The following is a 72,089-nucleotide window of genomic DNA, read 5'->3' on the forward strand; positions in this document are numbered from 1 at the left end:
GTGTGTCTAGAAAACATCCCTCATGCCATTACAACACCACCAGCCCGAATCACTGACACATGATAGGATGCATCTATTACCTTATGATGTTTGTCCTACCATCTGAATATCACAACAGAAATCAAGACTTTTCAGACCAAGCTATGTTTTTCCAATCTTCCATTGTCCAATTCTGTTGACCCTATGCAAACTGTAGCTCTTTTTCTGTTGTTATCTGTCAGCAGTAACACCCACTGTGCTCTTCTGCTGCCGTAGCCTTTCTGCTTCAAGACTTGATGTATTATCAGCTCTTCTGCACATCTTCATTGTAACAAGTGACTATTGAGTTACTGCTACCTTCCTATTAGCTCAAAGCAGTCAGGCTATTCTGACGTCTGCTTTAACAAGGCTTTTTTTGTCCAGAGAACTGCCGCTCACTGGATATTCTATTCGTATCTCTAGATGTGGTTGTGCAGGAAAATCCCAGTAGACAAGCAGTTTCTGAAATATTCAGACAGTCAATCTGCCATCAATAACTATGCTACAATTAACAATAGGTCATCTTGACAAGTTTGCACAACTGGACTGCTTTGAGCTTGTGAAAACATACAAGATTTATACAAGATTTATACAAGATGGCGCTGGAGTGACGGCAGCCTTTCCAAGTAGCTCTGCAACGCCGCACTTTTTCTTAACTTTTAACTTTTTTAGACTAGGCTTTCAAACTTTATTTCACCTTCCTCTAGTTACTGTACTTATACCTCTTAGATATAGCAATACAAGATGGATAATGCACTTTTTAAAACTTCTGGAACCAGCTCCTTCATCTATTCGAGAGTGGAGCTGCTGGCACTAAGAACAAAGGGACAGACCGGCATGCGACACAACATCCCGGCTGAGATAAAGAGGAGCTACAGAGGCTGCAAAGCTGGAGCGAGGAGAGCGGATCACCGGAGGCGATTCAAACCATCAATCCCGACAGTGATAATGGGCAACGTGAACTCGCTACCGAATAAAATGGACGAACTGTGTGCTCTGAACAACCACCGACTATACCGTGAGTGCAGTTTGTTTATCTTCACGGAGACGTGGCTAACCGAGCTAACGCCACAGGCTAACGTAGACCTATGCGGTTTCACATCCATGAGAGCCGATAGGGACACGCAGGCCAGCGGAAAAAGCAGGGGTGGGGGACTCATTGTCTACGTTAACAACAGATACTGCAACCCCGGCCACGTCTCCGTTAAAGTTTCGGTATGCCGTCCGGACCTGGAGCTGCTAGCTGTTAGCTTGCGGCCATATTATCTACCTCGGGAGTTCAGTCACGCGATCTGTGTGTGTGTTTACATCCCTCCGAGGGCCGACGCAACAGCTGCCTGTGAGCAAATACACACAGTTACAGCAAGACTTCAGACACAAAACCCAGAGGCTTTCATCATTATATCTGGAGACTTTAATCATGCCACACTGGATTCTACTCTGGCTGCTTTTCACCAGTTTGTGAATTGTCCCACAAGGAGCAACAGGACAATTGACCTACTGTATGCCAATGTGAGAGATGCATACAGAGCCACCCCCCTCCCCCCACTAGGGAAGTCAGACCACAACCTGGTTTACCTACAGCCACAATACACACCCCTCGTCCAAAGGCAGCCTGTCACAACACGCTCCATCAGGAGATGGACCCCAGAAAAGGAGGATGCTCTGAGAGACTGCTATGACACCACAGACTGGGATGTGCTTCTGAGCCCACATGGTGAGGACATAGAGGGGGCGACACACTGTCTTACAGACTACCTCAACTTTTGTGTGGACACGGTCGCCCCTGCTAAGACGGTACGGTGTTACCCTAATAACAAACCGTGGGTAACACAGGAAGTCAAAGCTGTCCTCAACATGAAGAAGAAGGCTTTCAGGAGCAAAGTGAAGGAGGAGATGAAAGCAGCACAGCGGGAGGTGAAACGCTGCCTGAGGGAAGCAAAGGACACCTACAGGAGGAAGGTGGAGCAGAAGTTGGAGAGGAACAATATGAGGGAGGTCTGGAATGGTGTGAAAACCATCACAGGCCACAACACCAAGAAAAGCACAGTGGGGGGGACTGTGGAGAAGGCAAACGAACTCAACAACTTCTTCAACAGGTTTGACCAGCCCACAACCCCCCCACCCTCACCCTCACCTTTACTACAGAGCCCTCTCCCCACTCTCCTTCCTCCCTCGCTCCCCCCCCTTCCTGACACTATGATGACACCCCCCTCCTCCAATCCCTCTCTCAACAGCAAGACATCTCCCCCCCCCTCCTTCCAATCATCTCCCAGTGTCACAGTGGATCAGGTCAGGAGACAACTGAGGAAGCTTCGCCCCAGAAAGGCAGCAGGTCCAGACAAGGTGTGTCCGAGGATGCTAAAGGCGTGTGCTGCTGAACTTGGGGAGCCGCTGCAACGAGTCTTCAATCTCAGTCTGCGACTGGGGAGAGTGCCCGCCCTATGGAAGACATCCTGCATTGTCCCGGTCCCCAAAAGGAACCGGCCCAATGAGCTGAATGACTTCCGACCGGTGGCACTGACGTCACATCTTATGAAGACTCTAGAGCGGCTCTTCCTCAACCTCCTCCGACCACAGGTACAACATGCCCAGGACCCACTACAGTTCGCCTACAAGGCGGGTGTCGGAGTGGAGGATGCCATCCTGTACCTCCTGCATAGAGCCCACTCACACCTGGATGGGGGAAAAGGCACGGTCAGGATCCTGTTTCTTGACTTTTCCAGTGCCTTTAATACCATCCGGCCCTGTCTGCTTCAGGAAAAACTGAACAGGATGGAGGTGGACCCCTGCCTGGTCGCTTGGATCTCCGACTACCTCACCGACAGGCCACAGTACGTCAGGCTGAAGGACATCACGTCTGACACTGTGGTCAGCAGCACAGGAGCACCACAGGGAACTGTGCTGTCCCCACTTCTCTTCACCCTGTACACCTCTGACTTCTGCTACAACTCTGAATTATGCCACATTCAGAAGTTTGCAGACGACACAGCCATCATGGGGTGTATCTGGAATGATCAGGAAGAGGAGTACAGAAGTCTGGTGAGGAACTTTGTCGCATGGAGTCACACAAACCACCTGCAACTCAACACCTCAAAGACTAAGGAACTGGTTGTGGACTTTGGGAGGTCCAGAGCAGGTCCACTGCCGGTTCAGATAGAGGGGGAGGAGGTGGAGGTGGTCAACAAGTACAAGTACCTCGGGCTGTGGGTGGACAACAAACTGGACTGGTCATGCAACACAGAGCACCTGTATAAAAAAGCCCAAAGCCGACTGTACTTCCTCAGGAGGCTGAGGTCTTTTAACATCTGCAGGAAGCTCCTGAGGATGTTTTACCAGTCAGTGGTTGCTGGAGTACTTTTCTATGCTGTGGTGTGCTGGGGGAGCAGCACAGCAAAGAAGGACTCATCCAGGCTGGAAAAACTGATCAGGAAGGCTGGCTCTGTGGTCGGCATGAAGCTGGACACTCTGGTGACAGTGGCAGAGAAAAGGACACTAAAGAAACTGCTGGACATTATGGACAATGCTGGGCATCCTCTGCACACGGCCATAAACAACCAGAAGAGCCTGTTCAGTGACAGGTTGCTTCTTCCCAAGACAAGAACCAACAGACTTAAAAACTCCTTTGTCCCACACGCCATCAGACTGTTTAACTCCTCTCTGGAGGGGAGAGGGAGGGGAAACAGGAGGACAAAGGAGGGGGGAACAACTAAGCTGTAGTGCCTCTTCACCTCACTGTGCAATTACCTTTGTGCAATACTTTTTGTTAATAGTCAACGGTGCAATAGACTCCATACTTGAAATGTGCAATCCACTTGTATTTTTATTTTTATTTTATTCCTATTTATTCTATTTATCCCCTTTGTATATTTTTATCTATATATGTCTTTGTATTTATATATGTGTGTGTATATATATATATATATATTTATAATATTCTGTAACTCTATAACTTCTGTCGGTGCTGTGCTTATTTGGAACCGAATTTCCCAGAGGAACCCACCCGAGGGATTAATAAAGTTTTATCTTATCTTATCTTATCTCTAAAACATTTCGCCTCTCACCCATGAGCTTTCTTCAGCTCTAAAAACAAAATGTGGAGTGTGCAAAGTTTTTAACCCCTAGTAGAGGTTTGTTCCTTTTGGAGGAGGTTGCTAGTAGTTCTCTGTGGACATACACGACCTCCCATATTCCACTTTCAAATCATTTGTCATCTCAGCTCAGATTTAAAGTTGCTAATGTTTACATTCTGTCCATGGTGAAAGATCATCATTAAAAAGAGCTTATTGGCACCTAAAATGCAGTCCTGACATCCTTTTCCAAGCGCTTCAACCACTCACACCTTCCCTCAAGTGACCTCATTTGGTCACATGATAGTGTGGGGCAACATCTTAAAGTGGTTACACCCTTAACCCCTGGTCACGGTAATGACCCACACCTTTTTTCACACCTTGGCTCATGATCAGTAGTGGGCCAATGATCATCTCCAAAGGGGACAACCCTCACTAGGGGTTAAATACCTGGGCCTTCTCCCCTCTTGCATATATAACTGAAGACGCCTCTTCTGCGAGAGATAAAACATCTTCACAAACTTAAAGAAGTCCAGTTTCCTTCTCTTTTTTCAAGCTCTTAAGACCAGGCTCTAGGTTTTCATCAACTATCTGGTGAGCTTTTGCTGTTTGGACAAGTCTGGCTTAACCTGTTCTTTGGATTTCTCCTTTACAGCTTTTGTTTTATAAACCTCTTCAGCCTCATTTTGTCTATCCTGTGGTGCTTTGCAGCACACTGAATGGACCTACCCTCTGACACTTGCCTTCCTGCTATCTATAGATAATTTAAGGATGCTGAACTTCTGTTTGTCTTTCTTTTGCACTGACTTGCCATCTTGATCTTATCCGTAGAATATGGAAAAAGAACACTTAAATACATAGATTACTTGGTACATGCCCTGTGTTAGTGTAGGGTTGCTGTGAGTTTCATGGCCTTTTGTTGTTTAACAGCCGGTGAGTTCAAATACATCCTGAAAACACAGCTCTCGGGATGGTGCCGCTGATTTTTTCCAGCAGTGTGGACAAAACATTACATTTGCTGCTGGGTTTCTAAGCCAACTAAGCTGTCATAGCATCTTATCTTTTTGACAACCAAGCAAAACAGAAGCAATATTTTTAGGTTCACCAGCAACACCTAACACAAGATGTTACTGCTGGTGTGCATTTGAGAATACAAACTTGTATACTCACAGACTTTTTGTGTAGAACGTAACAGATTTGGCTCCGTGCTCTGTGGCAGGTTTGCAGTTTGGATCTGAATGCAAATTCTTTGCTGTCACTGAGATAAAAATCCCTTCATTTGCAGTACAAGTTATTAAAACAAATATTAAGATTTGATGTGAAACATATAAAGGTACTGAAAAAAAAAACAGAAAATAGATAAACACGTCCTGCTATATATCATAAACTACTATAATAACAGCAAGAACTGTTATTAGTTGCTGATTTCTGTTAATGTTATTCTAGTGTTTATTTACAAAGTAACCTCAATAATTTAGCCTGACCTTGGAATATGAACAGCTTCCTCAAAGAAAAGCCTCAAGTGTATTAATTAAGACCCCAAAATAAATGAATTAATCTTTTTATAACTCTATCAAGCACCTCTGAAGAAGATTTCCTGAAAGCAAGTCTTACAAACCACCATGTGAGGCTTTTCTCTCTATTTCCTGGCTTATTCTGAAAAGTAATTTGGGATAATGAGCTGTAATCCATTTAAAGCCTGAGCACACTTGCTCGAAAATATGTACAACGCTACCCGCGTAGTCCCCCGACAGGTATTACGCAGGCTTGTGACTTTCAATCACTATAGAAAAGTGATTTAAGATGCTAAAAACTAGAATGTGACTTGTGGAAAAAGATGAAAAAAACTGAAGATGCAAGGATCGAAAAAGGACTGCATTTTTTAATTGTTATTTTAGTTTGTTGTTTTCCAGAATGTAAATGAACACAATGCATTTCATTGCAAACTTATCAAAATCTGTAATAACTAAGATTATTGCAGATTAACAAAATTATCTCACTACTCTTTGTGCTAGTCCTATACAAAGTGTGTGTGTGTGTTTACACACACAAATCACTCATACTGCCTCTTTTAACACAGTTAGAAGTTCACCCTGGGACAATTAAATGTAAAGAGATTTCAATGATTGCTACTACACCATTATGTGTAATGCATTTGGTTCTCATTTCTAGATTAAAAACTCTTAAATTTCTCGCTTTCTCATACTTTTCAGATCACATGATATCCTGTATTTGCAGGCCAGTGTTTCCAGGTGTGTATTTGCACCATCATGTTACAGCTCCAGAACACTCATACTGCATACTGTACACTGATGCGTTCACCTGGCATATTTCACCCTCAGCAAAGTGTTGCAAAACTGCAAGTCTGCTCATTCAATGCAACAATCAGAAATGACCTTAATGTTGACAACAAGGACACCAGCAATGGATTACTTGTCAATTTGACTGCATAACAGAATCATTGAGTTGGAAGATGAATTACCCTGCAAACCAGGCAAGACAAGTGGTGTGTGTGTTCATTTAAACCCGATTTATGTATTTAACGGCTTACGACGGGGCGTACGTGACAGAGTGCCACCAGGCACCTAATTCAGATGTATCACAGCCAACGTAACGGACTTCTGACTGACAGGCAAACCATAACGCTTGGAAGCAATTATTCATGAGTTCTGTGGTGCTCTGTATTAGGTGACCACTCAGTTTGATGAGAAATGTTTCTTTTTGTTTTTTTAAGCTCAAATTATTTTCCGCCATCAGCATCTATGAACGTCTGCTGGAGATCGTGTGCGGCGGTGTTAAAGCTACAACAACCCTTCCCGTTGATAAGTGCCCTCAGTGTTATCATCATTGTCGTCAACAATGCTGCCACTGTTACTGATTTAATCAGAGGCTGTCAATGTGTCCGCACCTCCGGAAGCTTTGTACTCCATGTTGATCGTTAAGTGTTGCAGACTGTGTGCACAAAAGCAAGGCTACTCTTGATCAATATGTCAACGGCGATGACAGGCTTGTCAATGAAAAATGTCCCCGGTGTTTAGCTCCATCTACGCATGTGAGACATTCAACTTTATGCATTCTTTTCACTTCTGTATTTGCCCATTTTTGAGCAACAGGCAGTGGTAGGCCCATCATTCAAAAGCTCTAAATCCACCACTGGTCACTAGAGGTGGATCGATTGATCCAAATAACAATAGTATCATAATACCATGGCCTGTATTTGTATCAGATTGATAGCATGATATGATCAATACTTTCTATCCTCTAAGTCTAGTATGTAGCCTACTTAACTGTGTTAAGTATTTTGGGGGAAAATGAAAAAAAAACCTCATACATGCAAACCTTTTGAACTGTTTTGTGTCGACCATCAGTTTTATTTATAGACAATTTAAATTTAATTTAAATTAAAAGTTAAACAATAGAAGAAATTGATCCAAAGTGCTTTAGAGACAGGCACATTTACATCCAGGTCTCAAAAAATTCCAGTTTTAAAATACCTGAAAAGCTGAAAAGTCTATTTTATTGATGTATCAGTATCGGCAATACCGGCCCTGTATTCACTACTGGTCACATGTGCGTGTGTCTACTTTAACGTGTGTACACACATCCACCTCCTCTCATGTTTCCTTTTGGTTTTTTGTGCCCATTGTAGCCCTCACTATTTTCCGCATGGCCGCTTATCAGTTTAATATGCTCCGCTCACCCCTTGATTCTGTCCCCGTGCTCCACCACGGCCTGTCATTTCGTTCTCAGTGGCTGCATCACATAGCGAGGAGACACCATGCACCGCGCCTCCACACTGCCTTGTTATCTGATATCTTTCTTCCTTTATGCGCCCGATCATCTAGAACCTTCATCAAGCAGAGGCAAAAGAAATGCACAAACAAAAAAACAACATCATTAAACGCAGAAAATTGTTCTTATTCATTTGAGCGCTCGGGCTTCACGCATCACATCTATTTAGAGGAGGCAAATTGATTCAATTTGCCGTGTTTGCATCAAGCTTAATTCGGCGGCCTCTCCATGAGCTGTAAAACATGCGTCGTCAGGGAGATGGTTTTATTTCAACTTTCTTGTTTTTTCCTGTCTTTTTTTTTTTTTTTGCACTTTAACCGCAGATGTGCTGTCACTGAAATCTCATTTATTAATGTAACTGAGCAGATGAAGGCAGAATAAAAAAGTAACGACCAAGAAACAAAACAAAAAAAACCCAGGCCTCTTGGTAAAAAGCTGTAGATTAGGTTGTCAAAAACCTCCACCGCTGATTTATGTGATAATATGGTTGTTCAAGCTAAACGCCGTATTTATCCCTTAGAGAATTAACAACTGTCTTTAGAATTGCTGTTAAATAAACTGGATAAGGACGAGGCATTTAAAAACATTTAGGTGTTAAAACAAAACTAGATTAGCAGCCAGATTACCAATTACAGACCCAATGCAGTGTGAAAAACCTCCAAATTAAAAACCTTGTTTCTACATTATTGCATTATATATGAAGACATTTGAAAACAAGTATTTATAGTAATCTTAGTTTTGTACACAGCATATTATTTTATCATTTAAGCTCAATTCCATGAGTGTGCATCAGAAAATTAATGATTTCAGTACATTTTCAAATTGAACCCCAACTGGTCCTACTTTAAGATGACTAGTGGGGTTTTTTTGTTTTTCTTTTTCGTTGCTATGTGACAATTACCAATCATTTCCTGTCTCGTGACAGAGCTAAAAGTTCAACAATTCGTGACAACAAAGCACATTCTTATCCATATTAACCAAAGTTGGCCTTGGTATAAAAATTTATCCAAACTTACTCACTCACACCAGAAAATAAATTCATCTTACTTTAATACTTAACTGTGTGATGCATGGTGGTACAGGAAGTGCTCAACAGTGCATTCATTGGTCAATACAGAACGAAGGGAATCTGTATATGAAACATTCATCTGAGGGGTGTCGAAACTAGTTTGGCTTGGCCGGGCTTTATTTGTATTATGGTTGTCAGACTAAAGTAAAAATAGAACAGGAAATGCCTTGCAACTGTGAAAAATCAGTTGTTGCACAGAATTTCTTTTTTGGCTGGAGACCGATTACGAGTACAGTAGTTGCATGTGCAACACCCTCAACGTCTGAGTGACCACTTTTGATCGTAAGACACAGGTCACCTAATGGGAGGCAACTGTCTCCAAATAGATTGCAATTAGTCGGATTCAGTCTGCCCATGTCAGCTCAATTCATCAGTGACGTGTCTCTTTGCAATAGGGTGCTCGACTCAACTGGCCTCCACCTAGCTGCATTCCAGTCATATCTCTACAAACAAGAGATTTGCTGAACACCAGTGTCCTTTTTTAATTAAACTACGTTACTATTTGTAGAGAAATTATTTGTAGAGAGGTTTTGGCCACACTCTGAGTGTATGTATATAATATGAAGATCTTTTCAGATATGAGTGTCTGCGTATGTAGATAACAAATTTGACCTCTTTCAGTGGGAAACTGATCGACTGTTATTGCTGTTCGCTCACCATCTTTACACACCAAAGTTGCTTTGAAGGCAGCAACTGACTGTGAGTCATTGTCGACCTGGTCCCTGTCTTCAAAGCAACCGTCTTAAAGGAAACAAACTTAGTAGCTTATTAAAAATAGTCACCACAGTTTTGCTCTAATATTGCTGTTTGTCTTAGTGTGACTGTAGCATTGGCTGGTTTGAGAAACACCAGAGTCAGAAACAGCGGACAGCACTGTCCCACAAAGAGGTAAAACATTAGTTAAAACCTCCGGGCACTCTCTTTTCATATACAATTATTCTCTATTCTTTATAGCTATAATTCCAATATATTTCTGCCTTCAGCAGAGGAGAAAACCAAGGCCTGTAAATGTTAAATATAACTGTGCTATGAAAATAAAGGCATTTAAATTTTATATGAAAACAGAGTACCTTCAACTTTTTTGATATTTTAGATTGTACGTACCCCTACCAAAGAGCACCTAAAGTGCAAATGTTTTCCAGCAAGAGCTCCTTCTTTAAAAAAAAAGTTGTAATTCCTCTCATTAGTCTTCAGTAGAGTAACCATTTTTCTGTAGTTTATTAGCAGTATAAAATGGACTTGGCTGCAAATCACGATCAAGAATTTAAACAGAATTATGGACATTCACCCACTGAATCCTTCTGGCAACAGACACAGACATTTACTGCAACTTGACTGCACTGCTTCGTTTAGTCACATTAACATTTGGTTTAGCAGGTTTGGAATTATAAAATGTATCTCCTTGCCCGAAAATATATTTTGCTCCTAAACCATATTGTCTGTAAATTTAATTGGCGCAAGCGCCACTTGCTGCCAATTTCAAACCTAAACTCTGAACAAAACAGAACAAATTTTCTGTTCGGCATAAGTTACCATAGTTACCTAGCCTGTTTAAAAGAGACGTGACAAGGAATGTCACTTCGTAATAGCCCGCTAAAGACGCGTTCAGCTGTAAAAGCTGTTATGGAGCACATTTTGTTCAGCAAGTATAAATCTGTTGACCAATCAATTCTCTGAAAATTAGGGTCACCGTTCTCAGTATGCAAATAGGATGGTTTTAATTCAAAGCCTAAAGTCTTTGACTCTTCGAGCATCAAAAAGATATATAGAACTGCAGGTGCAACTTTATTTCTTGTGCTTTTTACTTCTATCTGGAAGCAGTTTCATTGTTACAATCCTAATATAGCCATATAATATTAAAATAGGACACCTGAGACTTCTGTATTGTACTTGTTTATCTTATATGATTATTCTTTTTTGTTGTTGTTGCTATTCTTTAGTTGCTATGAGACTGAAGCTGAAGGAAAACAGATCACATGTCTTGCACAGCATAAGAAAACCACAATACAACAATATAATTTGATAGCATACAAAACTGTAATTAGAGCCAGATCTTCCCATGTCTTAATAACAGAGCAGTAATAATGATAAGTCTGTTAAATTACGCTCTTGGTATTTTGGTCAGTTTTCTTTCCAGGCCTTAAATAGACACATACAGTGGTTTTTAATGTCATGATATACCTTACATATTGTGCAGCATTTTTCTATCAAACTCACACACCTGTGTAGGCTGCAGCTGTGTTGAGTTTACCCTTTATTATATGGTTGCCCTCTTTATGTTTTTCTACTGTTACAGTTTTCTTCCATCCATTTTCCTTCATCTCTCCAGCTTAACTTCAAGGTGAGGGTAGAGGTATCCATGGGCCAGAAGCAGAGTTCATCCCAGACAGGTCATCATTCTGTTATAGGGCTTACAAGAGAATAAGACTCACATTCACACCTACAACCACTTCTTAGAATCATCAATTTTCCTACTGCATATTCATGTTTTTTAACTGTGGGAGGAAGCTGTAGTACTCAGAAAACATCCAACTCCACATAGACCGGTCCAAACCTGGATTTGGGTCTTCTTACTGTGAGGCAACAGTACTAACCCCCACATCAGCATACTGCCCATCCCACAGTTATCGTTTCCTTTTTAAAACATGTTTTCCTTCCTATAATCCCGCCCTGTGCATGTAACACATTATATGCTGCCAACATGACATTGTTTCCATTGTTTTCATTATTTCTATATGATCGCCACAGTCACGAGATTGGACCTGGCGAAAATTAATAAAATCTTGAGTGATCAACTTGCAAAGACTGCAATAAAACCATGACTACACAGAATTAGTCTGCCATCAGTTTGTGATTAAATGGGATCACTTTGACAGCTATCCATACATTGTTAAAATCCCTGGTAAACTGGTAAAATCTGCAGTTCTGTTGTCATCTACATAAACAGGAAGTCACATTAACTACTTCCATTCAGAGTACAACCAGAAACTCATAGATCTGGAGCAGAAATTCAGAAACTCAAACTCCACAAATAGCGACTCATTTGCTGCAGAATGGTGATTGAACTACAAAAATGATATGGGCACTATGCTATCTTGCTTTTATATAAGATTACAACCAGAAAACAACCTGCTGAATTGTAAACATAAGAGGTTGTGCTAATTGGTGCAGACTTACTATTATTGATTGCAGCATGTTGGCAATCTGTGTTTATAAATTACACATCAATTATTTGCAGAGCTTCACCAACCTGTCTGAGAGTGATTGCAGTTAGTGTGAGTCATACCACAACTGTTTGGAGACAGGTAGCCTCCAAGGTCAATTGGTCAACCAATTGTTCCTAGTTGCGAGGAGGTTGCTGTCCTGTTTTTTTATTGTAGTGTGACTGAGCCATTAGGAGGATTACAGATGGTAAACTGAGTATAATCATGTGGTGAACTTGCTTCATGGTGCTGGTGTGCTCATCTTCATCTCACTGTTACTAAATGCTCATACGTTTGATCTCCCGGAGTATCAGAACATCTGCTTGGTCTAGTGTTCTCTTTCCCAGAAGTACCTACAGCACCTAAAGCAAGGCTAAATCAATAGCATGTACAGGTTAATAGCAGCAGTGTTTTTTTAAGCTGGCACATCAACTATTAATTAGCTGGTGATTAGCGTCAGCTGGAAAAAATGATTCCCAGCCTGAGGAGGCTATCGTCCTTGTGCTCTGAAAGGATAAATCAACCTGTATTAAAGAGGGTGATAGTGGTGTGTTTGTGTGTCCTTTATGGAAAAATAACAGAATGCACGAGGAGCATGGAATAACGATTTAAAATGACTGAAACACGTGTTAGATGTTTTTCAAACTGTAAACACATGATCTCTGTATTCATGTTCTGGAGTTTGTTCTTTTCAGAAATGAAATAAAAGCACTTTACCCGAGGACACAATCATGGGTTTGGCATCATTTTCAGCATCATGCTGGAGCGTGAGGCAGGGAAAAGTACTGAAAAACCGGGAAAGGAAGAGGGTAGATATACTGCTGATTCCTGGCTTTATTAAAAACCTCAAACACAAATAAATGAGAAAATAAGATGTTTGCTCAATTTCAGGGCCCAGCTCTTGTGTGAATGCAAGTGACCTGGTGCCACACAGACAGCCACCCTCCTGCCTTCCCCGCATGACAGCAGGCACGTTTGATGAGTCTCCTTCCTCCCTCTGCTATCCAATTCTTCCCTCAAATGTAGTTTAAATGAATGCCCTGCAGCTAAAGACAAATTCTCTTTCTTTTTTTTTTTCTAAATGTTGTTTTCGGTCTTTTGCATTCATGTTTCAGCGGAGGATAATTGGAATGCACACCTCCATATTCAAGATCCAAAGGGGAGAAAAACAGAGAGGATATTGGATTGCAATTCAAGTGTTTATAGTGTCTGGTTCTTGTGAGTCTGTATGGTTCACTGTTTGGTATGATTACAAAGGGTTTGTGTACCCTGGAAAACAACAGGGCGCCATACCTCCAAGGGAAGAAACAGAATTGATTTGTACTGTTATTATTCTCTTAAGGTGGAGTGTCTTTGAAAGTTTACTTTACTGACTTAATTTCTGTTTCATACATTTTTGAAATTATTAGAAGACAAACTTTTAAAAAATGTATTTGTTTAAGAGTGTAGATCACGGATGAAAGCATCAAATGAAAAATAATGCTGTCTTTTAAATCACCCACCGCCCCTCCCTTAGGATCCAAACTGAAAAGCAACATCTACCCCAAATAAACAGCATCACATCACAAAGACTGTGCAGACATGAAAGGAGATGAAACGAGGACATGTGTCAAATACAAATCATGTTCCCGGCTTTGGAAAGCAGAGTGCAGTGTAAATGGATCAGGGACCCCTCAAAAGCAATTACTGCTCTGATTCCCACGATGAAAAACAGGTGTCAAAAGATCCAAGCTTCAGAGGTCAGATTTACTATTCTGTTGCTTGAATATCGAAATGAAGCAGGTTTTAAATAAGTATATGTTCTTGATGAGGAAGATGGTTTTCGGGTTTGGTTTAGCCAGTTCACCACCGAAAATATGGATTTCCCACAACAAAATTTGTGCTTTTAAAAAGAAACAAATACATGCTCCCTTAATGTAAACCCTTAAATCATCATGTAATGCTTCAGTTTATCTAAAAACGTACCATGAATGGATAACATACATGTGTCTTTTATTCATCGTATATTGTGTTTCATCTTTGAAACCAAAATGTCTTTGACGCAGTAGTTCATCTGGCTCGCAGTCTATTGCATTTCATGGCTTCCAGCTCATTAAAATGACCAAAAAGATTACTTCAACCTTGAGGATAATTTGGGTGAACACCTATTTGGTGGTGATTGTGTTAAAGTTTGATTAAATTCTGACCAGTTTTGTAAATTGGGATAGATGGATGGATGGACAGACACTTCCTTGGACTGGATGAGCTAAAAACAGCATGAAGTGTACTTTTAAGGGCTCGCGTGCCCTTCTAGAACAGCTCTGGTGTGCTTTGGCACTGCCTAACTAGAGTCAAGTGTCTGAAACTCATAGGGCAGAAACTATTACTGACACGGTCCAGGGCTGCTCAGGGTTTTCTACTCTTTCTCTCTCTGTCTTGCCTCTTTCCTTTCGTCAGCTTTCATGTGGAGTTTGGTTTGGACTCCACCTTAGACTCCACCTGCTGGTTTTCCCAATCTTCTGGCAACACACCTGTTTGCCACCAGCTCATTTCCTTCCTGTACTTTTAAAGATGAGCTCAAGCCTACACTCCTCACCAGATTTTCCTTGCACTGGTCCTGGTAAACATGCTCTCTGACGCTAGTTTCAAATCCTAGTGAAGCCTTGTTGGTAACGTCATTTCGCTCTCTTTACCCCTCAGTAATTCTCGGAGTCGGCTGAAGCTCACTCCTCCGCCTGTTCAGGAAAAAGACTCAAAAGACCGTTCCTGTTCAATGAATTGACACTCACCTGAGATTCTCCCAGCTCCTGACTCTCTCTGAACGCATGCAAAATAAACCTTTTTAAAAACCGAGCACTGCGGTCTGGCTCCTGCTTCAGAGTCATTTGAAAAAGTTCCCTTTATTGGTTCTGACAATTACCTCATTTACTTTGATGATGGCGGGAGAGAGTGCTGCTGGTCCAAAATCTCACAGAGTTATGACTCGGTATCTGGTGACTGTGAAGGCCATGAAATATGAGTCACATCGTTCTTATACTCATCAAACAATTCAGAGACCCTCTGTGCCATACAGATGGCCTGGAAGAGACCACACCATTACCACTGGATAAATATGATCACTCTGAACTTTTTATTAATTTGACATAAACTTGTAAACATCTGTACGTTTGTTTTTTATGCTTATTTAGAATTATTACTATAGAAGCACCTGGGAAAAGCCTTTTCGACCAAAGCCAACTCCACTTTTAGGTAAGTGATCCAGATCCACGGCAGAGTCTAATGGTTTCATTTGCCCCGCCTCTCCCCAAAGTAACCCGCAAATCAGCTTTGCAGTTTCTTCTTCAGACAAAAATGATCATATACCTCAGTTACATGGAGCACTAGTTGGTGTCAGGGCTAAATGTAAAATCAAATAAAGCTGTAATGTGGCGAGGAGATTAATTCCATCATAAGTTCAGGAAATCTCCTTGCTGCTAATCAAAGGAGCTTGCAAAGAATGCTAATATTGAGCTTCAATCATGCAGGATTTTCCTTCACTTTCAGTGTTGTAATTGATGATTGCCGTTTGTATGCAACTTTAAACAAATCCATTTGAATATGCATTATATACAGCTGTTGCAAGACTACACATCGAATGCACAACATGACAGTTTTATGTAAGACAGACGAGACAGCTTTAGAGCCCTGACGGATGTGAGATTTGTGGCTTTGGAATCAGGCGGCTGTAATGACCAACACTCAATGTGCGCTGTTCCAGGCCACAGCTTTTGATTCCCTGTACGATCCCACAGCGGCATTACATTCCCCGTGTGCAGAAGTTGTATCAAGGTCGTTTCAAATCACCCCCATCCCCATCAAAGCGACAAGTTCAAACCTGATGCATCCCCGCGCTGAAGAAGACGACATAAATAAGCTCGCCTGACGAGTGAATATAAAGCTTCTGAGTGGGTGGGAGGTGGAGTGGAGGGAGAAGAAAATATTTTTCCCCCTCTTAATGGAGCCGTCAACAATCACTTTCAGCAGAGAGATGGAGTCACAAGGCGGATGGCGGTTTTGTGGTCCAAGGTAGAGGGGAAGCATCATTACCATAGAAAACATTACAGCGAACGGCGGACATCCAGGCCATCAAAGATGATCATCTCATAAATTCCATGCACTGTATAATAGACCTGTCACTCTTGAAGGCTGGAGTGAAAATAATGCCCATGGTTGATTTTTATCTTCCTCAGTGCTTCTGCTGATTACCGCTAAATAGGCCTCAGCTTGTTTGGCTAATAGTCACCGTGGATACAAAATCACAACGTGGTGAGCAGCATTTGATGGCCACTGTCCGAATCCATATGTCCCTTTCAATCTCCCATGTCTTATCGTTAAGTCAATAATATGATGAGCAATTAAAGCGAGGCTGTTGTAAACAACTACTCATCCAGTTTGATGTGCGGCGTGTCCAAGCAGGAGGGAAGGTGCACCTCCAGCCACTGCTTAAATGCCAGCAGTAGGTAATCAGCCATTAGGACAGACCCTAGATGGGCAATTGTGACAGCGGATGATATGCAAATACACACCCTGACACACATCGTGGAAGTTAACGGATGCACAAATACACACACGGCCGCGTATGCATGCACACGTACGCTCACATGCACTGAATGACAATCAGATGTTATTTTAGAACGGCGCCCAAGTAAATAAAAGACAAATGCCCAAGGAAGCGAACCCTCTCCTTGTCTTAAAGGTCACAAATGATGTCTTTGTCTCTGAAAACACAGAGTCTAGACGATGTTTTGCAGAGAAAATTTCGAGCAGGAGGGTAGCATTAGGCAGTCGGTTTCACCGTTCTCGTTAATTACATGATTAAGCTCTGCTAAGGTTAAAGACCCATTCAAAGCCCTGCATTGCTAATTGGGACACAAGTGATGCTGCTGTCCAGGCTACGTCTCCTCCTTGTATTCCCTGCACACACATTCACACACACAAGCACGGCAACTAATTTAATAGGTTACATCATGTGAAGGCACAAGCCATTTTACATCTTAATTTTGTGAGCCAAAAAACACCCTGTTGTGGCACCACATTTAGTGGAAATAAGCATTTAGCTAATGCAGTTGCCCAGCAGTGTGAGCATCAGTAGAATCATTTCTACAGTTAATCACTATTTTAAGCAACTATTTCTTCTTCTTTTCAAGTTTATGGAATTAGTTTCAAATATATATTTAATTAACAGTGACAAAAATGTGTGGCTAATCTGTGCATTAATAATACTTAAACTCTGATTTGTTATGTTAGATAATGTTGGACCATAATGATGAAGGACTGACTGTGTTTAGCCTAGCAGGCACAACCCAGGGCGTAAAACGATCGGCAAGCCGTTATCGAAGCACTTACTGCCACTCATTATAGGACAGTTTTGACATTTGGAGAAACCAGCAGCCAAAACTTCCTCGAGTTGTGTTGCCAAGCAACTGCTGGAAATATTCTTGGACCCTAAACCATGCCCCCTGCAAACAAGATACTACATGTTAATTAGTGCGCTTTAAAGGTGCTGGTAGATTTTGTTACCTTCTGTCAGTTTGACAGTCGCTGTGATTATCAGGTCTCAGATAAACGCTGGCTGTAGCTTCATATTTTCTAGATTGTTATTGATCTTCTAATCTAAGTGAATAACTGTTGTTACCAAAAATGTCAAGCAATTTTTTTACTATGTTGTTTTGAGAAACAAATTAATGTAGGCTATTTAGTTTTTAGTATTTGAAAATGTTTGGTTTTAATTTTGATGTTAATTTCAGCATTAGCCGAATGTATTATTATTACAATGTGGTACATTTTAAGTGGTAAATTAAAAAAAACAAAACATTACAATACATTTGAGCTTATCTACCAATCAGGCTTCATAAGCAATTCCACAATTTCGTTGTACATGTACAATGACAATAAAGTGCTATTCTATTCTCTTCTATACTTTTGTAGTTAATTTTTTACCTTTTTATAAAGTCTCATTAATAGTTTTATTTTAACTCAAATGTTTTTTTTTCCCTATCTAGTTTCAGTTTTTAGTTAAGCTTCGGTTGGCTATAATAACCTTGGAGGTACAAAGTAACAAAACCTTTACAGCAATGTCTATTCTTCCCAACCATGACTACCTTCACCACTACTAGAACCTTAGCAGAAACATTATGAACATGCATAAATTCTGGAAAAGGGCATTTACGGAGACATACGCATCAGCAATTCATAATAAAGCAAACTGCTGAAATTGAAACTGAGGAAACTTTTACTGCTGTGCTCCTTGCAAAGATCCCACCAAGATAACAAAACACTTGTAGAAATCTCTATTTAATTGTTACAAAAGACCACTTGTGTATTTGACAAACACAATGTTCTTTTTACAAATAAAACCAAGTCGAAAAGTCCACAATGCTTTGGTGGGGGGGGAGGGGGAGACTTGAAGCTCCCGTGAAGCATGGTGGAGGGAGCATCATGGTTTCAGGCTGTTAACTGGAGGAATAATAAATTCAAAATTGTACAGAGAACTCTTATAGATGACATTTAGGGCAGCAACTCATTGCCTAAGCTCAGGGGAGACAATGACCCAAAGTTTACAAGTAAATCAACAACAGAATTACTAAAACAGAGCAAAATTCATGACATGACCTCAACCCAACTGAAATGCTTTGGCATTACCTAAAGAGGCTGTTTTGTAAAGATGCAATTGAAATAATGATGACGTGAACTAAAGAAAGGAACAAGCCAAAATTGCTCAAATATATATGTCATATAATCAAAAAGATACTTCAACTTTACGTTTGTTTTTATTTGATATTTTATCCTTTCAAGACTTTCAACATACGTCAGGGCATCATGATACTTTTGTAAGAAAATAACTCTGCTGAGATGCAGAAATGTCAAACACAGACGAAAGACTGCTGGGAGTAGGTGTACAAGTGGGAGCTAGCTAGCTATGCACAGTCTCCCAGGACAGGATCGTAATGAGCACCATGAAAGGCCATTGTGGACAGCAGAGCTAGCAGCTAGCTGTGCAGGGTAGAGACCCTCTGCAACACATGGCAATTTATGAGCATTTCATTAAAATGGAGAAAGGGGAAAAAATAAATCATGATAGTTGTTAGTTAATGAGTAACAAACGTGAGCTTTAGCCCACCTTCCCTCCTGCTTTTGCTGCTTCAGTTAAGCCCTCGGCCGAGACAAATAAACTTACTTCTATAAATGGAGCAGAAAGCATTGAGATGGGTAGACGAATAGGGCACACACTCACACGGTTTGGGAATCCACTTTTATTTCTGGCTGTGTAGAAATAGGCCCCCTCGCTTACCTCTCTCCCTCTTGCTTTCCCTTCTCTTTCAGGCGAACCGAGAAATGGTGATCTTTTCAAAGGTCATTTGAACCATTTGTCTTATCTCAGAGTTTCTTCACTGAGATGGAAAGCACAACAGAGAAACTTCGCCTCAGGCTTTGGCTTTGTACATTTCATAACCAGCCAACAAGAGAACAGGCGGAGAAATTTCTTTTCATAGTAATATCTTCCTCTGTTATTAAATTATGATGCACTAAATATGTCCACATTGATTTTTATTTTCATCAACATGCAATCGGCAAAAGGAAGGTCGTAAACAGTACTGTAAAATTCCTCTGAATAATTAATGCAGACCCCTGCTGCTTGACTACACTCGAGTAACTGCCTTTGTACTTCGACCTGAGTTTGAATCTGGGTTTTGCTATGCTGCCACGACTTGCCCTTTTCATTTCTGCTGTTGTGTCTGTAAACACTAACAGGCCTCAGAGAACGACCCGAATGCCTGTTCACGTAATAAAAATAAGTGAAATATTGTTGTGGACCACTGCTGCTGCCAGTGTCCTACTGAGAGGACTACTGCAACTGTGCTTGAGTATTTACCTGCTATTATGACAAACGAGGGCTGATTATTACCCAGGGTGCACTAGGGACAGCAGTTATTACCGTAACTTCCTGTTTCAGCTGCAGTTAGCTGCTTGTCCTCCGTGTTATTCACAAAACACCTGTGCTTGGTGCCTCAGGCTTTGGCAAAGAAAGATGAAAAAATTAATATTTATAAAGAGGAACAGCTTTAGACTAATCACCAGAACAAAGTGAGCTACGTCTTATAATAACTTGGAGGGCATAAAAACTATTTTACAAAGCTAACATAAAAAAGAAAAGAGCCTATCTACATCATCAAATGATGTTTAATTTCTCAAAGCAGGCATGGTCACAATGTTGTCAGGTTTTGCAGCTGAAGTAAAACACAAACAGCTTCAGCAAATGCAAATAGTGATTACCTAATGGCATAGCCACAATAGAGTAAAATACAACAACCTTCCTGTGACTAACAACCAGTGGTTTCCTGGTGATTGCATTCGGGTTTTGTTGCTGCTGGTAACCTATTTGCTGAAACTGCCCAGAATTTGAGGATGCAACACCCTCAGCTACGCAGGCTCAGATTGACTTCAGTTACTTTTAGAAAGTGATTGCCTTCCTATAAATTAGACAAATTGAGGAAGGCAGACAGTTTGCCAACACATCAAAGTAGTTAATGGGACTTTCTGCCTATTATGAATTTCTAAAGTATTCAGAGTAGACTGCAACAGATTTTGGAACAGAAAGCAGCAGATATGCAGTTTTTACTGATTTATCACACCGAATTGTTGTATTGTCACAAACACTACATGTAATTGCCAACTTCACAATCAGTCACAAACTGATAGCAGGCTGACTCTGTCTCATTGCCATTTTATCACCATCTTGAAGCACCAAAGTCGCAATTGATTGCAGACAGTTGCAAACCCGCTCCTCATGTCAAAAATATAATAATAATAATAATAACAATAACAATAATAATTACCTGCCAACTTTGTTAACTGAAAAAAGAAGCTATGTGCAAAGCAATCTGCATTTCTTCAAGGGGCCACTGGTGCATGCTTCCAAATGCAAAGCCTGTGTTAAGAAGCCCAACTTCGGGTATAAAATCTGCTGGACCTCACTAATTGTAGTCACTAAACAGTGTGTCCTGAATGTGTTTGTGGTGTTGGTACCTTTTGATGCATTTTTAATGGAACTATACGAGGAGGGAAAGTCTAGTATTTTGTGATTTTTTTTTTCTTGGCACTAATTAGAGGGCCCGGTGGCGCCAGTGTCCGGCAGCCTCTGTCAGTGCTCCCCAGGGTGGCTGTGGCTACAACGTAGCTTGCCATCACCAGTGTGTGAATGTGTGTGTGAATGGGTGGATGACTGGAAAGCGCTATACAAATACAGGCCATTTACCATTTACCATAATTAGGATGTACCTGTTTGTCTGTGAGATACAGTTTATCAATGCAGCGTGCCAAAAAACTTAGCTAGCTTTAGCTTTTAACTTAAGTTTCAATCATTTCTGCAAATACCTTGTCTCCATAAAAAAAAAGGCATATGACATCCTTAACAATAGCTCATTACTGCTAATTCATGATGTGGAGTCTGATGTCCCAGTACCTACATCCATCCTTTATGTTCAGTCTATGGACCCTTTTACTTCTGAAGTCCATCATGTTTCCACATCATGTCTACAGCTGCTTCTGAGCCATTTCTGATGACAGATAAACGTCTTCAGATTGAAGCAGCTGTGATTTACATAGAGCAGGTTATACTGTAGACTAATCAGAAGGTGGTTGGTTCCCAGTTCTTCCCTTCCAAGCATCAAAATGTCCTTGGGCAAAACTGACTGAACATCAAAAGTGTCCTCAAGTGTGATACTCAAATAGTGAGAGCGCTGTGTGCATGTAATAAAAGCACTGTATGAATTAGACAGTGTTGCCTGAAGTGGGAAGTGCTTTTAAGGATCAATACTCATATAGAAGAGGAATAGAATAATTAAAAAAATAAACTCAGAATAGGTATGGGGAATTTTTATAAGCCTTACATGTGTCTTATACCAGTGGTCCCCAACCTTTTTTGCGCCTCGGACTGGTTTATGTCCGACAATGTTTTCAGCCTTTAAGGTGTCGTGGATAAACACAACAAAATAAAACCAGTACCGGTTAAAAAAATAAAATAAAAATTAGCCATAATACACAGGAAAAGACCCAGGGAAAATGAGCTAATGCTAAAAACAATAAAAAATAATGATAAAAAAACAATAAAAATCCTGAAAACCATAAATTTCACATCCGAGCTTCAAGTTTCGTGGCCCGGTACCAAACAACTCACGGACCGGTACTGGTCGGTGGCCCGAGGGTTGGGGACCGCTGTCTTATACCATAGCAGGGGCGCCTCCAGAATTTTTTCATGGGGTGGCCATATGGAGGCCACTAAAAATATTGGGATGGCACACCAGGTTGTTGTTGTCAAATCTGGGTTACTTGAAAAACATGGCAAAAAAGAGAGAAGGAAAAGAATTATGTGCCAAGTTAATTTCCTGCTATTAAAGTTGATATCACTGAAAATATGTACATATGGAAAACAAATAAGATTTTGAAATCCATAATAGTCTGTTTTAAGGAGGAAGAAATAACAAGTTAATGTTTCAACTCATTGTAGGGTCTCTCTTTCTCTCTTTTGTGCTCACGTTTATTAGATTTTTTGTGAAAATAGCATAGTCTTTCCAACCCCCTCACATGGCGCCCCTGTGCCATAGGTATCATATCTTTTTCATACGGTGTAAAATTAAACAGATACAAACTCTGCATATTTTATGACATACATGTTTTATGAGAAAAATTGCAACCACTTTCATAAGTTAATCATGGTCGGAGGACTATAGGTGGTATAAGACATACAACACTTATAAATATTTAGCATAAGTTTTTTTCTATTTCTAGAACCACACTATACAAATGGAGTCATTTTATAAGTGCAGTGCAGTTAGTTTACATGCATCATTCTGCACGGTGAAGGTCAAGTGAAGTAAAAGAACAAAAGATAAAGAGACATGTTAAGTGTGTGGGGGCTTTGAATGATTAACTCATTAATTTTAGGCTGCTTGCTTTATTCATTCAGCTACTAATCTGCATGTAAAGTAAAAACATTGCATCATAAACAACAACGCCTATATAACAGCTTGATGAGAGTGAATGCATACGCTTTTATCATTACTAAACAGCACAACGGGAAGGTGAAAACGGATACAGAAGTTGTGGGTGGGTGAGTGGGTGAGTGGGTGTGCACTGGTCAGTTGAATCAGATTTCAGGACTCAGTTAAGCAGGTCATGACGACAAAATGGCTTCAATTAACCTGCTGCTCTCCGGCCAATGACATTTAGGCTCACGCGCGACCTGAATCGAAACTAGCCTCCCCCTCTGCCCTCCGAAGTGTTTTTACTTGTAATTGCCACCTAAGCATGAACAGGAGCCTGAGAGCGAAAGGAGCACTGGTACACCGAGGGCACTTTATCAGATGCCAAGAGTGTGTTTGCTGCATGTTTACGCGCATGCTGTTGTGCACATGCTCCCCATCCACACTACCCACCTCACATGAAGCTGCCCACAGTGTTTCTGGCAGACTTTACTGCTCTCACAGCAGCTCCAAAAACGGAAATATTCATCTTTAATGAGATGTTTACAGCAGCTGATTTATTTTGATAGTCTTAGGCCTGCTGTTAAGAATATTCATATTCACGGCTGAAGCTATGTTATGGAAAAAGAACATTTATACAAGTCTATCTGTTATACCCAGACACACTGCCTCCTGTTTTTCTCTGTGATTTTGGCTGCTAGTGCCACCAAGTGGTCCAATTGTCAGGGCTTCAGGACGATAACAATACTGCAGTCTCCTCTCTGTCCTTTTCTCCTCGGTCGGCTTGGTCTATGTCCTGGACTGATTCACCATAAAGGGTAAAAATATCCCTTTTTTCTAAAACAAAATGTTCAAGACAGCTCAGTGGCAGACATCTACAGTACATCCACATTACAAACCAGGGATACAAGTGTATGTGTGTCAGGTGGCTCAAAATGACTTTTAAGGCTCGTGATAGATGTGTTTCTGATTGTTGAGTAGCTTCTAGATTGAAGAGCAGTCCACCAGCATCACCTGCACACTTCCTCTCACTCTTTCTTCCACCTCTTGGGACGGAGAGCTGTGAGTGATATACGAGACAGCCTAAGAGAGATGAGAAGGGTCTGCCGTTCCCTGTCAAGAGGGGACGTGGCAAGGCAAGAGGTTACACACATGGAAATGTCATTTTCCGCAATTCACTTCTTCATCCTCGCCGTTTCCTCTGAGATCGGGATGAGAAATGCGACTTATGAAAAATGTCTCCCATTACACGTTTGACCCAGCTGATCTTTGCCGCTGACCCCCACATCTTATAAGAGTTACAGCATCGCAGTATCTTGACCTTTTTCACCTTCCACACATACAGCCTTGCACTCACCGCCCCTCTTACATGTGCCTTTAAGTTAGTAGTGACTGTCTTAGTTGCCAAGAGCACTGGTGAGTACATGCGTGATAGCCCTTTTCTAAATCAGTGTTAATGGATCTGCTTTACACCAAAGGACACGAAATTAATCCGGCAATAATAACCACCATGGAATCCTTACCAGGTACGGTACATCAGCTGAACCCTGACATATGCAGATGAAATAATTACTGCTGGAACTGCATGCTTACCACCGCTGGGGAAAGTTACCGTAAAAAGTAATTAGTAACAGTAATTTACTTTCCTGCACAGACTTATTTTGGAGAAGCTTAAAGGTCTTTAATAAGACACTTACTGCAATGATATGGCTTGTACACCCACGTGCATACAAGACAGTTACTGCGCCCACTTTAGCCTTTTTTTTCTCCAACATACACCTTACATAGAAAAAGGAGTGAAAAGCTGCGAGTCACACCTTATATTTTGAGTTTCTGTACATGAAATTTCTTTATCCACTTACACTCAAAAATGTCTTTTAATGTGGTATTTCACACCATTTCTTTTAATGCAATCTGAAATTTAGGTGTGGTAGAAAAGAATAACTTCTTAACATTGTGCAATTTTAATCTCTTTGCACATTTTTCATCATTTTTGTGAAACTAAACGTAACATTTGTTTTATAATGGAGAAGGTTTTGTTTGTTGGTTGCTTTTCATTCCACGTTGTTTTTGCTTTTATGTTACTTCATTGCTCTTTGACCCAATTGCATGGGATGGCAGAAAACTATTTATGCAATAGAGTCAGAAAGCCAAAAATAAAATAAAAAATATGAATATTAAAAAGTTAGAGTACAGGGGAATAAACAACGATAATAGAAATTATTTTTAAAAAGTTATCAACGATCATTAATAAATTACAAGAATTGAAATTAGTAGCTCATATATTATCTCCACGTTATGCCTGGCAACAATTTACAACCTTTACTGCACAATTTATTTCGAGCATGCCAGAAAAAAATACAACTAAATAAAGCCGTATGAGCCTTGAATAAAATACTTTGAGTAAAGAAAAATGTTTTCCTATCTTTGATAAAGTCTGACTTGTCTATAGAAAAGGAAGCTTTGGTACTTTGAGCCAACATTCCTTAAATAAAGGCCTGTAAATAAAAGACTTTCCAATAACAGAATATATTTTTTCCCACACAACTCAGCTATTAATTTGGTTTTTATTTATATTTCAACATAGCTGTTTAAATATATGTTGGCTTTACAGAAGCCAACAGCGTTTAAGGAAAATATGAAACAGCATCTCTTTAATAATCTGAGAAATGTTTTCCATCTTGTCCTGCCCTTGGAGTCAGTCTGCTGCTGAAGTGCCTGCCTGAATGCATGCAGCAACATACATTGTGGGTAGGATTTTTGACTTTCAACACTGAGACCAAGTCCGACTTTGAGAGAGCTGGCATAAGCTTTTTATATCACACACCTACTGAAGCCTACTGCTTTTTGAAAACACAGAAACATGATAACATCTGCTTCTTCTATGAAAACATATTTCTTTGATAGGGTTTCAGCTACACTTGCCGTGATTTACTGCGATGCCTTTAAAGCACCATAGTTAGTTTGAATATGTAAAAGCCATAAATATTTAATATAAAAATAAATATGCACAAATTTTTTTTTGATCATGTGAATGACCCACCAGGAAAGATTCATAAATAGGTTCAGGTTTGTTTCTCCAGTTGGTAAGTTTAGGTTTTTTTGTTTTAAACCACTTTTCTGTTATTGCTGTTTACACCATAAGAGGTTTTGACCTTTGCCTTACACTACTGAGTTTTATAATAATAACCATGGTTATTATTATAAAACTCGTAAAATGATTAATAACTTCTCCTTGATTCAGGCCGGCGGTGAACCTGTTGATTTAGCTGTCTAAAGATAAAATGAATCCCTTTATAATTTCCTAATAGCTTCATGTTATGACAAAAACATGTCTAAGGTTGGAGAAAAAAAGTCTTTACCTGTGTTTATTTGTTTTTTATTTTTTACAGCTTCCATGATGTGGTTACTAATCAGAGGAGAACAAATCTGCATCAATGAAGGTAAAAAAAACATTAACATAAAAACCTAATAATGCAATAAAAAAAAAAGCAAGTGTGTTCCCAAAATGCCAAATCATCATTAGATAAAATTATTTTAGGTCAAATTTTTGCATTAGATGTCTCATGATCAATCGGACCATTCAGAAATAATGATCACCAATGAAAAAAAAAATCTATTGTTTTATTTGTTTAATAAACAATAATATATTTGAATCAGTATCATATTCAAAGCCCTGGTGTTCAATGAATGCGAGTTGTAACTTTAATGTAATTAGTAATTTTAGTACAATTACATTTTACAGTACTGTGTTACTGAAAAATACAATGTGATTACAGTAATGCGTTACTTTGTCACATGTTACACCGAACATTGGATGTACCCCTGCTTCCTTAGCATCCAGGTATAAATATTTTTTGTTTTGGTGTGTTATGCATTAGCCAAAATTAACATCCTAACTGATAACAGAGGGAATAATAGATCCAGCTTGCAACCCAGTGTGGCTAAAAAGACTTGGAGTAGTTTATCAGCTCTATTTTTTATTATCCTTTCACACCTAAATAAGTACAAAAAAAGGGGGGGTGATGGTAAAAAAAAAAAAAAAGAATTCGGACCAAAGACTAACAGTGGATGTTAGATTTCATATGTAAATTATTAACACTGTGCCACCACAGAATGAGGAACTAGCACAGGCCTATACATGTCTTACTGAGTCTTACTACTGTAGCTAAATGCTACATATTAAATGCAATTTTTTTCTAGAGCCCATCACAGAGGTGTTGCTCCACCAGCTCCATGTTGCTTTGACATGTAGTATTATCCAATAAACCACAGCAGCCACAAAAGGACCATCCAGGTTTATGGAGCCTTAAATTCGCCCTGTTCAATCTAAGGGTATTAACATTTGCATCCTCTTCTAACTTTATGACGTACATGGCTTTATAAGTTGGGATTTTTTTCTTATTTGTAATCAAGTCCTAATCATACTTGAATGTGTGTGTGTGTGTGTGTGTGTGTGTGTGTGTGTGTGTGCATGTGTGCCAACAAAATCAATGTTAATCGATGTTATTTTGCACATTAATATCACCCGTGATATGAGATGAAAACATGCTTTACAGAGACAGCCAATAAATAAGACAGGAACTGTTTTACATATTTAAAATATTAGTGAGTGTTTATAAGAGGCACGCCGTTATTAGTGGAGACGGAGGCAGCATTCATACTGAGAAATCAAGGATGCAACGTTGTTGTTACACATTTATGCAAAACAAATCTGATCACAAGTAACCTCCGGGCAATGATACAAAAGAAACTGTGTTGCAAGAGGAAGCAAGCAAATATTTGATCACACTTAAGAAGACTGTCTGTGTGTCATTCTTTTCATCCACACCCAACTTTGCAGTGTGCTAACGATGTCCATCCTTAAAATCTATTGTTCTAACTGAAAAAGATTGCAGATGTCATGCTCATTGAAGAACGGAAGACAAGAAAAATGATTTAACCGTCATTACAGTTGGACTGATAAAGCATCATTATATTGTTCAGCATTCATGCTGAAAACACATTAAACAGAAGGTAGCCTTCAAAAGTTATCTTAGTTGAAAAATGGGGAACCAGTGAAGAGTAAAAAAATCTGAAGAATCCATCATCTTTAAGTTGAATGGCAGTCTTCTATCATGTTTTTTTAAACCACCAAGGTGTGTCATTTACCCTAGATCTGGCTAAATCACACAACTTAACATGCCTCATTACGTTTTACAGTGGAATTGTTATTTAAATTACCTTTTGCAATTCAAATCTACAATCCAGAACCCCAGAGAGATAATAACATCCCCCATGGATGTTATTAAATATATTACTTGCCAATCCAAAGATGAGTCCTGAGGCACAGCCCCTACAACTCAAAGACTTTAAGGTTATAATGAGCGGCTGCTGTCACATTTCCCTTCCTATTATATCACTTGAAAAGATTATGCTTATTTCCTGTCATGTTTTTCGAGTCAAGATGGGTCAGGGTGACCCTGCTTTTCTAACATTTTTTAACAATCCAGTTTGGTCAGATTCTCTCAGTAAATATCTAATTAAAATATGTTTCAAATGATTTCATTTTAATAATTCAGTCAAGATAAGAGATTTTTAAAAAGCTGGAATCATAGTTCAATCAACAGGAAAGGGTATCCTGTAAAAAGGCTAAGATGGAATTTAATATGGAAGAAAATGGCTGGATAGGTGGAATTAAAAAATGCATTTAATTGCTAGGTATTATTAGCATCAAGTATGTGTTATATTAGTATCATAGTAATATAACATGTTAGACAGTGACAGTAGTGGGAGTATTTGTGGCGATGTTATTATATTTGATTCCTTACCAGTGATGGTTCAAAGAGGTTGATTTGGTTTGCTGTTTGCTATCAGTTGACATTTAACTGTTCCCTGAATGTTTGCTTGCCTTGGAGACTGCTAATGTCAACGTGTGGTTTGCTTCCACCAAAAGATGAGAAATACACGGTAACTGTAAGACTACATTCAGAAACTGCACAGAGGTTTTTAAATTTAGAAGTTATCTAAAATCGGTAGCTTTCACTTTTAGGACTGGACTTGCAGTGTAACCTACTTGTTAAGTGACGATGCATCCACTCTGTTTTCAGGTCCAAGTATCTTTTGCTGTAATTAACGAGCTGCAATGCTTTGTATCTTCTTTTATATTGCACGTAATTCCATCCATACATAATGATATTAATGATTAACCCATTTTCTGCATCTTCTTCCTATAATATTATGAACTGTTATTGAGAACAACTCTCATCCTACACCTTCCTTGTCCTAATGTGTTTATATTAGCCCAACCAAAGCTCTGTAGCTAGCCACCAGGTACCACATATACATCAGCTAGGCCAGATTCATAAACCTTCGAAACATCATTGCTACTTTGTTTTCATTTTTTCTGTAAGTCCAAAATTATAGCAATTTGTTGGTTTTTGTTTTTGAAAAATACTTTAGTCAGAGCATGATATATCATGATTAGATGGAACCTAGCTTTCTAACTTTCTGCAAACTATTCACTTGTAGATTTATTTTCTTTCTCTTTTTTTTGTGGATGTCTGGATGTTAAATGTGGTGCTGAAAAAAATCGGATCATTTTTTACTATCAGTAATGCTTGGAGATTGTTTGATTTTGGAAGTGAAGAAGTGTTCGAACCCAGAAATGACGACTGAATTAACAAGCTAGTAGGTACACCTAGGCAAAGTTAAGGTTAGCTGTTTGTTGCTAATTACTGTGGCCACTGTTAAGCTAGCTATTACTGAGATGAATACTCCTCCGAAACCATAGCTCAAAAATATGGCAGTGGTCAATATGGAGCTGTAAGGTGCACAAACCATATATATATATATATATATGTATATATATATATACATATATGAATTTATTTACAGTAAATTTGTTTAATACTTTCTAGTTTTTAATTGTTTTGGTCAAAGACAAATTTTATAGAAGACAATCAATGAGTCAACCGATAACTTCAGATACTCGAACCTGCACCAGATATATGGAAATGCCCCTCAAAAGATACAAAATAATGATATCTTAAAAAATAAAACCTTGGATGTCATTTACTTTGCACATATGTTGATTAAAAGGCTGAGGATTACAAGTTCCTTAATCCCCAGCCTGCAGAGTACTTGACCTGCATCAAACACCATTCTTGTTTCTTGCTGTTCCCTTATTATCACAGCCAGCTTGCCTTTTCCAAATGGCTTCTCTCCATTTCATTTCATTTCCTCTTCTTTTTTATTATAACAGTACCTGTCTTCAAATATCCACCTTGCATAACATTGCAACAGCACTTCAGCTCTACAGGTTCGTTCTCATAAGTAACTTAACTTATTCTTTTGCCCAGACTGATTTACGGACAGTAATATATAAAATAGGACGTTTAAATCGCTGAAATAGCAACCAATCAGTTGTAACGCGTGTGTGGGTTGGGACCTACAAAATTCATGTGACCACAAATTGGTCGTTCTAAAGGGTCTTTTAGGAAATATAAGCAGATGTCCAAAGGGTGTGAATGAAGAAGGACACTATTGGAGTAAATGAAGTAGAAGGGATATTGATCAAGTTACATTTTTTATTTTTTAGAATATTTTATACTGTAATTTGATTTTATGATTCATTTTAAACAAGTTAAAAATGAATGCGTCTTGATAGAGGGTGAACTGATGGTCTGGTGGTTAGCACAGGTTCCTGATTTTGAACCTGCCAACCTTCTGTGATATATATGTGTAGAGTTTGCATGCACTGCTCTGCTAGAATCAGCCATAAGAAGATGGGTACACTATGATCACAAAGGAATGGTTATATTCATCGACAGTACTCAGGTAGGCTGTGGTATTGAAATTATGCTCGTTTGGTACTAAAGAGTCCACAGTATGGCAAGAAGTTATCCCCCCACACCATTATTCTACCACCACCAGTCTGTGGCACTGATCCATGCTTTCACGTTGTTTCCACCAATTTTGGCGCTGCAATCCAACTGCTGGGGCAGAAACCAGACAAGGAAAGCATGTTTTGCAATCTTCTGCTGTCCAATTTTGGTGAGCCTGTGTGAATTGTAGTTTCAGTCTCCATTTCTTAGCTGACAGCAATGGCATTTGGTGTGGTTTTCTGCTAGAATACCCTGACAATAGCCCTATGACAGTTAGGTTTGGGTTAGAGTTATGGATGGATGGATGGATGGATTGATGGAAAACATGAGGTTAAAAAAAACTCTAAGAAACTCTAAGGAAAAGTAAGGGACTTTGGAGAAAAACACCTGCAAAGCTCTGAAAATTGCACTTTCACTAGGCTTTATAATAGTTTGACCGCTGATACAGTTCTAACCATGCCTCCTTATACCCAGCAAATATGACTACATCACCAAGGCTGGAATTGAAAAAATGAATGCAGCTTATTATTCACACATACGTCTTCTTATCCTGTTGAGGAATCGGTTTGGTTTACCCCTTGCCTTTATTAAGGGAACTTACAACAGGAGTGACAAAAGTCAAACTAATTAATGAGTATAATATTGGCTAGCAGTGCAGCAGCGGTCAAAATGAGGACATAACTAATGCTAAATGAATTACGCTACACCCTTTACTTCACTTTGATGATTTTAATAGAGAAAATAACCTTCTTATATTAAGAATCCCTTTCTAAACCATCATAGAAAAGTGCTTCACACAAACACAACTTTGTACCAAGTAATACTTTTAGCCCACCTTTGTGTTTAAAAACCTTTTAATTCAGATCCTGAGAAGAATGCAGTATTTCACATGTTAACACACATCCCTTCTCAGTCATGTTAGTCATTTCACTTGAACCTTACTAAGACACTGTGACACAAAGCTAGACCTGGACTTTAGGTTTTGTGAAGACATTTCACCTCTCATCCAGAAGCTCCTTTGGTTCACTGTTCATTGTTACCACTCATATGTTGAAAATATGCACTCATACTGCAATATGCGCATATGTGACATGTAGAAGCCGGTCCATTACAAATGATTGTTGAGTGAGAAATTCTGGTAATGAGCGTGCTTGTCCAGTCAGTCTGTGAGGACCTGTGTTTAATAAGCTTCTCTCATTTGCTCCATGATTACAGATATTATAAATTGTCTTTATGTTACTGTAGCAAGGCTAAATCTGCTTTGGGTTGGTGGTAGCCTATTTAAAGAATGTGCAGCGCAGGCTTACATTAATGTGTCCATTCCCCTGACTGCTGACTGCAGTTGCTGTCTATGATGCTGATCAAAAGCTGGAATAATGCTGTTGATATTCACATAGACAGGTTTTTGGGTTTTTTTTTTCCAGCTTACGGGAGTTCTTCATTGTAGCACATATGAGGGCTTAGTTAAAATGTATATAGTTTGTATCAAAATTACAATACAATCCCAAATAAGGTTACTGTGTTTCAGTGTGTAATTTTTAAGGTTCCTTCTGGTGTAAGTAGGCAAAAATTGATCATAACTATCAGTGAGTCTAAGTGATTCATTTACTTAAAAGCACTCACTGTTTGCAGCACAGGCAGATAATTCTGGCATGATGAGCACCTGTATTTGCTCTGATATTCTTGTAGATGGACTCATCAAAGCTCCACCTGCAGTTTTAGCTGATACTTTAATTTCATAGTAGTTTCCAGGTATTATTATAATTATTGAATAACATAAAATATGCTAAAAAAAAAATAGCGCTGTTTGATTTTTTGTTTTGTTACTTGAGTCATTGGGGAAGATTAAGGGAAGAACGATATTCCAATTGAGGTTGATTTCTGTTACTACCACATCTTGTAATTTTCACTTCAGATTTCTCTTTTTTCTGCTCCAGGACTAATGACTACTTTTATTATTGATATATGTGCTCACTATTTTCTTTAAAATTGAAGTAAATACTGAAAAACCTTTTTGCAATTTTTAGCCAACCCATACCCATATGTATGAGAATATAGGAGACAAGGAGGAGGAAACCACAAAGCATTCACATACTTTCTTTTCCATTTCCTTTCTGCCAATCAAACAACTATTTTAGCTCCAGACTTTCAGTTATATTTTTGTAATGCGAGGAAAAAGCTGTTTTAGCATGGAGAAGTAGAACATTCTTACTATGGGATATAATTTTTCTCTTATTCTAGGTCATTCTCAAAAGGTGGTCAGGAGAGAAATAAAATCCCTCTCCTCCTACATCATCCATCCCTGGCCTTAGGTACATTGTGCTGTTCATCTTCCTCCGCTACCTCACATTTTTCTTCATTTCATCTACAGGCGTTCACCTGTCTGCAGTGCAAACGTTCAATCTGTGGGCAGTAACAGACCCAGAAATGTTTTCATTACCTCTTTGATAAGTTTTGGCAGTAAATGAGAAATACGTTCTGCTGTTCTGCTGCTTACTCCTTCCTAATAATCTTTTTCCCCTTTGCATTCATTAGTGATTCTCCCACAAACAAATGTCTCCTCTCTGGCAGATTTGTGTCTGTGATCCAGGGGCGTAATCTGTGAACGGCTTTGTCAACATCACTGGCTGCCTATTCATGTTACTGTTTATCGCTATGTTCCAGGAAGACAGAGAGCAAAGGAGAAGAAGAAGTAGTGGGAACACAGACGGAGGTGAGAGGGAAGGACAGACAGAACGGTGAATGAGAGGAGAGAGGGAGAAGCCTCAAAGAAGTAGAAAGAAGTCGGGTACAGCGACAGGGAGAGGAGGGAATCACTCAGTCGTTTCTGCGGAGAGAAAGAGGTATGAATATTCCGATTTTACCCTGCTCATTAGAGACGGCTGCCTCTTCCTTTGGGGGAAAGCACTGCTTGTGTTTGTTTCCAGCCTGATTATTTGCATGATGTATTCCACAGCTTTATATTCAGTGATGGGAGAAAGATGACGTTCTGGCAGGATGACAATGAGGCCTAAGGGGCGCTGAGGCAGGCACAGTCAGCTTTATTCAAAGCAAAGATCAAAGGCCATGCTTCTTTACCCCAAATTAGTCACCATTTCACAGTCACTAAAGCTCCCTTCCAACAACTGTACTCACTTGCTCAGCTCCTAAACAAGGCTGTTTTCTGAAAGGTTGGTCACGCAGAGGGGAGATCTCTGTTTTGGGACGACAGCCTAAAACTAATTAAGTCCAAACTGCCAAGAAACAGAGAAGCTGATTGAAAGTTACTTGTTTTTCTGACTTGGAGAAAATGATTGCTGAACATTTTGTCCATTATTGGCACTGGAATTAAAATACATGCTGTTGATTATATCATTGTGCTGGAGTTAGATATCAGTAGGCAAGCAAAGACAGTTGGGATGAGATTACAAAAACTGCAATGACTGTTAGTGAAGTAATTTTCATGAAAGCCTCTTTGTGTTCTTTTGCAAACCAAAAGTTGAAACTGCTTTTAGTAGAGAGACCCACATACAAATATACCTCCGCTTGTGGTCAGGGACCTGCTAATAGCCCATGTAACGCACAGTAATTGTGTTGCCTGTGTTGCTAAAGATTGAAAGCTTTCAGGTATAACTCACTGGTTGGCTTTTACTTTAAACTTTTACATTCCAACAAGTTGCTTTTATCATTTATGGCAAAAAACGAGTGTTGTTTTTACCTGCTAGTAAATGCACATCCTGTGGTATTGTTTGGCCTGTTCGTGCTGATATATTTAATCACATTGAGACCAATAAAAAAAAACACAAGATGATGTTTTCATGCCAAAATGGGTAGTTTTTGCCAGTTGCCAGGTATAAATTAGATGTTTCGGACACAAAACCTAGAAAAATGCTAAAAATTGGTCACTTTGCTAGGTGGCTGCTAGAAAGTCTTTTATATATGAGAACCTACAGGGGCCCATGATATACTGTGTGCTAAGTTTGGTTGCTCAGCTACTGATGGTCTATGAAGTGTTTGCGGACAAATAAACAAACACAGACAGAGTCAAAGGAGCTTGCAAAGAAAAGCGTCTGGACTTCTTTAAGTTACTTGAAGACGTTTCACCTCTCATCCGGGAAGCTTCTTCAGTTCTAAGGTCAAATGGTGGGGAGTCCCAGATTTAAACCTAGTGGGAGTATCCCCCCACAGAGGGACAAAAGGACCCCCTGATGATCCTCTAATCGCCTGAGCTAAGGTGTGAAACTGGGTGTGGGTCCCAATAACTTAAAGTTATAGAGTAACTTAAAGAAGTCCAGACGCTTTTCTTTGCAAGCTCCTTTGACTACGATGACCTGGATGACTGAGAACCTTCACAGACAAACACAGACAAACACAGACAGAGATTCTGTGTTTTATAGAACAATGTTGGCAACCTTTTCAGTATTTATTTTTGGTTTTCCTTTTTTTTCCAAAACACATTATAGAGAAACATAACTTATATGTAGCCTGAACACTTAAAACAAGTAAAAATCGTAACAGTAGAAGCCCAGTAAACCATGAGTCATTCCTAACTTAAAGAGTAAACCTTTATGTAAGTGACTAAAGCTATTACATGTTGTAGATAATAAAGGATGGAAAAATGAAGTCCATCAAACCTGGATTCTATATATAGTAGCCACCAGGGGTTAATACAAAAGTCTGTTTTGTAAATTATGAGGATAATATGAAGGTAGAATCATCCAGGGTCTGTTTACTGGCTTAGGAATAATGATTGGCAAGTCATTAGCCAATAAGCATGTGGTTTTAGTCCCCCTCTCTTGTCACATCTGCTTTCAAAAGACCAAGAGGGCAATGGTAAAAAGACTCATTTCAAGTCTTCAAATCAGGACTTCAGAAACAGGAGGGTAGCTATGTAGCTGTGTCCATGTTTCATACAGCCTGTGGTAATTTATTAAAAGATTACCTACACAAACAAATCCTTGGACAATTATATGGACAAGGCTTTAGTTGCAGGTTAGTGTTAGCCAAATATTCAATCTTTTGTTATGTGGGCACATAACTTGTATTATATCTATATTCTCAAAGACAAAAAATGTTGTGCATGTCCACTAAAGGGAATTTTTGTGCCAGGCAAAATGTTCGCAATATTCCTTTTCTGTGTCCGTAGATTACTCAGTTGCATCATTCTGACAATATGTTCTGTATATTTAACTTTAAATCCCGGTCAACATAAAATAAAAGCAGGCATATATATTAGCACTGCAGTCATTCCTTTGCAGCAGTTTGTGCTGAAGTTTGTGCTTGTGTGCACATTTGAAGTACACGTGACTCATAACTTTCCAGGAGCCACTTGTATGAGCTTTTCATCAACTCCACTGGATGCCTTCAATGCGCTGCTTAATGGAATGCAGCAATGAGCATGGAACAGCTTTAATTTTAGATAAATAGAAAATACACAGTCAGTCGGTACATTGCGTCATAGTGAAGCAGATTGTGCCTGATTAGGCTTCACACATGAGTGTGATGCTTTCTCAGCATGACATCCACCTTCACTTGCTTTCTCAACTCTCCCACTCTCTTTTTCCATCTTTTCGCACTCCATCCGACTCGCCTCTCCCTGCCTCCTTTGGTGCACAGGAAAGCCGGGCGTCACATTAGCGCATAGCAATGACTTGCAACAGAGATACCCCTGTGGTACATCAGCCATGTATAGATTTTAGCAGATACACAAGCTCCATCTGTTTGTCTCAGCTTCTTAGACGGAGGCATGGGTGTATTTTTTGCACATCCCCTTGCTAAATAAACATTTGACATGTGTGCATAACAACAGTTGGGCAAATCATAGCGTGACTTTTTTTGGATGCCTCGATGCAAGTTTTTATAGTTAACGGGCTACAAATTGGGAAAGACTGAGAGAGAAGTGCAAGAAAGCGATAAAGCAGAAGCAGAGTATGAGGCGGTTATGAGACGAGTTATAATTGAGCAGTTAAAGAGAAACTGGAAAAAAAAAACGTTTAGTGGAGAAATGAAGATGCACACACTGATGAAAGCAAGGTGTAAATGTTTCCAGTCAACACTGATGAATGGCACTACATATTATACCAGTCTGGCGTTGTAATATGGTTGAATCCAATAAACCTCCATCTACTGATAGCAGGGGACAAATTACAATGAGTAAGAATGGTAGTTTTTAATTACACTATGCTTTTAAGATGCTTGAGAGGGTGTGAGAGGCTAATGCGTTAAGATGTCATTTGCATATAACAAGTGGGAAGTCACAGGTGGAGGAACCCTAAGATCTCCAGTGTACCAGATGATTCCCCTCAAAGTAACTCCCAAATTCAAACCATAGTATAAAGTGAGCATTAAAAAGCACCATTGGCTTCATTTCAGTTTGATGACTTCCTATAAAATGAAACCAGTGTGCAAGTGCAGTTTTTGGAGAGGTCCTTCGAGGCTATCCCCATAGACTCATCTGTTAAAATCCCCCAAAATAAAAGCATTAGAAAGCATGTTCACAACCGCATACAAGAACAGCTTGGTCTCTATTTTCCTCCTTCGTGACTATTGTAAGTTGCTACGGTGACTGAATTTTCTTTTTTTTTTTTTAATCCATTTGGATTTCATTAAGGCTGCTGTGATTGTCAGGTTTACCAAAACAGGCAGCTGTAGCCAGTAGCTGACTGCTAGGCCTGGTGTTGGTGCTTTTTGGAGATTTTGTAATGAAATGAGCTGATAAATGATGTGGTTTGCTGTGAGGTCAGCTTGCTCTAGAGGTTTGTCCTTCAGTTTTGGTGAGGGAAGTTATAATATTTTATTAATCTGCCATTTCGTGCTTATTAGCAAGTCAACCACTCACAACCAGTCAGGCAATACTCATTTTTCCCTCATGACCAGAGGTTGCCAGATGGTCACGGACCCATCTTTTAACCATGCATAACTGGGGCCTTGTGCATTTGAGCTTACATTGTTACCCTGATTGTCACATGTCCAAAATGGCGAGCAAGTTAATGTCACATAGATAGTGGTCACATGTCTGCAAAACCTCAGTCTTAAAGATGATATAATTTCATAGTTTTCCTAGCAAGCCTTTTACTTCTTCTGTCATCAAACAGAAGTGAAAGGTCTTGTAAGAATCTGAAAAGAGTAGCTACAGCAGTGCAAGCAAAGGCCCCCAAAAAGTTTGATACACTACTTAATGTGCAGTTAGGTCTAAAACTAGCCTTGGCAGTGATGTACATTAGGTGCATCTGGCATGCTGCTGTCTGCCTGGCTCTCCATTATCCTACACTGAACATTACACACACACACAGTCTGGTGAACCCACCTGATCAAAGTCACTCATTCATGTCTCACTCACTCTCTCCTACCCTCTGTCACTTACACTCCTGGGAATCCAAAGGGGACACACACCTGCAGCAGTAGATGTCCTCACTAAACAGGCTATTAGGATGCATTCAGGGATGACAGAAACGACTTGTAATGCCTCTATAATCACAAAGGCCGTGCTTAGATGGACAGATTGCGTCGAACGACTACCTCTGCATTGCATTCGAACCCAAATAAAAACGCTGATGTAATTTTTAAATTAAAAATGTAATAAATAAATGTTGATTTGAAGATAAACCTCCAACAACAGCTAGCCTGATAGAGGCCATTTTTCACATTTACTGTCTGCATAAATCACATTCAACTCTAACTAAAAGTGAGATGCTTCTTACTTCCAACTGATCACACACATCTGTTATTTGATTGTTTAGGGGAAAAAAAGGCAGTTTAGGTCAGTTTAGTGAGATACTGCACAACCAAAGAGGATGTAGAAGAGAACGTCTCGATCTACAGGACTTCTCCAGAGTTTAACAGAGTAAGGCAGACGACATGCCTAAAGACTCTGAAGAGTTACAGCCATGAAACCACATAACCCTCACAGTATCAAATCCAAAATTGAATTTTCTGCTCTGTCGCATGTTGCTTGTTGAGATGGAGACAGGGCGAGCAGGGAAGGGGGGGGGGGGAGTGTTCTTTGAATCTCTTAACCTTTACGGCTTGTTGCAGTATCAAGCCCTGCGGACAAGATCGGACGCTGACACGTTTGTCAAGGGATGACAAATTAGCTGTCCTTCCAGATGCCTGATTGCCTGACCTTTATTCACTAAGTAGTGGTGGTGGTGAGGTGCGTGGGGGGGGGGGGGGGGGGGGGGGGCAGCCTGACAGCGGTAAATGGTGCCTATGTCAATGAGGAACCTTAACAGGAAATGCACACTCTGTCTATAAGCCTTCACAATGATGGAAATATAATCAAGAACCACGTACAAGATAACATTTAAAGTGTCTTTAAGAATTTTGTAATTATTTCTTTGTCTTGTATTGTCGTGTGTTTATGACATTTAATGGAAAAGATAAAAGAAGATGACGACAAAGTCAAATTAGTTATAAATTAGTATAAAACCATGTGTGAAGCCATTTCTTCAAAATCACATCAGGAGAAGGGAAGCTGAAAATGATGTGTTGGCAAAATATCGGCTACCGTCCCAAAATCTTTAATCACAACAGCTCGTTATCAGCTTGAGTTTTGCTGATGTGATGAATAATACCCAGAGCCTGGATTTCTCTGACTGCTACAGAGCAATTTGTGTTTTAAGAACTATTCTGAAAACTTTGTATTGTGAGCAAATTTTGGCTCTGTTTTAAAGCAAGCTCCATTTTGAAGATCAGAATTTAATGGTATCAGTAATGCTTGCCACATAAAAAGTGCTCTAGGCATGAAGAATTTGTAACATCATAGGAAACAAAATCTAATATTTTACCTAATTTGGGAACAAAGAAAGAAGCAATGAGTTTGCCTTGTCTTTTATAACCCTAAGAATATACAGTATACAAAAGATGTATTGAGACATCACCAACTGGTTGTGAAGCCTTGAGCTGAGTGTTTTGATAGTTTATTCCAAGGAAACCAGGGGATATTATTGCACAAATTTCTTTTTTCAACCTGAAAAGTCACCACTCTTTGTGTAATAATAATATCAGGTCATTTCAGTTTATTTTACCATTAACAACAGCTCTATAACTGTATGCATAACTTGCTCTTTGTATGTTTGGTTTGGTTTGATCTTCAAGGGCTGTTTAACTGACAAACTGGGCTAGCAAAATATGTAAGCAGCAGTCAAGATTGGATTTACCAGGTGAAAATAGAACTCTGTAATTTAACTTTTTTTTTCCTGTTAATTATCATATTTTCAGGTCATTTTTAAATACATGAAATATGAATCTAAATTAACCTCTCGTGTAAAGTAAAATGAAAATCCTGTAACAAAGAATAAACCTGAAATTTAAAAAAAAGACGTTTTTTCTACAAAAAAAGAAAATTCAAAACGGCTCTGATTTTAAAACTAATTTCACACATATGTAGTCTTTATGTAACAGATAATGCTGTTAAATTGTGGTTTAATACATTTTAATGCAATGAGGGAAAATGACACTAGAATGACATTTAAATGTGTAAATAAAGTATAGTTTCTATAACTCTACATAGATGTGTTAATCAACAGACATGTTGTATATTTATATATATTTATATCCCTGCCTTTGCTCAAGTATTTTTGTCCCCACCCCCTTCTACCTTTTAGCACTACATTTTGAAACAGTCTAGAGCATAAACAAAACTCAAATCAGAACTTTCACTTTCGGCGCTTGTTTCCATGACAGCAGAGATGCCACTGCATATGGAAATGATCCAGGCTCGTTCTAATCTAACTCTTCATTAAGCCAAAATGCACTCACTTTCAGTGTAAGACCTACTAAATGATTAAATAAATAACCTAGATTTGGAGAGTGCAATCACTATTTAACTATTCCTGTTGTTTGTCAACCATTTGCCTGTTCACTGGCATAATAGTTCCATACAAAGGTGAGTTACGCTGGCTCTTCTTTTAACTTGTTAAATTGCAGCTATGCACTGGGGCAGCTGTCTGCCACATCCTGCGGTTACGAAGGGGTCTCTGAAGAAATTACACGCATGGTTTGTTGGCTTTGGAAGTAATGGTGCAGCTGCTGTGATGGGCTGATAGAGAGGAGCAGCCAGAGTCCTGGATGAACAGATCAGTCCTAATCTGACCATCATTCACTGCATCATTCATAACCTAGAACCTGTGGTCCAGTGTGCTGTAGAGCACGTGACAAAGCAGAGTCATTTTCATATATTTATTAACTCTTAAACTCTGAAAGTCTGCTGTTGCTCCCAGACTCACTCTCTGGAGCTTTACAGATGTGGGTCAAAGGGGTGACGGGCAGCAGATTTTCTAAGCGCGATGTGTAGAGACTGTTTGTTTTGTTTTTTTTGACAACATTTTGCACTGTTGCATAAGTTCTGTACTTGTTGAAGTTCATAATTATTCTATAAAGTTTACATTGACAAGATTAATAATACCGTAGTATGGAGGGCCACTCTAGTGCAGGGGGGAATTAAAACACCCCCCATGTGTTTTTCACAGATTGGATCCTGGCTGCAGTGATACCACATGCACAAGAAGCACAATCTCAAATAACTTCATTCAAAGGTTTTTGACTTTTGAAATTTGCCCTCAGAAGTCTCAGCAATCAAGAAGTGGCAAAAAGAAATGACTAACCTGATGTGGACCCAATTATCAGGACCAGTATGACTGCAGGAACTTAAAAATAGTAATATAATTGCACTTTAGAACATTTAGTTTGTACACCATGTATATTTATGACCATCAAAATATCAAGTATTTATTAGCCGCTGCAGTTGACAATAACAATCCCCCATCACTCAAATTCCAAGTATATGCCAGTTTTGATTGCCATTACACTGAGCGTGCTCACTCATCCGACATGATGTGATGTCATTTTACCATCTCATGACCATGACTGACATGACTGTTTACTTGCTGCTGAGTGTAACGTAAGCTATCACAACATGTGCCACAGACACACACGCTCAAACATAGATCAATAGTGTGTTCATGCATTTTTGGTTCCTGTTGGTTTGACTTAATTCAGTGCAGTTTGACATTTCAGAAGTTGATTTGGAGACACTTTTGGTATTTGATTTGGAAAGATATAAAATTTAACATTTGGATCCAGGCATTGCTGGATTATTTTTCTGTCTACCAGGAGCTCTTGACCTGGATTAGCTTCTCTTCAGACTGTAAGAAAGATCATTTCTGTTGTGGCTTGTGGATTTATTTAACACAAAAACAGAACTGAAAAAAATCATCTCTGTGTTCTTGCTTGGTAGAAGATGGACAGCTGCAGTGGAGGTGTTTGATGGAGGAACACTGAGGTGTTAGACTACATAATTATTTGGATGGTTGCTTCAAGACAATAAAATCTAAGAATTATATAACCAGTGTGGTACTGAAGTATACGTGACTATGCAAATGTCTTGAGTTTCATTTCTTTATATTTTGCAATTTAAAGTGATCTTGAGGAATAGTTTCCCAGGCTTTTCTGAAGGTCTTTCAAAGTTTTTCTTTGGACATTGACTGCTTTTTCCACTTATTTTCAGTACAATCTTTGCACCTGAGTATTTTCAAGGAGTATTGTTTTGTTTCCTTTGCCACCTAACACTCACATATGAATCACTCAAGCATAAAAAAGGCATCTAACTCGAGGGTTGGACCAACAGTTTCTTCTGGAATTTTGGCTGTCATTAAACACATAATTTGTTCCCATTTCTTTAGCTAAATCTATCAAAAATGCTACAGATTCCACAGTTTGTGGGGATTAAAAAACTGTATATACGATTATGTTACCAATAGTTCACAAAGTCAACATCCACAAAAACAGCACCATGTACAGACAAATAACACCAAAGGAAATCTGTCTTAATACTTAAAATGTAATGCATTTCATTATTTACTGTTTTAATACTGCATTTAGATTAGATCTGTTAATGTAATCTAAATATTTAAGACAGTTAAACTCACTTGGCTCCTATCCTAAAGCATGCCGTTTTAATTAAAGATAAAAATCTAAGCCAAATGTAATGACTATGGAACAAATCAATCCATCCATCCATCCATCCTCTTCTTCTTATCCCTATTAGGGTGGCAGTTGCAAGACTTTGGTTTCCAAATGTAATATCAGTACTTTGCGAGCATAAATACTTTGTAAGTTTTAAACTTTTACTTCTTATTATGAAAATAAAAAAGTTGACTGAGACAACTTTTCTGCTGCCAAATCTCTTTTAGAAAAAATAAAAACATTACTGAAAATTGGATGAAAACTTGGGGGATTGCAATGATTTAGAAAGACATAATGTGGAAATTTAAACTAAAGTCTGATGTTATATTTTCCAGTGAGCAGGAACTCTTTAAGTTCAACTTTCAGAATGTTATGAAGGATCTTGTACAAACACCAGGTGGAACAGACTGGGTTGTCCTTAACCTTGACCTTTCTCTCTCCTTCCCAGGTAAAAATCCAAAAGGTTGCATGTGAAGCACTCCTATCCACAGTAAAACTTCTCCAAAGTGCATCTTTTTCTACATAATTGAGTTAGAGGGTGCCATCTCTTTTGAGAACAGGACATTAAGCTTCCCTCTTAGGGAACGGTGGGGAAAGTAAATCACCTTTAATTAGAATAAACCTTAAATTAAGATCTGCCCTTTCCCTCCCAGTCATTTGCATAGCTCCTCTCAATACAGCTCAGGCGGCACTGGCTGATAAGTGGGATTTGGCAGTGAGAGACGAAGAGAGTTGCTGGGGTTAGAGCCAAAAGTTTTCAACAGGTGATTGAAAAATGCTTAAGATCCTTTTTATTTTTATTACTGAGCCGGGCTTTATGGTTTCCACTACATATAACAGTGTGCAGTAAAGTCATAGCTGGAGACAAATGATGCTCTACACAGTCACAGGATTTTCAAGTGAATCTATTTATTCATCTGTTTAATTATTTACCAATATAATGAGACTTTGTGTTGAGACCTTGTATGTTTCCCCAACCTTAAAAGTTCAAATAAGACCCAAACAATTTTTATTACTTATTTACTTTCCTATTTGTGAGGCCAATAATTTCTACGACTACACCAGTTATAGCTGTATACTGTGGGCCATAAAGTGAGAAAGGTCCATGGACCATGTAAACCCCTAACCTCCAAAACAATCTATTCCATGCTCAAAATTTCAATTACTCTGTCAGGTTTTTTTATGATAGTCAACTATTATGTTAAAATATGAAGTATGTTTTGTACCTGCACCATGCATTTTTACAGACTGCCATCCAAAAAGACAAGTCAGCCAAGAAACTTGGATTTTAAATAAGTCTAAAAATGTCCTGAAAATGAAAGTAAACAGTGAAAATCAAACTTACAGGTAAAAGTAATACAAAAGACAACCTTCAAATATTAATCCTGTGCGAGATAAAAGCCGTAGGCTTTTGAAGATCCTTTCAATAATGCCACCATACTTCACAATATGCAATCAAACTGCACTGTGGTATCACATGGGAGATAAACCTCAATCTACTAGATGAAATTCCAGCATTTCACTAATGCCGCCGTCACCAATGCCACCGCTTAATGCTAACTAAAACAGTGGTCAGAGACTACAGGTGATAATATGGCGATCAACTGAGATAAATCAGCAAAACTGACAAATTTGTTGCAGTCTACATACACAGAAAGTCACATTACACAGAAAGTAATTTTAACTGAACCTCACAGATCTGAAGCAGACATTCATAGTGATGTGTTTGCTGCAGAACACCAATTTAACTGCAACATAGGCGCTCTGTAACCTTGCTTTTATAATATAAAAGCAAGGTTACAGAAAAACCAAAATAAAATGTGCTGGCAGCAAGGAAAGTGGAGTCACAGATGAGTGCAGACTAATTAACATGTTGGCAATCTGTTTGCGTTTACATATTAGACAGTATTTATTTGCAAATCTTTGCAAATCTCTGCAGTCAGTACAAGTTACCTTGGGAGGCAACCTGTGCACTTGCCCTGCGATCAAAAGTGATTGAGGGTGTTGCACACTCAAACTCTGGGTGACCAACTGCTTGGAATTGGAAAAAATTCAACACGGTCAACAGGCTACTACCGACTTTTCTAGTCACAAAGAGCTTGCTGTCGTATTTTCACTCGTATGCCGGAGCCATGGGGCTTTCTGTCTTTGTCTAAAATACACAAGTAGAAAGGAACTAGACATTCGTGTGATGGAGAAAATAAGCATGAAAATAAGGAGAACCCAAAATATTTTTCTCTTTGCTGTAAAACTGGGTTGCATTCAGTCACACTGAAAACTGCATTATAAATGCCTTCATCATGAACTACCTCACACTCTGAACCTCTTTGTCACTCTCTTTGTTTCTCAGGTGACAGAGGGAGGACTTAGTGTGTCAACAGTACAAATGAAGCTGGCCTCCTTTACTTCTTTAACTAAATGAGGAGAACCAGACGAGTTATCTTTATCTGAAAATGTTCCCTGGAAATTACTTTTGAAAATGTGATCTTTATAGGAATCTGGAATAAGCTTGGAGGATTTAGGTTTTTTAATGACAGCTGGCAGCTGTAGAGCTTTAACCTGCAACCTTTTGGTTGTTACGCCTGTAGAAATGAGAAAAGAAGAGATGAAATAAGGTGAGGACATAAAAGCAGTAAGAAAGGACAAACGAAGCAACGCGCACAAAGCCGAACAGAACAGAGGCACTGACTGAATCCCACTGGGGGAGATGTGAGAGGAGGTGTCCCAGTCTTCTCTCATTCAGAGGTGACAGTCAATCTGTCACCACCATAGAAGTCTGCAGGAGGATCAATGTCTGCTGAGGTGGCCAAACCAAAAGCTATCTGCATCCCCATTAGTATTCCTCCGTGGTGGGGCCACGGCCGTCCACAGCATCGGCCTCCTAGCGCAACTGGCAGCGTAGGTGCCATGTCGATAGATTGATAAGACAAGCTAGACACGGCCCTGGGAAGCCCGTGACTGGACAAGTGATTTAACCCCCTCTGGGATAAGCTTTTGAGATCAGACACACGCATCAGTCGAGCACTTTTTTATGCGTACACAGCACAGGCAAACGCACACAGCGACACACTCCAGCAAACGCGCACACATGACCGCACGTATCCGCACCCTGACTGTGAGCAGATATGGACACCTTACAAGGATGAATGGGCAGCACGCAAAGGACGGCAGGACAGCATAATAAAAGCCAGACGAGGCATTAATCCTCCTTGTGGGGTTCGCTGATGTTTGCAGCATTATGGCAGGCCACTAACATTTTTCACATCTCCACAATGTGTGTGTATGGGGTGGGTGGGAGGGGGACTTAAATTAAAGGGCCACGAGTAAGTGTAATGCTAAATCACTATGTGCCTGGCATGTTGTGTCATCATCATTATTATACTGTAGCTCTTAGGTAGTGGGTGTGTGTTCGAACCTGATACATGTGAAGCTATATGCAGGAGACTGTGAGGTTAGGTTACCAAAATGACTGGAATTGAGGATAACGCTATATTGACTAGCACTTCTGATGTGGAAAACATGAGCTTGCTAGGACTGCTAAACGTTAGCAATTAACATACTTTTTCTCTTCTGCTTGGTGAAAATTATACATTAAGTAAAATTCAATCCTTAGAACCATAGACTGTATATAAAAGATAGCTGTAGCCAGTCCCGTCCTGTTATTATCTTCTTATTATGACTGGACATAATTAATGAGTAAGTGAGGAAAACTGATAAGGTAGCGATTTTAAGAACAAGTGTAAGACTGTTCAGCTTTGTTGTCATTTCTAAACTTACTGGGGAAGTGTTTACTTAGGTCAAGGGAAGCTGGCGGTCATTTTCCTATAGATTTCTATACAACCAGACAAATTTCTACAGCCATGAGCTGTATATAAAATTTATTTGTGTAAAAATATGCTGTAAAAACATTTCATAAATATACAGTGGTCCCTCGCTATAACACGGTTCATATTTTGCGGCCCAGCTGCTTCGCAGATTTTTTTGGTGCAATTTTGCATGCTTTGTTTGTTTGTTTTTAAACAGCGCATTGTGTTCTGCGTCCTGATTGGCTGTACACCATTGTCAATCAATCTCGTGCCATGTCTCCTGTAGAGTACAGAATGCATTAAGACCGATACTAATATCTGACATTACAATATATTGCCCGATATCATCAACAATGACATAATAAAGCAAGTATAAAACATTGTTCCACTATGTAATGCACAGCTATCACTGTGCATTAGCTGATACTTTACATAAGAGAAGGCAATGAGAAGGAAACATAATCATCTAATTGTTCTGCAGTTTTTGAATTAATTATCAATTTATCATTCATTAATGATGTTTTCTATAATTTTTTATTGCTTTTTTAAAATAAGAGTAAGTTTATTTCCTAAAATGCTGCTGACATATTCCTCTAAATGTCTGACTAACATCCAGTGTATTTCTAAAAAGAGTTATTTTTATCCACTTAGGGAAACAAACAGGCACTGTTGACTGTTATTAAAGCAGCAAGAGAAAAGGACAGTAACTAAAAGCTAACCTTTGTGACTTAAACAGCGCCACAGGCAACAATACCTTTGTACAGTTTTTTTATTTGATTTTCTGGGCCAAGTCTGTCAGGCCGGTTAATAAAAAAACAAGTGAGCACTCCATTTTAAGAGTGGAGATGACCTTTAGAGAGCTCAGGCTACACTGAGGGGATTTCAAGCCACCAATTAGCACTCTCGTTTCTGCTCTAGTGCGATCTCGGGTCTCAGAGAGAGACACACATTCCATCAACAGCATCAGCATATAAAGCGGAGGACACGTACACTTTCGACTCGGGCAAAAACAAATGGATACAAAAGGGGATATTCAGGTAGATGTCACATTGCATTAAACTGTGTGGCAATGTACCAATACATACAGTAGACAACATAAGCGAGTGTACCCTTGTGCAATATCACTTCAATGTCATTCAACAGTACCAGCTTCCAATAATTGCATTACTTCTAAGTTGGACAATAGGGTATTAGTATGTATATAAAATAAAAAACTTACAGTTTAAGTAATTTGAAAATACAAGAGAGACTCAATGTAGCAAAAGCCAGTACACAATTCATTATTGAGAGTCTTTTGTTTTAATCTTTCCTCTTTCCACCTAATATGTTTGATGACAGACTAAATCCTCCCTGACACGAGTCACACCAGGCTTGTTGTCCATATCCAGGTCAAGTCCCCCCCCCTTTTTTTTTCTTTAGTAGCTCTTGTGTAATTTTGACAGTATGCTTTGGTTCACAATCACGTTGGAATATTTCTCGTCTGCTTGGCTTCTGGAAAATGGGAGTCATCTTGTCAGCAGGTATTTTAGTTCATGCCGCATCCAGCACATTTGGCTCACAGCTCTATTGTTCAGTGTAAGGACTTGAAACAAACCAGGTGGTCAGGCAGACTTTTCCAAACTTGGAGCTTATATGAAGAAAACAAATTTATCTTAATCAGCAATTTAAAGGAGTTTATTTTAATTTCTTTTAAAATTGTAATTATTTATTTATTTTTTGTCATCAAAATTAGTCCAGCATAACACACTGTATGTAACATGTATACTGTAAATACATAAACTTGCATATGTTTAAAATTAAAGGTTGAAGCCTACACCTTTATAATTTATTAATAATTTGGTGAATAATTTCTCTGTCCAGCATCTTCAGAATTACAATTAAATGAATAAAAATGTTAAAATAAAATGCATGTAAAGAAAAAAATACTAATTGTCAACCTTTTATTTTAAATATATGCCAGTATTCCTTATCTTCCATTAAATGTGATTCTATCAGGGCTGGCGGTCATTACTTACGGTGTAATCTCATCCCACAGATGCTGGAGAATCTGGATTTTTTTATTTTATTTATTATTATTATTATTATGCTGAGTTTCTCATCTCAGGCTGATAGTTCAGCTGCTCCTCGTCTTTCACCTGTTTTCTTCTTTTTCTCAGAGTCTGTTTGTCTTTTTCATCCCAACTTTGATGTCTAAACTTTTTTTTTTCCCTTGAGTGTCTCAGAGGAAACGATATTCCGAAAGTCAGTCAGAGCAAGAGCTAGAGCTATGATTTTTGTTTCTCTCTTGCTTTCCTAACCTGGAGGTAAATGTGTTTCCTCGTGTAGAGTAATGGGGCTTTTGCAGCGTAAAAACTGTATGCAGATTGTGCACGTCTTTTAGTTCAGGATAATTCTGATTTAGTAATGCAGACTGGTAGGAACAAAATATGTGCTAGCGTGCACGTTTCATCAATCCGACAGTAGTTTGTGTACACACTTATTTCTTCCACAGGGTAAGAATGTTTCCATGCACATATTGTTAGTAACTAATAATTGTTCTGTTGCATGAATGTTTGGGCCAAGCTTTAGCTCACAGCCACATGTTTGACTCTAAAATACACAGAGAAGTTAATAACTAACTCAATGACTGTAAGGTGCCCAGCTGCAAAATAAGCCCAAATCATCACCACGCCGCCACCATGCTTGACAGTGCGTAGGTGTTTGTGCTAATATGCTGTGTTTGGTTTTTGCCAAATGTGGTGCTGTGGTGCATTATTGCCAAACATCTCCACTTTGGCTTTATGTGTTCAAAGCACATTGTTCCAGAGGTCTTGTAGTTTGTTCACAAGTTTGCATGGATCTAAGCTGTGCACCCATGTTTTATTTATAGGGAAACACTTCATAAAAAGCCATACTTGATACTTGTTTTTTCTAATTGTACTGTCATGAACTTGAGGTTTAAAACACTAGCTGAGACAGTACACTCTGAGATGTAGCTTTGGATGTTTTTGATTAAAAAAAAAATTTTTTTTACCTACCATCTAAACTCCTCTGGAAGTGGTAAAAGTGCAGTTCGTTTCCTTTACAGGGCTGCACAAAAAGTTTCTTTTTAACATGACTGGGAAAAAAATATGCTTCACTATGGTGTAAAGCTAGTAACAAAGAACTGCACGAAGCCAACAAGAAGTAAGTCTCCAAGTTGATCTTAGAGAAAAATGACAATACAAAAAATTCAAACATGCACTTTGAGGATTATGCCCCAGTAAGCACATGAACAACATGGTCAAGGGCAAGCATAATAATGAATTGATTGTCCTCTGAGAGTGTCATAATGAATGTGAATCAGACTATGCAGAGTGCATTTAACAATCAATATCAGTATGAATTGCCACCACCATCCAAGTGATTGATTATATTCATTTCTATTTAAGCATAATGCAAGGTTAGGTCAATTTGGAATTTCTTCTGTGACTTCAGAGGTAAAACAAGCAAGAAAACTACTTTTTAAAAATGCCTCCACTGTTTTCTTGTATTTAAGAAAATGGGAAAATGAGGAGAAGAAAATTCTTTAAAATTAATTTCCAAAGAGTTGTCAATACTCCTGAAGTGTGGCACATGCGGCGCCTAGCTATGGTGCTGCATTAAGCTTTCATGAAAGTGAAAGTTAATTAGATATGATGACTGAACTCCCGGGATCGTAATTAGCTGAACTGCGTGACTGCTCTCCTGTAATTAAATGTCATTTTCTCTCAGTTCACTGAGCCTGAAAAAAGAAGAAGAGGAGGAACGAGAAGAAGAAGAAGGCTACTGCAGAAAATGTCAGTTACAACAGAATCACCTATGCCCTGTGGCCCGATCCCGGACATTTCTGGAACGCGGGCAAGTCGGGATGACAAAAAGTGCTTTTAAGCTTGTTGTCAGTATCTCACAGTAAACCAATAAAAAATGAGCCTCTGCTAGGTGGTCTCTCTCGCTCTCGCCTAGTTTCATGGCTCACTTTGACATTTGAATTGTGTTTTCAGGGGTACACTGCAGGTACTCAGAGGTCCCAAATGAGTGTAAACACTCAAGGTTAAAGTGTGAAGGTGAGAAAGGAGAAGAGGTCGCATCTGCAGGTGAGAATGAAATGCCAGATTCCTATTACGGTTCCGCCCTGGCAGGTGTCATATGCGGATAAACCCCGGACAAGAAAAGGGTGCAGAGAGGGAGGCGAGCGAAGAAGGGAATGGAGCCGGTCCTACAGAGTACACGGCAGGCCCCTCGTCGTGTGTTAGAGGAGAGGAGTCACATCCGCAGGTACCAAAGTATTGACTGACATCAGAGGACACACTGTAAGGACAATCACAACAACAGCAAGCGCGACCTAAACAACAGGGCTCGTCTACATCATATGCAAGTACAGTGCCACACACTGTTTTTGTACCCCACGATTTCTGCACTCAGAAGTGCAATTTTGTCTTTTTAAGATGCTCTGAAGACAAAACACATTTTATTGTGTGACCTCCTAACCTTCCTTTTAGAAACAAGTTATTTCGCCAAATCCTTGAATTTGATCTACGGCACAAGAGAGTTAAATTGTATATGGTTTGAACGTGAAGTAATAATGTCATTTTTCTGTATATCTGTTTCCAAGTGCATTTGGGTGCGTCTCCGAGGACACATTCATGAACACACATGAATGCATGGCTGGTGGCTGTCATTGGCAGGAACACCCACAGGCTATATTTTCTATAATAATCCCTCATTTTACTGTCTATATAGTGCGCTCTCTTTGATGAGATATCATCGACACTGAACGAGACAGTGTGAGTAGGGAACCTAATTACCTCTGCCCGATGGATAGAAAATGATCACTGTGAATGTAATAAGGCTGTTTGCCTGAGAAAACGACTTGGGACTCCCTGTCGCGTTTCGAATTAGAAAAACGACAGGTTAAAAACCCACCTGTGTCTTTAACTCAGACACTAATGTGGAGTCAGTGCACTTCTCAACTTTGCTCTGTTGCTATCTGTAAAATTGTCTGTATCGGTCACGGGCCTGGACCCGCCACAACACTGGTTTGCTTTGATGAAGTTTTGTCCCCTTAAACTTTTTTTCCCCCAACTTCTCGTCTACTTGAGCAGTGATCATTTGATTGTCATAAGCCCATATAACAACTATTATTGACTAGGACTGGGTTGGTGGCGGATTGCCTGTTGGGACCACTGGTCTGTTTCTCAGAAGCTTGGACACTATGAACAATCACCTTGAATAAAGATGATATGGTAATGACAAGCAGGGTTGAGTTGCTAGAGCCCTTAATAAGCATGAGTCTCCTGCTCTCACCACCATGCTGATCATACTTGTGCAAACACCACAAAGCATGAAACGTCTGCCCACTACTCCACCACTAACACTTAAAATGACAGAAGAAAAGAGGAAGATCCAAATATGGTCAAAAGTCAAAAACACCGGTGAAAACACAGTGTTTTTGCTTATTCTCGTTTTCAGTGAAAGTGATTGTGTGAGGTTTTTTTTTTTAAATGTATTTGCTTAATAGCTTAGTAACACTGGGGTAGGACAGCAACTTCCTTGCAACTTGGATGGGCGATTACTTAATAACTGCTTTAGTTTTTTATTTTTCATTTATTTTTTTTGCTGTCAGAGGCTAATTGCAAGTAGTTGCAGCGGCCAGCTAGTTGTCTAAAGGTTGGGGATGCAACACCCTAAAAACTCTGGGTGACCACCTCACATCACAAGGCGATTGCACAAGTTTACCTGAGGTTACAATTACTGTCTAACTGCAATCACTCTGCTAAATTGACAAAGGTTTGCAAACAATTGCCGTCTAATTTATAAAAGCAGACAGATTGCCAATATGTTGCAATCAATAGGAGTCAGTCTGTGCTGATGACTGCAATTTGTCTGCGATGTATCTCTTTGCAGTAGGGGACTTGCTAGCTGGTTGTATTCTGCTTCTGCTACTATATAAAAGCAAGGTTGCTGAGCCCTTTGTCATTTTTTAGTTAAATTGCATCTATGTCGCTATTTCTGGAGAAATTGCTAGTCAATAATCTGTGAATGTAAGTACTTAAAGTGAATTTCTGCTTAATGCAAATTTGTGTGCACATAACATAGCATCATCGATTGGCAGTTTTCAGTTAACGGCCATATTATCACAAACAAATTGCACGTAAATGCCAACATGACTCCATACACTTGCAACTGATAACAGACTGACTCTATTTTACTGCCATTTCATTGGTGTCTTGATGCACCAAAGTCGCTTTTGAAGATGGCAACAGACTGTGAGTGGCTGCTGACTGACTGACTCGTCTTTGAGGCAACCATTTGAAAGGCAACAAGATCCCATGATGATTGCAGACGGTTGCAGTCATTTTGGTGATGCCATGGTCTCCATCCCACTGTTCTGTGAGTCACCAGCAGATATTCAGGACACATCATCAGTTGTGTTGCTCAGTATCATCCAGCGTTTTGGCTTTTTTACTCAGAAAACAAGTATGGCTTGTATAGAAGAGCTCTTCTCTCTAATATCAAACAATAGGACAAGATGGTAATAATTATGAACGCTGAAGGTCCTCTCCACAAGATTACTGTTCTATGAGTTGCCAGCACATGCTTAGAACATCTCAATATTACACTACATGCTAAGATTAATGTTAATATTAGTGAGTTTTTGCTTGAAGACGAACAAATATTTTAGGCTATATATTGAAAACTCAGTATTTATGAGTTCCAGTCATAAATAATCGTTGTATGGTACAGATGAGAGTTGTGATATTTAAAAATGTATTACTTATGTGATAATTGGGCCTGGCACCATGTGTCCATCCTCCCCTGCCCCCCTCAGTAAGTTAAAGGTTTAAGAAAAAGCTAAATACATAAAAAAAAAACATACATGGGTTAATCTAATTATTAATTTTCATCGTTTCATTCCTGGGCTTGGCATTATAAACCAAATTCATGTCTCTGTATTTTTACGCAATATGCAATATAAGCTGGCGTGACATGTTCAGTTCAGTGTTGTGTGCAATGATCATGTTAAATTAATGGGAGATATTTTATACTTAGGCCTGGAAATATTCTGACAGTGACACACTTTTCATAGTTTTGGCTCTGCACGGCGTGTCATTAGATTTGAAACGAAATAATTAAGATGCAATTCATTTCAAGCAGCATGTTTGTAATGCCTTTACCACCAAAGCTTGACAAGTGTGCTGTGGCAATTTGGCAAAATCGTGTCCGTACTGATGCACACCAATGTCCATCACATTCCGATTTAGCCACCCAAGCTGGACGGGATCCAGTGATGCTGCGTGATACGAGCCAGTGTGTGAGCGTGTATGTGTAGGTGAGTGTTATTGATCAATGTATGTGTCTATGACACCTTTTAATTATTGTCAGTTACTTTCCAATGTTACATATCTTCAATACAAACACACCAACATGTAATTTGTGTGTTAATACAAATGCCCTTGCACACTGTCCTCACAAAAATTGAGATTTAATGCAATCTAGTTGTTCTCGTTTTCATTTTTGCTGATAATTGAGTCAAAATGTGTTAAAAACAGCAGCAGTTCTGTAAAGATCAGCTACACTTATATTTAAAGTGACTGCAGAATAGAGTAGATCACAGCGTCCATTGCCCAACCTTTGTTAAAACCCTCACTAACTATAATGGTACCAATAAAACTGTCAGATTAATTGTTTGGTTCTTGAAGCTTGAGTGCATTTAATTGATTTATACTTAGACACCAGTATTACAAAATAAAACATATATCTATTAGCTAATTGCTTAACTCCACATGATTATATTTGGAATTATGCCATTTATAATTTGTTTGATGACCCATTATCCACATGAAACAGAGCCCACCCTCTGCTCTTCTATAAACACAGCCAGACTCGGGCCTCCAAATTCAAACCAATATTTTTCTAACTTTTAGTTGTCATTAATAAAAATCTCTTTTCCCCTCGTCTGTTCAACAATTTCCCTCCCACAATCACCATTATCTCAAATCATTTCACCATTTCTTATTCCATCTTTATTTTGTCCTCATCTTCTCCTCCATCACCATCTGTTGAGGGGTGGAGGTTCCTGCATGCTGTCTGTGTAGGGGTAAAAAAAAATCACTTTGCTGAGGCAAGTCAACCATCAATCTTCCTCTCTGCCATTTCTTCACTATCACCTCCTCAGTGTCTGCTCTCTATCTTTGTCTGTCCATCTCCCCCCTCCTCCCTTTAATACCAAGCAGTCAAGGCTGGACATGTGTGATGGCCCTTCTTACTCCTGGGTGTCATCCAGCCAGACCAATAACCCTCCTCTTAGCCCTCTCCTTATTACTCTTCTGTCTAGATATGATCTCCAGGAGGCTTCAAGCCATTGTACGTCTCTCGCTCTCTGTCCTTCGATGACCGTCTTTATAAAAAGGATCCGGATAGGAGGTGGCTTAGCTAAAGCCACAGTAGAAATCCTCAACTGATGGTTTCATAAGGGAGAGAAAGGCTATCCTAACTTAGCTGCCACTTCATGCCTAATGTCCCTAAACCCATTTTTCAGACAAGACTTTCACTGTAGCCCAGATGATGTTGGTTTAACTGTAAGCCAATCAATAATTATGCTGCTTTTTAACTCGTTCGACAGAAACCGATTCAAGATCCATAAGATAAAATTGTGGATTAGGTATAAACCTTGTTAAACACTTAGGGGTCTGAAGGAGGGAGACTGAGGTTATGGCCTCCCATTCAGTGGCTAATGTCCATGTATAGAGCCTGGGGATCACAGAGGGGTTTTAACCTACCCTGTCAGTCTAAATTAATGAGGTAATTAAGGGCTCAGGTGGAATTAGTAGTAGACACCTTAAGTGCCCTCAGGCAGCCAGATAGGCTGGTAGGATATAAAGCTACAGTGTACATGTTGCTAGAGGACAGGCAGCATCACAAAAGGCTGCGGTGACAAAAGAGGGGTCACTAGATAACCGTTGTTTAGTAGGACGTGGGGTAGTCTGCATCGAGTTCTTTTAATTACAGTTAGTTTGGTCATCACAGTTTCATTCCCACTTCAGATCTGTGGTAATCAGGTGAGCATAAGGGGAATTTAGGAGGTTCTGTTAGGAGGTTTAATGTGATTATATTACATGGACTTGCTGCAGTCATAAAATCACCCAATTTAAAGCATCCATAAAAGACTCCCCATGGAATAATATTTAGATGATAGAGCCTTAATACCTCCGCGGCTCTGCTGCTCTTCTGTCCTGCTTGGGTGTATTTTTCTCACACATTCAAAACTAGAAAAAAATGCAGTCAAAGCCAAAGTCTTTGAGGAGAAATGTTGAGATTTCACTCCTAAAAATAAGCGCCTGCGGATACAGACATTACCTTTGTTTCCACAACAGATGAGCCACCGGACCGTGTTTACAGCACAGCCAGTCAAATTCTCTTTGGTTAGTCGAGCATGCCATGTTATATGCAGATTGTGGAGTTTACCACACAAAGAATTCCCTTGGTGTGAAGCAGCTCTTCCATCAGAAACTTCTCAGTGTCTGCTTCTCCTTCTTTCATTAGTCATAAATTAATCCACTAAATAATGCAAATGTTGTTGGTTTTTTTTTTTTATTGTTTTGATAAACTAGCACTAACTGCAGTGGCAAATGCTGCACATTGCATTTCCTGTGACTGTTTCACAATAAAAGTGATTTGCCAACTACGTGTATGGCATCAGTGCAAATAGGTATAGGCAAAGTGTTAGCTACGGCGGCCCTGAAAGGTCAATTGTAATGTAAGAAAACACCAGCAAAAACAAAAAAGCTGGAAAAGCAATAGTTAGCATAGTTCTACATATCTACAATATTTAGGGTTCTACATGCCAGTGGCGTAAAAGTATAAACCTGAATGAGTATAGATCACATGTATAGACCTCAGGTTTCTTGGCTTTTCGACCTTTTCCTTTGAAAATTCGCACTCACCATACTGAGCTAGATGTGAAAAAAAGTCCATTCCTGAGCCATGTGTGTACAGCAAAGGGGTAAAATTGTAATAGATGCTTTACTTTAGCCATGCCATAAATGCAGTAGAATTGAAATGTACAAAACCATACATAGTTTATTTCTTTTTTTTAAGTTGGGTCATACTCCTCTGTAAACACGGAGAAGCTCTGTGATCATCTGTTTACAACTACATGCCAATAGCGGATGCTGTTCTGTAGAAGCAAAGGCAAATGCATTTAATTCCTTTTTTGGCAATAATTTGATCTTTATTTCTGACTTTATAAGAGACTAAAGCGACCTCTATTCTAGACTTTGGTGTTTCAGCCACATTTGCTGAGTACTTCTGAGTTATGAGAAAATCTGTCTAAGTCCTCTTCCCTATGATATGTCTACCTTAATACAAGAATATTGCTTTCATCTTGGTTCACCCTGGACTATTTCATGGAGAAAATGGATGGTCCTAAAATTGTGGACAACTTTTGTGTGGATACATTTTATGAGTTTATACCTTTTTGACTTTTGGGCACTCCCAGGGTCCTCGAGGGTGTTTCAGTATTCAAACTCTCACTTGAACTCACACTAGTAAAACTGGACACTCTGTTGTTTCCAAGAAATGAGATATGGGATGAGGCATTACTGTTTGTAGTGATATAGGTTAATGTCACATTAAATGGTAAAGACACATTATTTATTCTGTAATTGCTGTGCCAGTTTTTGATTTTCTCTCACTACACTATCCTTTGTGCTAGAGTGTGGAGTGATGAGAGAAACTCTCCCTCTACAGTAGCTCCAAGTCAGCTGAGTCTCCTGCAGCATGCAGACACACAAACGCATCAATACTCCAGCAGTATTTTGAAAGTATACTTTAGCCCCATGTTTATGTATACTATGTTACAATTCCATATTTGGCCATGGTCACAAAGCAATCAGACTGTATGTCAGATATGTGAATCTTACAGTACCTCACTGAACATGGGAGGTGCTGGTCTACAGCAGAGTGATTGATGTTTGAAGAGAGCTAATTGGTTAAGAATGTACTGCAAGGTAACACAACATTTTGTGTTAATAGAATCTTAAAAGGGAAAAATGTAACTGTTACAGTTAGGTACAGAGAAGTTTAAGAAGCGAAACGAATTTCATGAATTTGTTTCTTCCCATAATCCAAAGACATGCAGTTAGTAGGGTTAGGTTAATTGGTGAATCTAAATTGCCCATAGGTTTGAATGTGAGTGAGAATGGTTGTCTGTCATAACATAAAGTGTACTTTAAAGTGTATGAGCCCTGTGACAGATTGGAGCCTATCTCAGCTACCACAGGTCACCAATGTGTCATGCATTTTATGACTGAGTACAAAAAAATAAAATAAAAGAAAGAGAGTGGATATCCTTGTGGTCCTCTCTGGATCACAGTTCTGGCTCTAAACACTGCAGCTTCCACCCAGCTGCTCTTCAAAACTTCAGGAACAAATAAACCAATCAGGAAAAAGAAGTTGGATCAAAGAGAGGATGGTCCTAAAGAAAATAAAGCAGCTTCTTTCAAACAGAGCTGGACTTGAGGAGCTGCACCTAGTCGTGCTGTAAGGAAAAACAGTGTTATTCTGAAACAGGAATCATGCTACAATACTGGTGGTCCAAGAATAAAAATATGGATTTGGAAATCAGCATAAAAGATCATTTGTGCTTAAATGTTTTAAACACATTCATTGTAGACTTTCACTAATCTATGAATTGAATCATAGATTCAAAACAAGAAAACTAAAGGATGAAAATAAGTTCGATCATTGTCAGGAAATGCAATTTTGTGGTGTGCTGCTGACCGGTGTACATAATAATGCTGTGCTTTAAACAGCTGCATATAAGAAGGTTCTTCCTCTTTTTTTTCTTATTACAAAATATGTTTTGTAACACTGATAGTTTGAACATTTTTAACATTTAAGGAAAACAAGGGGCAAATTTGACTGGATTAATGTGTTTACCACTGTCTGTCTAGTGTCCATAAGTGTCTTCTATACCTCCAAAATGTTAGTAAGTGTTGTTAAATTACATACAGATGTTATTTTCAGAGAAGTTTTAACCAAAACAAGAAGATCTACTCTACTCCATCTCAAAGGAGCTCTACTGGATTCAAATCTGGTGACTGTGAACTCCTTGTCACGTTCTAGAAACCAGTTTGAGATGATCTGAGCTTTGTGACATGATGCGTTACTCTGCTGGAAGTCAATGGGTGCACTGTGATAATAAAGGGGTGTCCATGGTCAGCAACAAAGCTTACACACAGATAGGTTGTGGGATTTAAAGAATAGTCTTAAGACCATGAAAAACAAAGGCAACTGCACTTATTTAAGTTTGTGAATACATTTCACCTCTCATCCGAGAGACTTCCTCAGTACTTTAGTGGATATCTGGATATAAGAACTTTAATGTAATTGTTTCTGCAATGAAAAACGCCCATGGTGCATAATGCTACATAATGCTACATAAAGTCAGTATTTAAATATAGACAGCTCTAGGCAGAATCTCTTGTGAGAGCTTCAAATGCAGTGCAATATGTTTATCATCAAACATTACCATAACCTCAGGCTACAAGGCTACAGTGTGGATCAGCAAAGTCAACGGATCATAAACCATCTAAGATGCATTATGAAAGTTATTTAATTTATTTTTTTTTAAGCAAGTGTGTACTTTTAAATACTTTTTAAATACTTTTTAAATAAAATGCATCTCTAGCACAAGCACTAGATATACAGGGAGTGCAGAATTATTAGGCAAGTTGTATTTTTGAGGAATAATTTTATTATTGAACAACAACCATGTTCTCAATGAACCCAAAAAACTCATTAATATCAAAGCTGAATGTTTTTGGAAGTAGTTTTTAGTTTGTTTTTAGTTTTAGCTATTTTAGGGGGATATCTGTGTGTGCAGGTGACTATTACTGTGCATAATTATTAGGCAACTCAACAAAAAACAAATATATACCCATTTCAATTATTTATTTTTACCAGTGAAACCAATATAACATCTCCACATTCACAAATATATATTTCTGACATTCAAAAACAAAACAAAAACAAATCAGCGACCAATATAGCCACCTTTCTTTGCAAGGACACTCAAAAGCCTGCCATCCATGGATTCTGTCAGTGTTTTGATCTGTTCACCATCAACGTTGCGTGCAGCAGCAACCACAGCCTCCCAGACACTGTTCAGAGAGGTGTACTGTTTTCCCTCCTTGTAAATCTCACATTTGATGATGGACCACAGTTCTCAATGGGGTTCAGATCAGGTGAACAAGGTGGCCATGTCATTAGTTTTTCTTCTTTTATACCCTTTCTTGCCAGCCACGCTGTGGAGTACTTGGACGCATGTGATGGAGCATTGTCCTGCATGAAAATCATGTTTTTCTTGAAGGATGCAGACTTCTTCCTGTACCACTGCTTGAAGAAGGTGTCTTCAAGAAACTGGCAGTAGGACTGGGAGTTGAGCTTGACTCCATCCTCAACCCGAAAAGGCCCCACAAGCTCATCTTTGATGATACCAGCCCAAACCAGTACTCCACCTCCACCTTGCTGGCGTCTGAGTCGGACTGGAGCTCTCTGCCCTTTACCAATCCAGCCACGGGCCCATCCATCTGGCCCATCAAGACTCACTCTCATGTCATCAGTCCATAAAACCTTAGAAAAATCAGTCTTGAGATATTTCTTGGCCCAGTCTTGACGTTTCAGCTTGTGTGTCTTGTTCAGTGGTGGTCGTCTTTCAGCCTTTCTTACCTTGGCCATGTCTCTGAGTATTGCACACCTTGTGCTTTTGGGCACTCCAGTGATGTTGCAGCTCTGAAATATGGCCAAACTGGTGGCAAGTGGCATCTTGGCAGCTGCACGCTTGACTTTTCTCAGTTCATGGGCAGTTATTTTGCACCTTGGTTTTTCCACACGCTTCTTGCGACCCTGTTGACTATTCAATTTCAATTCAATTTTATTTATATAGCACCAAATCACAACAAAAGTCGCCTCAAGGCGCTTCATAGATACAGAGAAAAACCCAACAATCATATGACCCCCTATGAGCAAGCACTTTGGCGACAGTGGGAAGGAAAAACTCCCTTTTAACAGGAAGAAACCTCCGGCAGAACCAGGCTCAGGGAGGGGCGGCCATCTGCTGCGACCGGTTGGGGTGAGAGAAGGAAGACAGGATAAAAGACATGCTGTGGAAGAGAGACAGAGGTTAATAACAGATATGATTCAATGCAGAGAGGTCTATTAATACATAGTGAGTGAGAAAGGTGACTGGAAAGGAAAAACTCAATGCATCTTGGGAATCCCCCGGCAGCCTACGTCTATTGCAGCATAACTAAGGGAGGATTCAGGGTCACCTGGTCCAGCCCTAACTATATGCTTTAGCAAAAAGGAAAGTTTTAAGCCTAATCTTGAAAGTAGAGATAGTTTCTGTCTCCCGAATCCAAACTGGAAGCTGGTTCCACAGAAGAGGGGCCTGAAAACTGAAGGCTCTGCCTCCCATTCTACTTTTAAATACTCTAGGAACAACAAGTAGGCCTGCAGAGCGAGAGCGAAGTGCTCTAATAGGGTGATATGGTACTACAAGGTCATTAAGATAAGATGGGGCCTGATTATTTAAGACCTTGTATGTGAGGAGCAGGATTTTGAATTCAATTCTGGATTTAACAGGAAGCCAATGAAGGGAAGCCAAAACAGGAGAAATATGCTCTCTCCTTCTAGTCCCTGTCAGTACTCTTGCTGCAGCATTTTGGATTAGCTGAAGGCTTTTCAGTGAGTTTTTTGGACATCCTGATAATAATGAATTACAGTAGTCCAGCCTGGAAGTAATAAATGCATGAACTAGTTTTTCAGCGTCACTCTGAGACAGGATATTTCTAATTTTAGAGATGTTGCGCAAATGGAAGAAAGCAGTCTTACATATTTGTTTAATATGTGCGTTGAAGGACATGTCCTGGTCAAAAATGACTCCAAGGTTCCTCACAGCGTTACTGGAGGCCAAGGTAATGCCATCCAGAGTATGAATCTGGTTAGATACCATATTTCTAAGATTTTCAGGGCCGAGTACAATAACCTCAGTTTTATCTGAATTAAGAAGCAGAAAGTTAGCGGCCATCCAGGTCTTTATGTCTTTAAGACATTCCTGCAGTTTAATTAATTGGTGTGTGTTATCTGGCTTCATGGACAGATAGAGCTGGGTGTCATCTGCATAGCAGTGAAAATGTATGCTATGTCTTCTAATGATGCTGCCTAAGGGAAGCATGTATAATGTAAACAGAATTGGTCCTAGCACTGAACCCTGTGGAACTCCATAATTGACCTCAGTGTGTGAAGAGGACTCTCCATTTACATGCACAAATTGGAGTCTATTAGATAGATATGATACAAACCACTGCAGTGCAGTACCTGTAATACCTACAGCATGTTCTAATCGCTCTAATAGGATATTATGGTCGACAGTATCGAACGCTGCACTGAGGTCTAGCAGGACAAGCACAGAGATGAGTCCACTGTCAGAGGCCATAAGAAGATCATTTGTAACCTTCACTAAAGCTGTTTCTGTGCTGTGATGAGCTCTGAAACCTGACTGAAACTCTTCAAATAAACCATTCCTCTGCAGATGATCTGTTAGCTGTTTGACAACTACTCTTTCAAGGATTTTTGATATGAAAGGAAGGTTGGAGATTGGCCTATAATTAGCTAAGACTGCTGGGTCTAGAGATGGCTTTTTGAGTAAAGGTTTAACCACAGCCAGCTTGAAGGCCTGTGGTACATAGCCGATTATTAGAGATAGGTTGATCATATTTAAGATCGAAGAATTAATCAATGGCAGGACTTCTTTGAGCAGTTTTGTAGGAATGGGGTCTAAAAGACACGTTGATGGTTTGGAGGAAGTAATTATTGAAGTTAACTCAGAAAGATCAATTGGAGAAAAAGAGTCTAACTTAACATCAATGGTACTAAGAGTAGCTGTAGATAATATTACATCTGTGGGATGATTACTGGTAATTTTTTCTCTAATGATAAAAATTTTATTTGTGAAGAAGTTCATGAAGTCATTACTAGTTAACGTTAAAGGGATGGTTGGCTCAACAGAGCTCTGACTCTTTGTCAGCCTGGCTACAGTGCTGAAGAGAAACCTGGGGTTGTTCTTATTTTCTTCAATCAGTGATGAATAGTAAGATGTTCTGGCTTTGCGGAGGGCTTTCTTATAAAGCAGCAAACTATTTCTCCAGGCTAAATGATGATCCTCTAAATTTGTGACACGCCATTTCCTCTCCAGATTACGAGTCATCTGCTTTAGGGTACGTGTTTGAGAATTATACCACGGAGTCAGGTACTTCTGATTAGAGACCTTAGTTTTCACTGGAGCTACAGTATCCAGAGTCGTACGTAGTGAGGAGGTGAAATTATTAACAAGATAATCGACCTCTGTTGGGGTAGCGTTCAGATAGCTGCTCTGCTCTGTGTTGGTACAGGGCATTGAAGATGATAACAGTGGGTGGATTATATTCTTAAACTTAGTTACAGCGCTTTCAGAAAGACATCTACTTTGATAAAATCTACTCTCCACTGCTGTGTAATCAATTATTGTAAATGTAAATGTTATCAGGAAATGATCAGACAGGAGAGGGTTTTCAGGAAACACTGTTAAATGTTCAGTTTCTATGCCATATGTTAAAACAAGATCTAGAGTGTGATTAAAGTGGTGGGTGGGTTCTTTTACATTTTGAGAGAAGCCAATTGAGTCTAATAACAGACTAAATGCCATGTTGAGGCTGTCATTTTTAGCATCTACATGGATGTTAAAATCACCCACAATAATTATTTTATTTGAGCTCAGAACTAAATTAGATATAAAGTCTGAGAAATCAGACAGAAACTCTGTGTAAGGCCCAGGTGGACGATAGATGATAACAAGTAAGACTGGTTTCTGAGTTTCACAGCTGGGGTGGACAATGTTAAGCATCAGGCTTTCAAATGAATTAAAAGTCTGTCTTGGTCTTTCATTAATTAATAGGCTGGTGTGAAAAATTGCTGCCACACCGCCCCCTCGGCCTGTGCTTCGAGGTTTCTGGTAGTTAGAATGACTCGGGGGTGTTGATTCATTTAAACTAACATAATCATCCTGCTGCAACCAGGTTTCTGTAAGGCAGAGTAAATCAATTTGTTGATCAATTATTAAGTCATGTACTAACAGAGACTTGGAGGAGAGAGACCTAATATTTAATAATCCACATTTCACTGTTTTACTCTTTGGTTCAGATGTGGATACTGTATTGTTCTTTCTTTTTGATTGTTTATGTTTAAGTTGTTTGTTGCTGGTTTTTAGTTTGTTTTTTGTCTTTTTGGAAGCTGACACAGTCTCTATGGAGATGGGTTTTTGGGGGGGTAGCAGGAGGAGAGAAGCTGCAGAGAGGCGTGTAAGACTGCAACTCTGCTTCCTGGTCCCAACTCTGGATAGTCATATTTTGGGGGGTTTAATAAATTTGTCCATATTTCTAGAAATGAGAGCTGCTCCATCCAAAGTGGGATGGATGCCGTCTCTCCTAACAAGACCAGGTTTCCTCCAGAAGGTTTGCCAATTATCTATGAAGCCCACATCGTTTCTGGGACACCACTCAGACAGCCAGCAATTTAAGGAGAACATGCGGCTAAACATGTCACTCCTGGTCTGATTGGGGAGGGGACCAGAGAAAACTACAGAGTCCGACATTGTTTTAGCAAAGTTGCACATCGATTCAATATTGATTTTAGTGACCTCCGATTGGCGTAACCGGGTGTCATTACTGCCGACGTGAATTATGATTTTACTGAATTTACGTTTACCCTTAGCCAGCAGTTTTAAATTTCCTTCAATGTCGCCTGCTCTGGCCCCTGGAAGACAATTGACTATGGTTGCCGGTGTCTCTAGCTTCACATGTCTGAGAACAGAATCACCAATTACCAGAGTTTGACCCCCGGCGGGTGTGTCACCGAGTGGGGAAAAACGGTTAGACACATGAACGGGTTGGTGGTGTACCTGGGGCTTCTGTTTAGGACTATGCTTCCTCCTCACCGTGACCCAGCCGCCCTCTTTCCCCAGCTGCTTGGGGTCTGCCGGGGAACAGCTAGCGGGGCCTACGCTATCTTCGGCTGCACCAGCTACAGGGGCCTGGCTAGCTACGGGTGAATGAAGGGTGCGAAGCCGAGTCTCCAATTCAGTAATCCTGGCCTCCAGAGCTGCAAATATGCTACATTTGTTACAGATATCATTACTGCTAAAGGAGGCCGAGGAGTAACTAAACATCTGACACAATGAGCAAGAAAGTGCAGGAGGGACAGGTGAAGTAGCCATGGTGCTAACGAGTCGGCTACGAGCTAAGCTAAGCTAGCGAAACAGTACAGAGACAGTGAGTGAATACTTTGGCTATAAATTAGGTAGTGAGTACACAGAAAGTGTGCTTCGGATGAAGCACGTGAAGATTATACTATGAAAGAAGAATGTATTTAAAAGTTGTTAATTAAATTGCTAAGCAAATAAGCTACTCAGAAACACCACTGTGTTTGAGCAGGAACAGGAAGTGATACTCTACCGCAGAGCGAGCGAACTATTTTCAATGAAACGCTTGATTGTTCGATGATCACGCTTCAGAAGCTTTGCAATTTTGAGACTGCTGCATCCCTCTGCAAGATATCTCACTATTTTTGACTTTTCTGAGCCTGTCAAGTCCTTCTTTTGACCCATTTTGCCAAAGGAAAGGACGTTGCCTAATAATTATGCACACCTGATATACGGTGTTGATGTCATTAGACCACACCCCTTCTCATTACAGAGATGCACATCACCTAATATGCTTAATTGGTAGTAGGCTTTCGAGCCTATACAGCTTGGAGTAAAACAACATGCGTGAAGAGGATGATGTGAACAAAATACTCATTTGCCTAATAATTCTGCACTCCCTGTAGATCCCACTCTCTCCAGTAATGTCAGGTCATTTGATTTTTGTAGTGAGTTCAGTGATTTTGCCACTTGTCAATTCATTTCATTGTGCATACTGTAGTTCAGAAAACATTAATTAATGAAAAAGATAAAGCACAAAATGCCCTTTTAGAAAAAAAAAAAGTTATGATGAAATGTGGAAAACAGTAAAATGCAATGATTTGCAATTAAGCTGCATGGCCCCTCTACTGTTTAGTCCAGAGGATGCAACATCCATGTCTTCCATAAAGAATTTCACATTTTGATTTAAAATGAACCATTTTGCCTCGGTTCATTTTAAATGAGCTTTTGCCCAGGGAAGACAGCATCATGTTCACATATGGCTTCTTCTTAACCTGCAGTTTTAAATGGCACAGCAAACTGTTCACATTCAGCCCTGATTACTGTAATCTTTTGACTCTTTTGAAGGTGTTATGTACTGGAGACGATGAGAAATTCAAAGTCTTCACAATATTACACTGACTAACATAATTCTGGAATTGTTCCACAAATTATACAGTAAATGGAGTTTTGTTTTTTGTTCTTTTATATCACTGACCTCTGTGCATCTTTATTTCTGAGAAACTCTGCCTCTCCAAGAAGCTCTTTTTATACTCAGTTGTGCTGCTGACCTGTTGCCAGTGAACCTAATTAGATGTTCCTTCAGCTGTTTCTTTGTAGTTTGTTACTTTTCCAGCCTTTTGTTGCCTCTTTTGCTTTGAGTTTTTAAATGTTCTGTTGGGAATCAAATGCCCCAACTACACAGTGTCCCAACTGTTTTCAAATTAGGCTGATACTTCATTGTTAAAACACAGATCAGTATTGTAAATATCATTATGGTATTTCTGCATTTGATATGTTCAGTGAAAACAAACAACCTCCTGTTACCAAACTCTATATTAGTTTCAATTTTACAATGACCTGTGTAAACGTGACCCTAAAAAATTTGGTTTTAGAAACACTCTGAACAGAAAACACCCCAAGGCGACAGTAAATGCAATAAATACAAAAAGGTGATAAGAGTTATGAAAACTTTTCCCATACCTCCTTTGCTAAACTGGGCCAAAACTAACACCAAGCAATAAATCACAGCAATTGCCAACAAATAATTTGATAATAGTCAATGTTACTGTATGAAAGAGGCGATGAAGCCCTGCATGTCCTTCCCACACCTGCAGGTTCACTTCGCATCCTTTAAAAAGCTTTGAATAAACTATACTGGCAGCTTACAGGTCCATTAAATCAGCTGAGATTGTGGCGGACAGCAGAGGGGAGAGGTATTACATTTGTATTATTGGTCAAATATTGCTGGCCTGTGAAGGAAAAAGGTGATATCCAGTATGGGTCGGGCAAATGGAGAAATGGATAGAGGGGGGGGGGTGTCACAGCTATGTCCTTTCTGATAAGTGAGTTTTCACTTGCCTTCAGCCCCCTCCCCACTATAATAAGAACTGACACCGATTTGTGACATATGACTGTATCTCTGATTGCCTGAGGTGTGATAGCATTCTGATGGCCCGCTCAGCTTGTGATGGAGGGATACCAGAGCGAGCGATGGAAAAATGGAGGTGTTTGCAGCTCAGATGTAACAGTCTACATGATACTATATCTGTGACACATTCGGAGGCTGCGTGTGTCTGCTGGAGGGGTTTGGATTGGGGAATGTGTGCTGCTCATGTGCTGCTAACTTGTAGACATTATGGATAATATATGGGAGAAATGGATGGGAAAGGGTCAATGTTTTTACACCTCCATTTGCTGGCTGCTGGTACTATTCAGTCTATGCAGGGCAACTTCCACCAACTGTGTTCACCCACCACCACCACCACACACCCCAGGTACTCCCCCTAAAGAAACCCCTGATATTTTGGTTCCAAGGATCCAAACTTTCTCATCACTATTAGTGAAAAACTTTGAACTTAAATACAAGCGCGCTCATGCTCACAGGTGTACACACGGGTGCTCACACACACAAACGACACCCTTTTTGGCTCCTACCTCAAAGCACACTGTGCGCTGTCGATCTTACGTGCTGCACAATAATATTCAATATTTAGCATTATAAAGATGATGTTGTTTATTATATTGCTCTCTTTTTTTTGCTTGTTTTCTCTTTTTTCTTTCTCAACAGGTGATCCAGGTGATTGATATATGTATTTTTTGTCTGTTTGTTTTGTTGTTGTTTTTTTTTTTGCCCTTAATCACCGTTCCTCTTCCTCACTGTTTTTCTTTCCCTCTTTCTTTCTCCCTTTTCTTTCCCCCAGTCATGTCTGTCCCGTGTTTAGCAAGTGAAAATAAAATAAAATAAACAATAAAAGCAAAGGTGAATTAAATAGACCAATACGGCAAGGCTGGGATGGTCCATTTGGTAAAGTAAATCCGTTGGGTATCTTTCTTTGCCTTTAGACAATAATTCTGATGGCAAACGGGACAGGTGAAAAAAACAAAAAAAACAAACTTTGAACATCCTGGCAGAGTTTGCAGTGTGTCCGTAAAAAAAATTTGAGAAAACTGGGCAAGTGGAAGGCTAAAGAAAAAGTAACAGGTCTGAAAATGTCTATAGCAGCTGAAAGCCATGTCCTATAAGAAGTAAGCCAGCATACCCTGACACAAAACTTGCTGCCCTTTATTCCATCTTGTGTTTTTGAAGCTGCACCAGAAATGGCCTCAGTGGTAGCATTGCTAGCAAGAAGCTATTCTTAAGAAAGGGAAACCGGGAGAAAAGGCTGAGGAATCTTAATGTCAATATAAATGGGTGAGGTCAGGCGGAAGGTACAACAGTGGGTTTCCAGAGCTATCTGTAATCCACGGTGGAGGCTGTCATGGTTTGTGTCTGCCTTTCAACCGCTGGTATTGGGGGTCGTCACAAAATTGATGGAATTATGAATGCAGAAAATTATACTACCAATGCAAAAAAACATACCTGGATTTAAAACACACACACACACACACACACACACACAAGGACTCTATAAGTTATGGACTGGCCTCCCCAGAGCCCAGACATCAACATTATTGAAAAAGTATGGGATCATCTTAACAGAAACCAGAACAAAAGGCAGCCAGCATCCAAAGAAGAGCTTTTCTTGTCCTTCACGAAGCCAGAAGAACTATTCCTGAAGACTAATTGTGGCATTGACTATGAGATTTCAGGCTGTGTTGAAGAGCAAAGATCGAATAAAGAATAAAGATTGTCATACAAAAGCTGCTGATTGAGAACTATTGATTTTGACTTTGTGATGCAGTAAATATAGGTGCAAATTGCAGGCTTTTGTTGTTCGCCCTGTTGAAACCACTTGTAATACACTTAACACATATTCGACTACAAAGATTTGTTTAGTAAATTCATTTGAACGTTTAGAGATAAATATGAAGTGAAAAAAGTTTTTGATAACAAGTTTATTTTGGTTAAAAATTATACTTAATCAGGATTAAGTATACTTAATCAACATTGTAATACAATGTCAATAACAATGTCATAATAAAATACTGTGCTATTTAGAATTCCTAAATATTATTCCCTGCATGCCTATATGCTGTCAATACTAGAAGGAATAGCATACTAACAAGAACATAATTATTGTCACCTTGGCCTTTCAACTGAATCTGTTGATATTGAAGGTGAGATCAGAGATCAACTGTGACATGATATTTCAAATTCTTATGGTACTTTCTATAAGTTGACAACAAATTAGAAGCTTTTTTAGGCTTTTTCAACCAATAAATCATTAAGTTGACCTTTAAGACCTTTATGGATGTAAACCAAAGTTTAATGAATTGTCAACATGACTCACTCTAGACTTTAGAGTCTAGACTCTAAAAACAATTTCTGTGGCAGAGTTAATAAATCACTACATGTACTTCCTATTTTTCTATCAAAATACCAAGAAATAAGAACACATTACTGTTTTAATTTATCCCTTTTTGGTCCAAACTGTGAGGTGAGCAAAAAGCATCCTCACTGCTAAGACTCCACTCAGTTGTGTCCTGTAGTGGGACAGCTCTGTATTCAGTGTTGTAAAATAAGTTTAAGTCCCACTTGGCACACAGCAGGAAGATCACCATGTGAAGCATTGCATTTTTAGTGCTTTTTCATGGCAGCAAAATTTGATGGCAATGTTGCTTTTTCTCCTAATATCTCTGTGGACTGCAGCCAGAGTCATGGTTTGCCAAAGCTCAAGAGTCATGGCCAGAGATAGTGACACTATGCATGCATTGAATGCAGATTGGCTTAAAGTTTGTCAAGAACAGGGATAGAGCATCGAGAGTAGAGTTCACAACAAAGAGGAAGCAGTTCAAGAAAAGGGCACAGACGATGCATACAGTGGACAGCTTTGTTTTTACCAGTCTCTTTCAACTCTATACAAAGTCTCTGTGTTTGATTACTTCTGTCTCCTCCACTGCTGTGACTAAACTAAAGGACAACAACAGCACCAATGGGAACAAGGGAAGTCCATGTTATAAATTCTTGAGACTGCTCAAAGGTGACAACGGACAGCTACAACAAACAGACCTCTTGTCGTTGCAGGGAACTTAAACTGTGCTCTTATGTTACCAGCCCACTGAAAGGGTGTTAAGTGGCATTTCCACTACATACCAATATCTCAGTGGTTCTCAAACCTTTTTGTGACATGATTCACTTCAGAAGTCAAAAACAGCTTGCACTTCCTTAGACAATGTTTAAATTTATTTTTAATCAGTTAGAAAAATCCAGGATGAATTGTGTGTAAATGAAAATCAGTATAGTAGTTTCACTTTATATTTTGTCACCTTGATATCCACACCCCACCTTCAGTTGTTCAGCATCACACATTTTCAGAAACACTGCAGTAGGCAGTGATCACCTCATTTAGCCGTGGTCGTTCTGCCCTGCTGAACACAAGATTACAGAGTTTAGAACAGCCACAAAAGTCGGCATTAGGAGATTGGATGGCTTGCAGAGACACAGGCCATCCTATTTTCAGCTGTGACACATGAGTTTGAAACCCATCTTTTGGACTTTAGTCTCTACTGCTTTTACTCACTGTTTACTCTCGTTTTCACATGCTACATTGTTAAGATTATGCACCAAAATCTCTTGGTCATGCTTTCACATCATAAAAAACTTGGAAAGCTCTGTTTGCAAACTTAGAACATTTGCCACTGGAGATTTTTCACATGGCCACTAGCAATCTCCTACATAATCTGGATTAATGCTGTTGTATCACTAAGTACAATGAATGATAATGGTCTTTTGGGCTTGCTGGTAAGTGCAGAAGGTGACCTACCGGCAATGCAATTGATAACAACTGAAAAGACGCTCACTCATTTTTGTTAGGCCCTGTTGCTACTGCTTTCAGTCTCTTTCCCTCCCAGCCTTTCCTCATTTGACAGCTAGATAGAACAAACCTTTCCCTCACATAACTCTAACTTTCCTTTAGAAAGCTGTAGAAAAATTGTAAAAATACATTTGCAACTGTGGCTTTTAAGTGTACTTTGAAAGCTACAGGCTGGTCAGAAAACATATGAGTAGTAAATAAAGAAGCTATCCCCAAGCCAAATATTCTCCAGGTCATGGCCACAAAAATCAGAAACAGGCCTGGAGAGAGTGGAAAAGCCGGTGAAAACCATGGTTATTTTAGAAACACAGATTAATAGGGACTGAGAACTAACACTATGGGCCTTTTTACATTTCATCAAGCTCCACGTGCTGGCACAAGGGTGACAGGGTGAAAAAAATCAAAAAACCACACTGGGTGCATGCAAACAGGAGGGTTTGCCCAGTCCTTTTTGTTCATAGCAGAGCATATAGAAAGAAAGTGCAAGTTATAAGTGTATAAGTTATTCAAACCTTTAGGATGAAAAAGTTTCCATTTCCTTTCAGACTTGCAGTCAACTGCTCAAAAGGCAGAGCAGAAGTTTCACATTGTGGTTTCACAGATCAATGGCTTTTCCTTTGCCAGTGTCTCCGGCATGATAAAACAGCCCTTTCTCTGTATGCGCTCCGAGTCTGAGCTACATCTAATGTGCGTGGCTAAGAAGGTCACCAAGTTTAAATAACAAACAACAAATGTGTTTCCATTTGTTGTTGTTTTTTAAATTCTCAATCAATAAATTCAGGGTTCAAGAACGTACAAATGCAAGAGTGATATAGAAGACTGACATCTAATTCATGTATTTATGAAGAGGGGAAAATGGGGTAGGTGTAGTTTTTTCTCCTCAACCTTAGATCCTCAGCTGGGGGCCTGGGAGTTTTACAGGCTCTGCACAGTATCTTACCTGATCCCTCCTGGGACCACTTTGGACTTCACTTTCCTCATCTGCTCCAGTTGTTCCCTCAGCCCCTGGTACTTCACAGTTTTCTCATACTCCTTCTTTCTGATGTGACTGTCAGCTGGGATTGTCAC

At 39.5% G+C, this 72,089-nt stretch overlaps 1 protein-coding gene across 1 annotated transcript; it reads left to right on the top strand.

The window, feature by feature from the left end:
* The first annotated feature begins 630 nt into the window (after window positions 1–630).
* On the top strand, window positions 631–51,056 carry LOC146369090 (uncharacterized). The gene is made up of 2 exons (XM_084910642.1): window positions 631–3,599; window positions 50,906–51,056. The coding sequence occupies exons 1-2, from the start codon at window positions 763–765 to the stop codon at window positions 51,054–51,056; spliced, it is 2,988 nt and encodes a 995-aa protein (XP_084766768.1). The 5' UTR covers window positions 631–762.
* The last annotated feature ends 21,033 nt before the right edge of the window (window positions 51,057–72,089 follow it).

The sequence above is a fragment of the Perissodus microlepis genome, chromosome 17 (assembly GCF_051167445.1).
Source record: "Perissodus microlepis isolate ML-2025 ecotype Zambia chromosome 17, ASM5116744v1, whole genome shotgun sequence".
NCBI classification, from domain to species: domain Eukaryota; kingdom Metazoa; phylum Chordata; class Actinopteri; order Cichliformes; family Cichlidae; genus Perissodus; species Perissodus microlepis.

Bases quoted from the DNA above. Each gene is read 5' to 3' on its own strand.
- LOC146369090 (XM_084910642.1), top strand. From the start codon at position 763: ATGGATAATGCACTTTTTAAAACTTCTGGAACCAGCTCCTTCATCTAT. The intron at 3,600-50,905 runs GTTGCTTCTTCC...CCGCCCTGGCAG, and splicing joins AAGAGCCTGTTCAGTGACAG to GTGTCATATGCGGATAAACC.